The sequence below is a fragment of the Hordeum vulgare genome, unplaced genomic scaffold (genome assembly GCF_904849725.1).
Source record: "Hordeum vulgare subsp. vulgare unplaced genomic scaffold, MorexV3_pseudomolecules_assembly, whole genome shotgun sequence".
Taxonomy (NCBI): domain Eukaryota; kingdom Viridiplantae; phylum Streptophyta; class Magnoliopsida; order Poales; family Poaceae; genus Hordeum; species Hordeum vulgare.
The window spans coordinates 3,878-73,957 of NW_025422607.1; the positions used below are offsets into that span (position 1 = coordinate 3,878).

General features: G+C 46.1%; 4 protein-coding genes and 7 long non-coding RNA genes across 15 annotated transcripts in view; 1 reads left to right on the forward strand and 10 right to left on the reverse strand.

Moving 5' to 3' along the window:
• Window positions 1-2,404, reverse strand: part of LOC123421179 — a 4,521-nt gene extending 2,117 nt beyond the window's left edge. Inside the window, exon 1 of the long non-coding RNA XR_006619535.1 lies at window positions 2,315-2,404. This is a non-coding gene — a long non-coding RNA (uncharacterized LOC123421179). The remainder of the gene's footprint in view (window positions 1-2,314) is intronic.
• LOC123421176 overlaps window positions 1-4,684 on the forward strand; it is a 6,657-nt gene extending 1,973 nt beyond the window's left edge. For 2 of the 5 annotated variants that reach the window (XR_006619530.1, XR_006619532.1), the window contains 5 exons: window positions 1-9; window positions 640-711; window positions 1,639-1,706; window positions 1,906-2,051; window positions 2,399-3,316. The exon at window positions 1-9 is cut by the window's left edge. This is a non-coding gene — a long non-coding RNA (uncharacterized LOC123421176). Of the gene's footprint in view, window positions 712-1,638; window positions 1,707-1,905; window positions 2,052-2,398; window positions 3,317-3,763 lie in introns of those variants that run through there. The other 3 variants (XR_006619529.1, XR_006619531.1, XR_006619533.1) reach the window with 2 other exon arrangements.
• Window positions 4,685-8,375: 3,691 nt separating this feature from the next.
• On the reverse strand, window positions 8,376-8,796 carry LOC123421170. The gene is made up of 2 exons (XR_006619526.1): window positions 8,698-8,796; window positions 8,376-8,607 (listed from the first exon to the last, which is right to left on the reverse strand). It is a non-coding gene; the product is annotated as an uncharacterized LOC123421170 (long non-coding RNA).
• A 5,137-nt stretch (window positions 8,797-13,933) lies between these two features.
• LOC123421175 (putative receptor-like protein kinase At3g47110) lies at window positions 13,934-17,625 on the reverse strand. Its single transcript, XM_045107500.1, has 2 exons — window positions 14,737-17,625; window positions 13,934-14,658 (listed from the first exon to the last, which is right to left on the reverse strand). The coding sequence occupies exons 1-2, from the start codon at window positions 17,477-17,479 to the stop codon at window positions 14,243-14,245; spliced, it is 3,159 nt and encodes a 1,052-aa protein (XP_044963435.1). The 5' UTR covers window positions 17,480-17,625; the 3' UTR covers window positions 13,934-14,242.
• A 5,802-nt stretch (window positions 17,626-23,427) lies between these two features.
• LOC123421169 lies at window positions 23,428-23,848 on the reverse strand. Its single transcript, XR_006619525.1, has 2 exons — window positions 23,750-23,848; window positions 23,428-23,659 (listed from the first exon to the last, which is right to left on the reverse strand). It is a non-coding gene; the product is annotated as an uncharacterized LOC123421169 (long non-coding RNA).
• Window positions 23,849-28,985: 5,137 nt separating this feature from the next.
• LOC123421174 (putative receptor-like protein kinase At3g47110) lies at window positions 28,986-32,677 on the reverse strand. Its single transcript, XM_045107499.1, has 2 exons — window positions 29,789-32,677; window positions 28,986-29,710 (listed from the first exon to the last, which is right to left on the reverse strand). The coding sequence occupies exons 1-2, from the start codon at window positions 32,529-32,531 to the stop codon at window positions 29,295-29,297; spliced, it is 3,159 nt and encodes a 1,052-aa protein (XP_044963434.1). The 5' UTR covers window positions 32,532-32,677; the 3' UTR covers window positions 28,986-29,294.
• Window positions 32,678-38,477: 5,800 nt separating this feature from the next.
• LOC123421171 lies at window positions 38,478-38,898 on the reverse strand. The gene is made up of 2 exons (XR_006619527.1): window positions 38,800-38,898; window positions 38,478-38,709 (listed from the first exon to the last, which is right to left on the reverse strand). It is a non-coding gene; the product is annotated as an uncharacterized LOC123421171 (long non-coding RNA).
• Window positions 38,899-44,035: 5,137 nt separating this feature from the next.
• Window positions 44,036-47,727, reverse strand: LOC123421173 (putative receptor-like protein kinase At3g47110). The gene is made up of 2 exons (XM_045107498.1): window positions 44,839-47,727; window positions 44,036-44,760 (listed from the first exon to the last, which is right to left on the reverse strand). The coding sequence occupies exons 1-2, from the start codon at window positions 47,579-47,581 to the stop codon at window positions 44,345-44,347; spliced, it is 3,159 nt and encodes a 1,052-aa protein (XP_044963433.1). The 5' UTR covers window positions 47,582-47,727; the 3' UTR covers window positions 44,036-44,344.
• A 5,801-nt stretch (window positions 47,728-53,528) lies between these two features.
• LOC123421172 lies at window positions 53,529-53,949 on the reverse strand. Its single transcript, XR_006619528.1, has 2 exons — window positions 53,851-53,949; window positions 53,529-53,760 (listed from the first exon to the last, which is right to left on the reverse strand). It is a non-coding gene; the product is annotated as an uncharacterized LOC123421172 (long non-coding RNA).
• Window positions 53,950-59,086: 5,137 nt separating this feature from the next.
• LOC123421180 (putative receptor-like protein kinase At3g47110) lies at window positions 59,087-62,778 on the reverse strand. Its single transcript, XM_045107501.1, has 2 exons — window positions 59,890-62,778; window positions 59,087-59,811 (listed from the first exon to the last, which is right to left on the reverse strand). Exons 1-2 carry the CDS (start codon window positions 62,630-62,632, stop codon window positions 59,396-59,398), a joined length of 3,159 nt encoding a protein of 1,052 aa, XP_044963436.1. The 5' UTR covers window positions 62,633-62,778; the 3' UTR covers window positions 59,087-59,395.
• Window positions 62,779-68,579: 5,801 nt separating this feature from the next.
• Window positions 68,580-69,000, reverse strand: LOC123421182. Its single transcript, XR_006619536.1, has 2 exons — window positions 68,902-69,000; window positions 68,580-68,811 (listed from the first exon to the last, which is right to left on the reverse strand). It is a non-coding gene; the product is annotated as an uncharacterized LOC123421182 (long non-coding RNA).
• Window positions 69,001-70,080: the final 1,080 nt, after the last annotated feature.

Sequence of the window (70,080 nt, forward strand, 5' to 3'; positions counted from 1 at the left end):
ACCGAGAATGTGAGTGAGCCCCGTTCTGCTGCCGTTGTTATATTACCTCCGGGGAAGACCGACTGGGTGTACTAAATGCTCAATTGGTACCTGCATACCATTAGGAGATACATTTTGGTGTAGCTTATCTCAGTGTCATATAAAGAAACAGTAAAAGCTTTGCATTTCTTCTATTATGCCAACACATCCCGCTTGGTTTGTTTCTACTGTGGTAGAAACACAAGCTCTGCTGGAAAGGTATAGCGCAAATTCACAAGTATCACAACTTCGTCATCAAATGGGTTTATTATCCGATGAGGCTATAGTGTAGCCGAACATACGACTCTTTTATTGCTTAAAAGAGGCAGGGGCTAATTATATCTAAGTTTTAAAATAGTATTTTCTGTTGACCTGAGCAACAACAGTGGTACAACTCTTTTATTAGCTCTGCTATGTGTTTATTGGATGTTAGGTTGCTGATGGAAATAGGCGCTAGGATAATTGGAGCTGTATTTTATTGTAATGTGTTAAGAAATCAAGTTACTTGCTTTAAAGTTCTTTGATTTATATGATGTTTTACATTGTACACAAAGGTGGCTTGCCAGGTAAATTTGCGAACATATGTTTTGGGGTTTGAATTAGTGTCACTTTGCCTTGCAGGTACTGGATACAACAATGTGAATGGGGTGGCTTTATCAAACAAGTATCATTGTCCATGGTGGAACTATCTAGGTACTCCGTGTTTTTAAACTATTTAAAAGCACTAAACCACAGATGCATAAATGTTCTTGAGTTTGTACATGTTTGATTAGTTTGTATATTACCATGAGGTCATGGGTTCGAGTCCTGGAAAAAGCCTCTTGCAGAAGTGTAGGGAAAGGCTGCATACAGAAGACTCAGAGCAGTCGGACCCTTCCCGGACCCTGCGCAAGCGGAGCTATATGCACCGGGCTGCCCTTTACTAAGAGCCATGATGAAATCAACTTTTTCATATGGTTTGGCTTATAAGAAAAATACATATAGGCATATAGCCAAATGGTACTTAATTTGAAGGTAGAGCTTCGGGCAAGACTCATTTCAGTTTTATTATTCAGAGATTCAGGTACATGCACTTTTTATAGATCTGAAGGTAGGGAGTTTAATTGTTTTCGGGCATTTTGTGTTGTTCGTGCTCTTGGTATAGGAAGACTTACCTCTATGGGTTTTTGTGCAAGATATGCTGTTCTTTGTGTTCGTGGTTTACCAAAACTTACATCAACGATTTTACAAAACCTCTTCACCTATATTTATTGTTCCTTTGCTCAACAGAGCATCATTCAGATCTTTCTTGCTTCGTTTTTTCACATTTTAGAAATGAGAACTAAAAGACTATGGAGTTTATTTAGTAGGCCACTTATATAGCTCAATTGTTGCAAGTTTTCCATGTTTTTTCCTCATATTTATAGCTATATGCTAATGCAGACTTGACCATTATCATCTTGTCATTGTGTATGTGAATCATTATGATCTTGGGTGGGCATTGCAACCCTTTTGTGCAGATTCTTATTATCTGCTACTAGTCAAGCCTGAAACCATTTTTTTACTGTTGTTTGCAAGACTCTAAAGATTCCCTATTATTCATTCATTATAGAAATTCTAACTCTTATATTTTCATTGTAGTGTGTGTGCTCTGCAGAAAGGGTGGCACAGTAGAAGATGCATGAATGCCATATTGAGGATTCTATATGGTATAATATAAGTTTTCAACTTTCTATACTTTAACAATGCCCATCTTCGTTGTTTTTGTGTCGTATTTAGTGTTTTATTATTTTACGCATTGATATTGATACTTTGCCTTCTGTTACCAAAAAATACGGTTAAAAAATAACCTCTGATTCAGTATATAGTGGTTATTGTGTCATCATCCCTTTGTCCACTGTTTCACAGGGTGCAGTGAAGGGCACTTGTTTCTCTAGTTTGATTGGAAAGCCATGATTAGAACAAAAGAGTTGGTCCAGAACGAGTGGGCGGAGTAGGGATGTTGATTTGAGATAGTTGGACTGCAGATGGAGAAGACCCCCTGCTGAAAGCTGGTACCTCATCCCGCTCCAACTCTTAGTTATCGAAATAGAACTCATTGGAAACCCATCTTTATACCACAAAAGAGTTGAAGAACGAGCAAACGGAGGAGACATAAAAAGCCGGCACCGCATCCCACTCAAACTCTTAATTCTCGAAATAGAACTCATTTTCCTCTCCATAATACAAATAGATGTGAAAAGAAGTCAAATCCTGGAAAATAACCGCTGCTTCCTCTCAGAAGATGAGAAATAGATAACTAAAGTTCAAAAATTACCGCGGTATCGCCTGAAGCATGTCTCTCCCGCGAGCGGCCATGAAAGCTGGTGGCAAGCACTCATCATCCTTCGTATCTTTGCAGACCTGGATATCAAGGGAACATCAATACCAGTGTGAAATAAGCATCCTGATTACAGAACGGGCACCAGTATCTCAACTCTGTTACGGCTTGGGGCTGTGGTGCCCTCGAGGGAGAAGTATCAAGGTTAGCTGGGGATTAAGCAGCTAAGGAGGTCTTACATATTGAACGTCGCCGTTGGACCGCCCAAGGACATGCCGGTCCGGGTGGTCGTTGGTATGGCATGTCGCCATGAGTTGAGCACGAGGACAGGCTCCTCAATCTTCCTTGCTGTCGACCAATTTCTGCTCATGGCCCCAGCATCTGCCAGATCAATCATGTATGCATACATGATTGAAGAATAAGAAGGTTCAGAAATGCTCACTCTACGGGGGCACTCTCCTCCATCATCGCTTCAAAGGAAACCAGACACCTTCCACGGAGTTGAGCAGCTCTCACCCTTGCCGTGGCACTCTCCTCCATCATCGCTTCAAAGGAAACCAGATACCTTCGACGGAGTTGAGCAGCCCTCACCCTTGCTGTCTAAACTACATGAGCCTGTGTGGAAGATGATGAATTAATGTCCCCATCCTGAGATGCTGCATCTGAATTTTGAATCATAATCCCTCCATTGGAAACAACAACTCTCTGCTGCAACTGTCCACTAGAATTGCAGAAGCAAGAGGCTGCTTTTACAATTCTAGTTAATTGCAGAGGCAAGCAACTGTCCTCAGTAGGAAAGACTATCCCATAGTTTGCAGAAGATCGGTGATCAAACCCACTTCCTGAGGTAGAGGTGTGATCCTCCCAGAGAGAAGGGTAATAGAGAGAGAGGGAGTGTGTGTGTGTATGTCTGTCTGTGTGTTGTGAGAGAGGAAACCAGCCTAGTTGCGAGTAAAATTGGCAGGAGCAGAGTCACTTGTGCGTGACTTTTGACATGGATGTTAGTTCCTGTACCCTTTGACCTGCATATTTCTTCCTGTTTTCACTTTGTTTGCAGTAAAAGCTGGGCACGGGCACGGGCACGTGCAGTTAATTCTCCAAACCGTTTAGAGCAAGTACAATAGTATATCCAGCTGCTGGCTATAAGATTGTCATGTCATCTATAGCCCATCTTATAGCTAACATGTACAATAATTCATTGCAAAAATGTACTACTTTTTATTATATGGTCCATCTTTCATACTCGCAAAAGACATTGGAGCACGTGTTAGAGCTGGCTCTTAGCTAAGAGTCCGCTTAGCTTCTCTCTCATCTTCTCTTTCCTTTAACTAAACAAAAATATATTAGTTTATTTCTTATAGCCAGCTGACTCAGCTCTATTGTACTTGCTGAGCATGTGCCTTTTCATCCTCTTGAAAACTAAGATGTCCACTTGCTGCGGTAAAGGCCAATGGCCCTTGTGCAAGCTGTCCAGCCTGCAGCAGCAGAACAAAATTATTCCTGTGATGCCGAGGAGATTGATGCTTTCGTTGGTTCCAAAACGGAGAAAATAATATATCTGCTTTGTTGGTTTGCTTTCTTGCCGGCCACCGGTGAACACTCGCCGCCGGTGGTGGGGTGTGACCATGCCAGCACTGAGGGTTAGGTATGCATGTCTTCTGCCATAGTTTGTGGGCATGTGCTCCCTGTTATTAGATAATGAAGCACAATCAAGTTACAATCTCTTTTTTTCAGGGTACAATGTCTTTCTTCTTGCTTTCCTGTGCAGATGGTGAACAAGGAGCAGAAAACAGAGAATTAATCATCTTCCGAAGGGCCGATCGAATTTCCTGAGGAAGAAATTGGACTAGGCCCAATTGGTTCTTTCAGCTACAGCATATGTTGAATGATAGAAACTAGATGAACTTGCAACCCAAGAAACCATAAAGCCAAATTGTGAACTTAACCTGAACCCGAAGCCGTACATCAGACAATCTATATCACTATATGTGTTCGGTTTTCAGATTAGGGTCATGATGTGTGGGGATAGATCTATTGCTATCTCTCGGTGGTCATCATTCTCATGAAAAAGAAAATCATAATAACTTTATTGTACGCTTGATTTACTAGACATGAAATTAAAAGACGGAATGCTACCTTGGCTTTAAAATAATAGTTTTTCTTCTAGTTTGAAATAATAAATAACCAAATTGTTATTATTAGTATGGAATACAGGCTCATAATGTATTGGTTTGATGTGTTATAAATATTTGTGTAATGTTTTGTACGATGCTTCTTTATTTGTTTGATGTGTTATAAATATTTGTGTAATTTTTGTACGATGCTTCTTTATTTGCTTGATGTGTTATAAATATATATAAGGCCTAATATGAATTTTGAGGTTTACTTTGATCACTTATTAAACCAATTATATATGATGTGTATGTCACAAAAGGTATACAAGTGAATTCACATTCTAAAGTAGTTTTCAGTTGTATAAATTTTGAATTGTTGACCTTATCGATGGTCAAAATAAATCTTGAGAAACATATTGTGCCTTATATATGGATTGAGGGAGTAGTAGTTCGTTTTTTTTTATGTCACATAAAGTACATACTCTCTCCGTCCGGAAATACTAGTTGGAGAAATGAATAAGAATAAATGAATCTAGAACTAAAATATGTTTGGATACATCCATTTCTCCGGCAAATATTTTCGTATTGAGGGAGTATTTGCTTAAAATGAGATTTAATATGAAGAGAGTAAAGAAAAAGTATTTCTAAACAAAAGTTATTGCTCGTTTCTCTTCTCCATGGCTCCACCTATTATGGTTCTGCGGGCTGGATTGCTTAGAGCATCTATAGCCGGACCCCTCAAACGCCCGTGCAGGCCGTCCAGTCACTGTCCAGTCATAAAAAAATAACCTAAATGAGTCGATCTTAAACTGGTCTCAAACGCACAGGTTGACCGGCACTCTCATTTCCAGCCCAAATTAGGGTGAATACAGGGGAGCTCGGGTGTGCCCTGAGTACGCCCGCCATGTTGGCCTGACAACAAGGCCTCACGTGGACTCGCCGAAAAACTCGACGGTCCGACGGACGCCTCGACCGTCGGGTATGGTGTGAACGCTGTGTGGCGCCGCTTTGGGGTCGGGGTCGGCTATATAAGTTGGCGAGCCCCCCCCCCCCCCATACTAGCACCGCCTCCTTCCTCTCTCCACCGCCATCCGAGCACTTCCCTTTTCGAGCCCGTCAGCCACATCATCGACATTACACGATCCAGCATCGTCTCTTCCTCCTTCAGCAGGTCCGAATCCGAAGGGAATCGGGGCTACCTCTAGAACCGAAGGTGGATTTCGAGGAGGGGGGAGATGGGGCAGGAGCCTGAGGAGGAGCCACAGGCGTCGGAGGAGGAGGCGATGCCGTAGGAGCCGGAGGAGGAGCCACAGGCGTCGGAGGAGGAGGCGATGCCGTAGGAGCCGGAGGAGGAGGCCACCGACGATGGTCGATCTGTGGCCGGAGGAGTTGGCCATCTTCAACTCCATCTGCTCTGAGTCAGCTGTGGTGGCCAAGCGTCAGATAGAAGAACCGTGGGCGTCGGAGGAGGCGGCGCACGCGGCTCAGGCTCCGATCCAGGCCATCTTCGACGAGGAAGGAAGATTACAGTAGTAGTTTGTAGGATATATTCTGCATGCTTTTGTATGGATAAGAGGAATGAAATATGAGTTGGATGTGAAGAGGAAAATTTAAGGCGTGTCCGGTTAGTGTCCGCGGACGGGTCTGCGGGCGTTAGAGGGGTCGGATTTGACGGGTCCGGCTGTAGATGCTCTTATCCAACACATTAAGCATCACTACAATGGTGGCTAACCAAGTATGCCACATAGCGCATGCTGGTTGCCCACTCTGAGAAAGCTTTTGATTTTTTAGGGTTCTTTTCAAAAGCCAACCAGCTACGGCACATGGCACATGCTGGTTGGCCGCAGTGAGAAAGTTTATTGATTTTTTTAAATTTTTTTAAATAAAAGTGAGACTTTGTTTTTTTTAAGAAAAGTTTTATAGTTCTTTTTAGATGGATACGATGTTTATATGATATATATTTTTTTTTTCAATTTTAAGATGAAGATACAACTTTCTTTCAAAGAGCCTGCAACGATGTCCCGCTTTTACATCAATTATTGGAGTGACGACCACAAAAGATAAGAATGGATGGATGATGCCGCATTCAGTCCTAGGTGGCAGCTTCCACCCAAATATATGTCACAGTAGTATAAACAAAGATGAGTTCAAAAAAAAAGTAGTATAAACAAAGATGGAGAAGTGGGTGCACGGTCGTTCACCCGCTTATAAACTAACCCGCTGGACCCAAGGCCGATCGCAACGTTTTGTTTGTATCGTACCACTAGGAGACGTTTCATATATATCCGCGCGCCCCCCGCGTGCGTCGTTTTCTCTGACTATATGCACGATTAAAATCTGTCCAGGATTGTCTGTCTCCGTGGTCCGTGCCCACGCATGACTGCATCGATCTACTACTACCTTACTGCTCCACAGCCATGTCTGCGGGACAAGCCATGCTGCTGGCTATGCGTCCAGCCCGACGCTACCCGTCAGTTGCTGCATGCTCTAGTCGGCGATATGCAAAGGAAGCGCGCGCGTGGGGACGTAGGTGCCCGAACTGGAGAGCAAATTAATATACTCCCTTTTTTTCAATTTATACGGCTCAAATCTGAAATCTCATCAATCAAGATGAATTGTGAGTGGATGACACTAGTTTTAACTAGCCAATGAAACATTTCTCACATATTCAATTTTTAAGGCAATAAATGCAGCATCCTCCTTTTTATTGGACTTGCATGATGGATGTAAAAAACAATGCAAGCATAGCCACTCATCTCTTTTTTCTAAACTTTATGAATTAAATATGGCGTGAGACTCAAAGCACTTTAATTTAATTAGACTAAAAATGAGCCTAATGGAAATCTAAAATTTTTAAGATGAGTTCTATAAACCAGAAAGAAGGGAGTAGGTAGGAAGGAAAGAAGATGCGGGATGGGGTCAAGAAGCTGCAAAGATGGAGGAGGCCAATGCAAGAAGAAGATGAGCGCCATGGGAGGCCTGCCATGTGGCATGCGGCTGACCGCACGGTCGAGCAGAGCTCAAGCTCCCTTGGTCGATGGACAAGTTTGATCCGTCGCGATAAATAAAGTCAGGACATATCCCCGCGTGCGTGCCAAGACGAATTTCTCCCTAGTCGTCTGCTCACTTCTTGACCAGACAACTTCAGCACAAGCGCAACTCGTCCTCCTCCAAGGTCTGACGGCGATGGGAGATAAACTAGAGGATTGGATGGAGGACCAAAACACCTAGCATGCAAAAATACCAAGCAAGACCGAGACAGCATTCACGTATGGCTCCTCAGGCCGCCCGATGGCAGTCGTATTCCTCTGTGCACTCCAAACCAAAGCAACAATTAATACAGCCCAAAAACTAGCGACCGACACCACCCTGCTACCCGAGAAGATTAGAAAAGAGGGAAATAACATCGCGCTGAGTCATACAACTTTTATCTAACGTCCAGTTTAACGATGCACAAACTTGTAAAATACATGTTTTTTCTCATCAAACTTGCACGGGCGTGCAAATACAATCATATTCTACCATATCCACCATACCAAATGCACGTGTGGCTTGCCGACGTGGCGGGCACCCACTACACTAGTAAAAAAAGGCTTTTAGCCCGGTCCGGTTGAGCCATTAGTCCCGGTTCTCGAACCGGGACTAATGCTAGCCCTGGTTCGGCCCTGAACCGGGGCTAATGGCCTTTCACGTGGCGGGGCTGGGAGCGAGGGGGGAGGGGTATTAGTCCCGATTCGTATTACGAACCGAGGCTATTTCTTTGTTGTTTTTTCTGAGCAATTTTTGGATTTAAGGTTTTGCACTAAATTGGATGGGCTATTTTGCTGCCCTCTATTTTTCCATTTATTTGTTTTAGGCATTTTTTAATTCTTGTTTTGCACTAAATTGGATGGTACATACACAACAATAAAGGAACAACTATATTGCACATCGACACAAATATATTACACCATCTCATCCGTCGTGCTTTGTCGAACATATTTATAAAATGTAGACACAAGTTACATGCACATGTATGCATCTTTTTTACACTATATCATTTCATATCATTTCCGTCGAATGACAATACTATTCTCCCTTAACATCTAGGACCTCTGCATCTAAGAATCCGGCAATTTCCTCTTGAATTGCTCATACACGTTTCTGTGGTAGAAGACCGTCCCGCAACTGTTCGATCTAATTTAAAGAAGGGGTCAATATATATATCAATGAAAACAAACACAATTCACGGTAATAAAATAAAGTTGTGAGTATTGTTTATCGTACTTCGGTTTTTTTATGTCTCGGGTTTTGCCCTTCTGATGGGTTGTCTGTCGAATGAACTCGCAAACATAGATCCACATAAATTGTTCCCGTGTTCCTGCCTCAAGCACTTTACGAGAACAGAGTTCAATCAAAAACATAATCAAGAATTATAATGGTATTGAAACTAGAATAAAGAGATGTGCGGATCTAGCTAGTAGTTACTTACATCTATTTGTTTAAATGTAAGCTCTGACTTCCAATCACCTCGAGCCTTGGCGGTGAACCGTTTCCAAGCCCTGCCAAGAAAAGGAAATGAATAAAGGAGTTCTATATTAATTCCTTGCTATCAGAAAATGAACGAGAAGTTGCCGATATAGTGTCATAATTATTAAAATTACCTCTGGAGACATTCCTACATGTTCGCCCATTCAATGAGGGGTGTGGGTTTCGGGTCCATGACTATTACTTGTCCCTCGTCAGGTACAATGATTAATAAAATAAAGTGGAATCTGCGCACGCATAACGAGTCAATTATATGTACACTTATAATAACATCGAGTAAACGAAAATAGAATGTGTGTATAGTAACACTCACTTGAAGTTGTAAGGAAATAATATTTCCCTTTTGGTACTGCAAAACCTTAACCCTTGTACCAAGTTATTCTCTGTCTTGCGGGGATTCGTTGCGAGACTTTGATGATGATTGTAATATGGGTTAATGAACCCAATGTCATACATTTGTCCTCTTTTGCATTCGAGAATCTTCATTCTGCAAAATTAATATAGTGATGAGTAAGATTATACATGCAAGAACGAGCTGAGTAAAACTTAATGATATAAATTAATAATACTTACAAAAAAAAGACACTGATGATAGATTTGTCGAGGGCGCCTTGTTTGTATAACTGAAATAATTCGTCGAATTCAATCATTAGCACGTCTCGTCCACTCCAGAAATGCTCGTCTTCATATGCAACGTAGATCCAGTGTTGATGTTTAGTACATGCTTGCATGTACTAGGCATGCAATCTTCGCATTTTGGTTGGTAGCTTGTTGACTAACTCAGATTTGACGAAAGGAGACTCGTACCGGTACACGTATGTTACGTCAGCGAATTCCTGCAGATGGTCTAAGTACTCTGAAATAGACATGCCTTGAGCCTTGGCCACTTCTACGTATATTGCAACAAACTCCGGATCGATAGCAGCTGTTTCATCATTCCTCTGTTTGACCGCAGCTCCACTCGAGCACACCTTTGTATCGGAATACACTTTGAGCGGGGGCGCGATTGTTTTTTCTGTTGTCCGAGCTGGGCAACTGATTTCCCGCTGGACGTACTATTGTTCAACCGCTCTTTTTTGCCTGAGTCGACTTGGGAATAGAGCGTTCATAGTCTGCTGGCAACGATGGCGGGGGATCTGCAAGGTTTTTCAGCATTTTCACGCACGCGCCGTGATCTTCTGGGGTGTTCGGGTACTATGGTTCTTCCGGCTTCTTCTTGTTAGCCACTTCAGCCTTCCACTGTTGATGCTGGGCGTCTGCCCTCTTAATATTGTCCTCTCCAGTATAGTCTCAAGGTCTCTTCTCCATATCCATATGAGGTACTTTTGGGAGGGGTGACAACTTACGTTTCGGTGATCGGAACTTTCTGCCGCCACTATTAGTGGTGGTACGTTTCCGCTTTTTTGCTCTGATCCTCAGTGGACGGAGACGGCTGACGGGGCGGTGGAGACGGTTGCGCTGGAGACTGGTGAGGCGGCGAAGACGACGGTTACGGTGGAGACTGGTGAGGTGGAGGCGAAGAAGGATTGCTGCTATGAGGAGTCGGTGGCCTTGGCGTCCAATTTGGAAGCAAGATGTCCTCCTTTGGCCATACAACGGTTTGTTTCTTGACTTCTCCAAGTTGAGTCAAATCCCTATCTTCACCTGTAGGGTGGTCGAGCTTCAGCTCCTCATAATCTTTCATCACTTCATCCACCGCGACGACAGCGTAATCTTCTGGAACTGGAGAGCAATGCCAAGTTGGATTATGTCCAATTGGTATGGCCATGCCGACCGCCACCGTCAACCTTAAGTTAGCAAGTTTCACCTTTAGCTCACAAGGTGTGCTCTCTGTGATATCATCCACTGGGTAGCGACGAGGAGGATCCGTCGTTAGTGCATCATCACCATCATCTTGGAGCTGCATGGAAGCGACACTGCTTTTCCGATTCGATGCAGCTTCTATCATGAGCCGCTGAGATTGGCCGCTACCTTGTTCTCTGTCGATTTGATCCTGCTGCAGCCGCTTTACTGCTTCTTCTAGATTATGCAGCCGGTGTGCCTCAGCCGCTTTAATTATCACGTGTCTCCTTTTCCTTTCTCCTGTGATGGCTTCTATCGATAAATCTCTTCCTTTCCTCGGAGAACGCAAGAATCCACGGCGGGGAGCCTGGTAAGCCTCGTGCTCACCCTTTGTGTTCCTTATTCCCAAGGGCGCGTGTGAGCTCGTCGTTCTCTCTATCGGGTAAGAACTGTCCCTCTTCAACATCCTGTACTGCATGTCTAATCTCCTCGATGGATAGGGGATTATATTTGTGTCTTTGGTTATATATTGTCTTCCCTTCTGCGTCCAACAAGCCCCCCTGCCCGTAAAACCAGTTTCTTACCCGTTCGAGCCATCTTAAGGGCTGTGGAGTGATATTATTGTCCAGAAATGATGCCTCAAGTTCTTCCCACTTAGCCATCTTACCGCCGTAGCCACCAGGCCCCATAATATGGTGGTACTTCTTCTTACCTGCATTCATCCTATTTGTTGCAGACTTTTTCAAGGCGTCCTTCAATTTCTTGTACGCCACAAATTCGGCCAGTAGTCTTTAATCTTCTCATAGCCGTGATCGAAATCTGGAGTCTTATCTTTCAAGATAAAATCCTGGTGCAATCTTTTTTTTCAGCCCCTGAATAGATCGGCCATCTTCTTAAGAGCCCACTCCTTGACTTTTTTCTCTAGGGCCTCTTTTCACCTCTTCATTTCCTCCTCATTTGGCTCCTCCTCATCTGGATCCACCTCTGGCGCCGACAGGGTGAAATGAAGCATGAGCTTTCTCCAAAGGTTTTCTTTGGCTGCTGTGCCGACATATGAGACTCCTTCCTCCCTTGGCTTAATCCATTCTCGAGTGGTGATAGGGATGTGGTCCCTTACAACAACTCTGCATGCCTTCACAAACTTCTGCTTTACATCTGTGGGAGCAATTGCTTGCCCGACATTTGAGACTGTTTCAATCATGTATCTCTCACCGTCATCCAGCTTCTTGGTTGGGCCTCGTTTCGTCCGTACTGAAGATTTGCTCGATCCGGAGGGCTTGGGGAGCCGTCGCCAAATACGCTCGCCGGGGGGCGTCGCTGTAGAGTGCGGTCGCTCATCCCGACCGTTGGACGCCTGTGCTGCCAGGGTGCCGCATCGGAAGAGGCGGTGTCTCAGATGAAGGCCGCCGCGCCTGGGGAAGAAGCGACAGAGTCGAGGGCCATCGCGCGCTCCGTGATGGAAGCAGTCAGTTGGAGATGCCTCTGCGCCGAGGCCGAGGGCCATGGCTAAGCCGTGGGCGTTGTCTGGTTGGTGCGTCGGTGGGAGAGGTCGAGGCCGCGCCTTGATGCTCGTGGGCGGGATGGCCATGTTACGCACCGACCGGTGGCCGTCTCCGTCGAGGCAAGGGATGGCCTCCTTTCTTCTCGTTCCTGGTGCCTAATCGCTCTAGGTTAGGGCAAAGTGCTGACAACGTGTTAAAGTAAAACGAGATTGAATGAAAGTGAATGGACGATTAGTCGTGTTTCTATTGATTCTCAAGTATATATACATCTGAAAGAGGTGCGAAGAAGAGATATCTGTTCAGAGGCATCCCTCCAGAACAGGTGCGTGTTAGCAATAGAGAGAGAGAAGAGACACGCATGTTCAGGGTTGGACACATCCCTTTGCTAATAAACTAATCTACTAATTAGTTTCTAACAATTATGATTAATTTGCAGATTAATCAAAGGTTAGGAGTATCAGATATATTTCACATATTGTATGACATACCATATATTTAATGAAGATAGTTAGGTATTAAGACCAAGCAGGTTTATATTTCACATATTGTATGACATCCTTTAGAGTACTTTAGTTACAAGAATTTTTCAGATTTCAAGGCATCATTTTCATTTCGCACCCCCCTCAATTCCTAAAGACGGCCGTGGGTCAGGATGGACACGGTCCGAGCCGGTCCAGTCGCGGTCCGAGCTGACGTTTCGACTGGCCGCCGACGGTCCGGTCCGGACCGGACCGAGCAGCCCGGTGGTCCTGATTTCAGGGACCGGACCGGCAGATGTAAAGCTCGGTGCGGACCGCCGATCCTCACGGTCCAACGACGTCCGGTGACTGTCATGTGGACCCAGGGTGTCGGAGCGGTGGTCGGGACAACAACACGATGGCCGGAGACGGAGAAGACACACCTGAGAAGCGGCGGCGCGGTGGCCGGGGCGCGAGGGCACAAGGGAAAGGCACGGGAGAGAGAGGGAGATGCACGACCGCACGGATGAGAGGGCGAGCAGCCCGCGGAGGAGCGGCGACGCGAGGCAGTGGCGCCGGGGAAAGGAGGGGAGAGCAGGGAAGAGGAAGATGAAGTCACGCGGCGGCGTCCTGGGCATGGACGAGGGAGAGAGAGCAGCAGTTAGGTCACACAGCGCACGCACGCGTAGTCTTTATGGGTTGAATCTCTCTTCATTAGTTTTGTTGGGCTGGTCCTTCGGTCCTCCGGGCCGGAACGAGTTTGCACCGGACCGGACAGACCAAATTTTAGTCTTTTTTTCACGGACCGGACCGGCCATATTATTTCACGAGCCGGGCCCGTGCGATCCGGTCCATAACGGGCTACGAGCCGGGCCGAAAGCCCGCTCGTCACGTCCAGGCTGAGCCCTGGGTGTGGGAAAAGAAAACATAATGGATGTTCCAGAAAAGTGTTTTTGAAAGCACTTTAGAACATCATTTTTGTTTTTTCGCCCACAACTTCACAAATATCATTTCATCATGAAAAATTGCATGCATGTAGAAAAACATCAAAGTTTCCTGTAAAAAAAAATCAGATTTTTTAAAAACTTTTTTAGTATTTTTTCGGATTTTATTGTTCATCCGGGATCACTGAAGCTCGGGATCACATAAGTACTTTCGAATATAAGAGCATTTAGATCACTATTTTAATGATCTAAATGCTTACGGAGGGGGTAATAAAGAACCACAGTTCTCTTGAGAACGCATCTATTAAGATAATAAGATTAATACTAAATGTATAAGAAAAGTAAAAAAAGAACTTCTTAAACTCTCTAGAACCTCATGTCTGATGGTTTTACCTGATTGTTGGCTGCGTGTGTAAAGTTTTTGGGAATGGACTTGATTTCTAGAACCCTCTACGACTTACTGTAGAGCTATTATTGCATAATGCAATTGTTCAACATTTATTTGGTACAACTGTAAAGCAACGTAGCTCTGAGAGCCACTAGTAACTGAAGTGATACGTAAAACCTTTAGTACCATATATATCTAGTAATAGCTTGTCTATGCAACACTGTTCTGAATTTCTTCAGTTGAGGCTTCTGTTTCTGCTCCATGCTCCCCTATGAATTTGAGGTATGCATCTCGGATTGCATGCATCTCTGCCGCTGCATCTCCCGTAGTTGTTCGGTCTCGCGGGTGTTGCCTTGAGCAGGATATGCCAAGCCTGAAAACTGAAACCAATAACTCCATGATTCTAATACTTGTAGTGTTATCCCATTGTCCGCTGTGCAGCCACATTGTTGGGTCAGCTATCTCCAGGGTCCTATCTTGAAGTGCATCCTCAACAAACTTATGAAGATCCAATGAATCTCTAAACATGCCTTCTGTTGGGCTCCTTCCAGTAAACATCTCAAGCAGCAATATGCCAAGGCTATAAATATCACCAGCTGTAGAGACCGCAGATCCTTCTCCATACTCTGCAATTATGCAAAGTCTTGTGGTTAGCATGGAATACTTGAGTGAAAAGTAATAATAAAATTAGAAGTTTTAGTCACCTGGAGCAACATAGCCTATGGAACCTTTAATTCCAGTTGAGCCATATGAACTTTGCATCCCCTCACTTGTATTTTCTTGAAGAATTCTTGATATGCCAAAGTCTCCAACTCGGGCGCTCATGTCTTCAGCAAGAAGAATATTGCTTGGCTTAATATCACAATGGATCACCAATGGTTGGCAGTAGCGGTGCAGATATTCTACTGCATCCACAATATCGACAGCAATATCGAACCTCTGGGCAAGGCTGAGCGTGTTGTTTGCAGTGGGATCTTGAGATGGTTGATGAAGCCAGCTATCCAAGTTACCATTGGGCATGAATTCAAAAACCAATGCCTTGAACTCTTGACCTTGGTGGTTGATGCTCGAACAAGAAGTAATGATCTTTATGAGACAACGGTGTCTTATCCTTCTCATAGCCTCACATTCAGCCTCAAAACTCTTCGAATACCTAGATCGACCAAGGTTAAACACCTTGACAGCCAATTCTGTTTCTTCATTGTCCAAAACACACTTATAAACCGCACCATAACTTCCTTTCCCAAGCAAGTTGGCTTCTGAAAATTCGTTAGTTCCTTTCAGTAATGCAGGATAGGGGATTCTTCTGTAATGGCCATCAACAATTGAATCTTTTGCTACTGCGTTCTGGCTTGATTTGAGCTTCTTACAAAGTCTCCAAACAAGAACAATCACTGCAAGTAAGAACATGATTGCTCCAACTGCTGCTAGAGAAATTACCAGAGATTTTGGCATTTTTTTTCTCTTCTTGCTTAAGACCCCTGTGGGGCACGGAGCCAAATGAAGTTGAGGTGTACCACCACACAAATTGACATTCCCAACAACCGCTAAATGAGTGATGTTTCTGAAAACACCTACATTTGGCACCTCTCCTTGCAAATTATTGTAGGATATATCCAATTCAGACAATGACGACAATTTTTCTAGAACTAGTGGGATTGATCCTGACAAGTTGTTGTGTGCTACGTACAACTCTCGCAGGTTTCCAATATTGCCAATGGCATCCGGAATATTACCAGAGAACTTGTTCATGGTCAGGTTCAATATACTGAGCCCCCTTATATTTGTCAGTGACTGAGGTATGTTTCCCTCAAAGGAATTGTTGTCTAAGAATAGTTGTTCCAATACCATGCAATTCTGTATGCTGTCGGGTATCTTGCCAGACAGCTGGTTTCCTGATAGAACTAGTAGGTTAAGGTTTGCCAAGCTACCAACTTCATTGGGAAGGGGTCCGGAAAGGGAATTGTATGACAAGTCCAAATACCAAGAAAGGCTAGGTAACCTGAAAATTTCTTTGGGTATTGAACCGTTGAGATGGTAATTCATTTTTAAATCAAGTACAATGAGGTTTTTCAACTTCCCCAGGCTTGCCGGAATTGGTCCCTCCAAGTTGCTATTACGTGCATAAAGCTTATTCAATTGTGAAAGGTTTCCTAGCGATGGCGGTATGAGCCCAGACAAGCTATTGTTGTACAATGCTAAATCGATCAAGTTCTGTAGCTTACCGATGCTCTTTGGGATCATTCCGGACATGGAAGTATTTACTATCGCAAGTGTTTGTAGACCAATCAAATTGCCTATATCTGCAGGAATACTCCCAGAGATCCTATTGTCACCTAAGTGCAAGTACTGGAGAGTCGTTGACAGGTTCACAATTGAACCTGGTAGTTGTCCTTGAAAAGAATTGCTGCTGAGTACCAATAGCTGCAGTTGGCTGCAGTTTGCCAAAGACGTGATGAATTCCCAACCCTTGTTGTCATTCGCTTCAAGCTTATTGTTATTCAAGTTCAAATATTGAAGTGCTGCCAGCTTCCCAAACGCGGGAGAAAAGTACCCACTAAATCTGTTGCTATCAAAGCCAACTGATAAGAGGGAAGATATGTTGGATATTGATGATGGGATTGTTCCAGTGAAGTTATTACCAGACAGGCCAAGATATTTTAACTTGGGGAACTTGTTTCCGATACTATCCAAACTCCCGTACATCATATTTGTCCCTACATCAAATAGTTGTAGCGATGACCAATTGTAGAGAGAAGTCGGAATCATACCGTTGATGAGGTTTCTGGCGATGCTGAACTGTTGCATGCCCTGGATGCTTCCGAGCCGTGGTGGGATTGAGCCCACGAGCTGGTTGCGAGAGAGATCAAGGATTTCCAAATGGGACAGATTGGCCAGCGATGGAGGGATGAGCCCTGTGAAGCTGTTGTTACTCAGTGATATCCTTACCAGGGACGTGAGCTTCTCTCCGAGCTCAGCCGGGATGCGCCCGCCAAGCTTGTTGTTTAGCAGTCCCATTATGGCCATGCTGACACATGAGCTCAGGTTCACTGGTAACGTGCCTGAGAAGGAGTTGTCACCCAAGTCGAGCCTATGCAGGCGGCGGAGGCGGCCGAGGCTCGCTGGTATCTCCCCGTGCAACCAGTTGAAGCTCAGGTTAAGCGTCCGCAGGAACGTGAGGTTCCCGATGGCCGGTGAGAGTTCTCCGGCGAGCGCCTTGTTGTTCAATCTCAGCGCCACCACCCGCGCTGGCCTTCGGTGGCTGCATGTCACACCTTCCCAGCTGCAAAAGCTGGCGCTGCTATTCCAGGAGGCTAGCGAGCCGCCATCGCTGACCTGCGCTCTGAAAGCAAGCAACGCAGCCTCGTCGTGGTCGCTACCACTCACGGTCGCAGTAGTCAGGACGGCCAGGAATGAGCATAGCAAACTCATGATCCCCATTGCCATTGCTTGGTTTGGTTAGCAAGTACTGTAGTTGTAGTAGTAGCATCTGTGTGTGTGTATATATATTTATATATAACAGTATGTGTTGCGTGATTGCGTTGAGCATGTTGCTAATATTCCAAGGATGTACAAATAAACGCTCTTGTCAACGGTCGGAGCTGGACAAGTTTTTCATGTGTTCACATGACATGTTGTTCTCAAACTATTAGGCCTCGTTTGGTTAAGGGGGATTGGAGAGGATTTAAGAGGGAGGGAATTCAGGGGATTGGATGAATCCCTTTGTTTCACCCAATCCTCTCAAATCCCCGGGTTTTTGCTTCCACTAGTCCTCCGAGGAGGGTTTTGAAACACATGGATAGGAAGGGATTGAAGGGGAATGGAGGGGATTGGGCTAAGCAAACCCCTCCTACCAAATGGACGCGCGAGGATCTGTGGGGTTTCTGACCCCCCGGGGATTTTCCTCTCAAATCCTCTCCAATCCCGCTTAACCAAACGAGGCCTTAGTGGGCAGATAAGGCATCCACCTGCCTGCTTGCATTTTATTGTTCTAAAAATCTTCTTTCTTCGAAGCAAATTTAGAATGAAATAGATTGCAGGTATATTGCACATACTCCTACATAACTCCATCTTCACATTTCAGTTTCATGTTTATATGTTCACAGGAAATTCACAGTTTTGACATCTTTGGGTGAAAGATTAGCACAGCTCTGTGTTTCTCATCTGTTTACTGCAATTTGCTGAATGTTTCTAATGTACGTACATGCCATCTTAGATGCTGCGGGTTTTGATGCGATATTGGCCTGCTCATCTTACCAGCTGGTATACAATTAAGACCCATTGTAAGAGCATTGTGTGACTTGCGACGCCGAAAATAGTGATGTGTGTGAATGCGTGACTTGTCCAAGCATGGTTGTCACCGATAAGAGATGTGTGTGCACGCATGTCCAGCCAAGTAAACGAGCCACGGAATTCTCCACCGTCACCGTCATCGATCATTCACGTTCTCATACTAGTTTGAACTTCGTTCTCTGAAGCAACACATGTAATTAAGTCATATGCATATGCACAACTTGTCACGAGTGCCTTTCTTTCTATTGACTAGTTTTATAGCTGCCGTATTATCGATGCAAAATAGAGGCCATGATTGAGCAAGCATGTCCTTTCTAAAAAATTTAATTGTTTGCGATGCCTCGGCACATAATTGAGTAGATCATACCACCAAGTTGCAATTGGCCCTACGTACGTAATCCTGTAGATAGGTCCATGTGAACACGCACCTTGATCCCATCCACCTCTCTTCACCAGAAATACCCCGCTGCATAAATAATTTATAAAACAAAATATGGCGTTTTGATTTTGCATGTTCTCTCAAAACAGGCTTTCGTCCTGCTTTATAAATAAAGCAATACAATGAACAGTACACAACCAAACGATACAAGATGAAGAAAAGACTCTTTTACAAAGCCGAACACAAGATACAACAAGAAGCTTAGCGCTAGTCTAACAACTCGCCTATGACCAATATATGACACCAAAACTCCACGGCAACGCCCCCAAGAGGATGACGACACGATGTGTCGCCGCTGGGGAGTATGAAAACAGATAAGGTTTTTCATCCGGAGCCCTGATACAAGAACGAGACCCACGACTACGCCTTTCAAAAAGGGAACGACACCCATAGGTGCTGTCGGCGCCGACGCTAAGAGCTAAGAATCACCAAGAGGCGCCACTGCCACAACCGCACGAGAGTCAGGCCAGCACCGCCAAATCCGGGCACGAACAGAGCATGCCAGAGTCTTCCACCCTACACCCCTCGGCACACACGGTCGAGAGGCGTAGGCACCACCGTCACCACGGAGCTTACCGGAAAGCTCATTGTGGATCCTGCCATCCAGGACCGTTGTTCCGGCTTCCTCCGAGAACTCAACACCGATGTCAAAACACGCGGCCGCCTCACCAACCAAGCCATGAGCCTCCACCTCGACCGCTACAAAGAAGGACGATACATGCCCGCGATCGGGGACCAAGTCAAACCCTTGCACCGGCGGCCAGCCCACGCTATCGGCCAACTGCCAGCTAGCACTACCGGGAGGGAGGGGGTCGCCCCATCAGATTTGGCACCTCCAGATCCAAACATGGGGACCCCATAGCATCCGGCACCTCCGGCTACCTAGTGGTAGCCGATACCTTCGATCACCAATCTCCCAACTCCATTGGCTCCCCGCGACATGCTCCACCCCTCAACACCACTCCCACCTACAACACCCAGCCATCACGCGACCGCGGTCGAAGATCGTTAACACCCCCCCCCCCCTGACGTCATCAGGGTAGCGCCACCACCACCACGCCACAGCCACCTCTGTCCAAGAGCAAGGAGTAGGCCGCCGCCCGCGACCCAAGACAAACCGCAGCCCGCGCCACCCGACAGTTGCCCCAGCTGTAACCAGTCGTCCAGGGCAGCCCCGGTCCACACCGCCGCCACCACCACCACGCCGCAGCTTCCTCCGTCTAGCGGCAAGGAGGGAACCACCAACCGTGGCCCAAGCCACCTGCAGGCTGCAGCCCGTGGCCACCGGGAGCCGTAGGCAGGGCCTCGTCGTACCTCCACCCCTTAGGCTGCACCACCACACCTCCCCACCCCAACCAACAGCAGGGCGGGGACGACCGTGTGCCTCGCTGCCCGTAGCCTTGGCCAGCTGATAGGACGCAGCCAACCCCGCGCACCACCTGGGGAGAGACCACCCGCAGCCGCCGCGCGTCGTCGGAGCCGCAGGGCGCCCTTACACCACTGTGAAGCAGAGGACCGGCCGCCCTGCACGCCTGCCACCGCACTGCTGGGCCCCGCGACAGCATGACACCCCAGCGCGCCGCGCAGACCCGCGCCTAGCATTGCACGCGCTGAGGGGGAGAGGCGCCCCCGCCGCCAATCACGCCGGCCGAGCTTTGCCCGACGGCACCTCTAGGCGGCGGTGGGGGAGGAGGACTGGGAGGGCGGAACGAGGGGCGGCGGCGCTAGGGTTCCCCCGGTCACCCGCAGGAGAGACGCGGGGGATGCAGGGGTGTTGGTCCGACCCAATAGGCATGTACAGTCCCCACTGAGACTTTTTGGCCATCAAATTTATATGGCTAACTAACCATTAACTTTATAGCATGAATCCATTCTAATGGTAAAAATCCAATAGTGTTATATTAGCTAGTATTTCGTACGATTTTGAGTGTTTTACTATTAGTTATTGGCCAAAGATGATTTTTTTTTAATGATTATACGCGATCTAGGCTGAATGCAGCTATGCAGCCTAGGAATACAGCGTCCTGGAAGATGCTATCAGTGAAGACACATATATAATCTTGGTTTTTTTTTGTGTTTAACAAGTACTTCTTTCGTCTTAAAATTCTTGTCTTAACTTTGTCTATAAATGGATGTATCAAAATAATAGATGTTACTAGATATATTCATCTCTAGACAAATTTTTTGATACGAAGGGAGTAGTAGCGTGCATAGAACTATCTGAAGGTGCAACTGAGAGTGACATTGTCAAACGAACAAACCGGTAGTGTATATCCAGTTCCTGTTGACGTTGTGGAGGTATTGACGTGCAAGCAATGATAGTAGCCGCCTCCCCGATATCACAAATCACAATTTGGCTGGCTGCTCAATTCCAAATCATCGCAGTGGTAAGCTGGTAAGTGTATTCAGCGCAAGTGGTGCCAAGACCGACGATCAAAGTCTTGCCTTTTCGCACCAACTTTTTCTTGTTAGTATAGGGCCCTCTTTCCAATTTCAAAAGTGATGCATGCATGCACATTCATATAATCTCCATTATATGACCTAACTGTCTACGTTTGTGTGATGTGTCCGCATATGAAGAGTACTAGTCGTCAAGTCCTGCATTCGCACAGGTTTGAATTTTACCTAATAATCATTTTAACTTTGTTATGTGATCAAAGTTATGCACTGATATATTTAATTTCATTTTGCAACCTCTACTGGGATTGCTGGATTATTGTACTCACCAACATCGTCATGCAATATCTTATGTGGTAGTAAGAAGATGTTGTACTCCCCGTAAAAAAAATGCATTACATAATTATCATCTTTTCTTTAAAAAATAATACACCAAATTAATCTGATGCTAATATTTATGCACAGATATAAACTGATGGTAACATTAAATTCTTGCGAAATTTAGCACTAAAAAAATGCAAGATAGCATGCTTGTGTACAATAATGTTTTACAAATTTGCAATCTTCTGATTAAATTATACTGTAACCAAAGTAATCTTTGATGATGATAGTAGCCCCCCGCGTGCGTCGTTTTCTCTGACTATATGCACGATTAAAATCTGTCCAGGATTGTCTGTCTCCGTGGTCCGTGCCCACGCATGACTGCATCGATCTACTACTACCTTACTGCTCCACAGCCATGTCTGCGGGACAAGCCATGCTGCTGGCTATGCGTCCAACCCGACGCTACCCGTCAGTTGCTGCATGCTCTAGTCGGCGATATGCAAAGGAAGCGCGCGCGTGGGGACGTAGGTGCCCGAACTGGAGAGCAAATTAATATACTCCCTTTTTTTCAATTTATACGGCTCAAATCTGAAATCTCATCAATCAAGATGAATTGTGAGTGGATGACACTAGTTTTAACTAGCCAATGAAACATTTCTCACATATTCAATTTTTAAGGCAATAAATGCAGCATCCTCCTTTTTATTGGACTTGCATGATGGATGTAAAAAACAATGCAAGCATAGCCACTCATCTCTTTTTTCTAAACTTTATGAATTAAATATGGCGTGAGACTCAAAGCACTTTAATTTAATTAGACTAAAAATGAGCCTAATGGAAATCTAAAATTTTTAAGATGAGTTCTATAAACCAGAAAGAAGGGAGTAGGTAGGAAGGAAAGAAGATGCGGGATGGGGTCAAGAAGCTGCAAAGATGGAGGAGGCCAATGCAAGAAGAAGATGAGCGCCATGGGAGGCCTGCCATGTGGCATGCGGCTGACCGCACGGTCGAGCAGAGCTCAAGCTCCCTTGGTCGATGGACAAGTTTGATCCGTCGCGATAAATAAAGTCAGGACATATCCCCGCGTGCGTGCCAAGACGAATTTCTCCCTAGTCGTCTGCTCACTTCTTGACCAGACAACTTCAGCACAAGCGCAACTCGTCCTCCTCCAAGGTCTGACGGCGATGGGAGATAAACTAGAGGATTGGATGGAGGACCAAAACACCTAGCATGCAAAAATACCAAGCAAGACCGAGACAGCATTCACGTATGGCTCCTCAGGCCGCCCGATGGCAGTCGTATTCCTCTGTGCACTCCAAACCAAAGCAACAATTAATACAGCCCAAAAACTAGCGACCGACACCACCCTGCTACCCGAGAAGATTAGAAAAGAGGGAAATAACATCGCGCTGAGTCATACAACTTTTATCTAACGTCCAGTTTAACGATGCACAAACTTGTAAAATACATGTTTTTTCTCATCAAACTTGCACGGGCGTGCAAATACAATCATATTCTACCATATCCACCATACCAAATGCACGTGTGGCTTGCCGACGTGGCGGGCACCCACTACACTAGTAAAAAAAGGCTTTTAGCCCGGTCCGGTTGAGCCATTAGTCCCGGTTCTCGAACCGGGACTAATGCTAGCCCTGGTTCGGCCCTGAACCGGGGCTAATGGCCTTTCACGTGGCGGGGCTGGGAGCGAGGGGGGAGGGGTATTAGTCCCGATTCGTATTACGAACCGAGGCTATTTCTTTGTTGTTTTTTCTGAGCAATTTTTGGATTTAAGGTTTTGCACTAAATTGGATGGGCTATTTTGCTGCCCTCTATTTTTCCATTTATTTGTTTTAGGCATTTTTTAATTCTTGTTTTGCACTAAATTGGATGGTACATACACAACAATAAAGGAACAACTATATTGCACATCGACACAAATATATTACACCATCTCATCCGTCGTGCTTTGTCGAACATATTTATAAAATGTAGACACAAGTTACATGCACATGTATGCATCTTTTTTACACTATATCATTTCATATCATTTCCGTCGAATGACAATACTATTCTCCCTTAACATCTAGGACCTCTGCATCTAAGAATCCGGCAATTTCCTCTTGAATTGCTCATACACGTTTCTGTGGTAGAAGACCGTCCCGCAACTGTTCGATCTAATTTAAAGAAGGGGTCAATATATATATCAATGAAAACAAACACAATTCACGGTAATAAAATAAAGTTGTGAGTATTGTTTATCGTACTTCGGTTTTTTTATGTCTCGGGTTTTGCCCTTCTGATGGGTTGTCTGTCGAATGAACTCGCAAACATAGATCCACATAAATTGTTCCCGTGTTCCTGCCTCAAGCACTTTACGAGAACAGAGTTCAATCAAAAACATAATCAAGAATTATAATGGGATTGAAACTAGAATAAAGAGATGTGCGGATCTAGCTAGTAGTTACTTACATCTATTTGTTTAAATGTAAGCTCTGACTTCCAATCACCTCGAGCCTTGGCGGTGAACCGTTTCCAAGCCCTGCCAAGAAAAGGAAATGAATAAAGGAGTTCTATATTAATTCCTTGCTATCAGAAAATGAACGAGAAGTTGCCGATATAGTGTCATAATTATTAAAATTACCTCTGGAGACATTCCTACATGTTCGCCCATTCAATGAGGGGTGTGGGTTTCGGGTCCATGACTATTACTTGTCCCTCGTCAGGTACAATGATTAATAAAATAAAGTGGAATCTGCGCACGCATAACGAGTCAATTATATGTACACTTATAATAACATCGAGTAAACGAAAATAGAATGTGTGTATAGTAACACTCACTTGAAGTTGTAAGGAAATAATATTTCCCTTTTGGTACTGCAAAACCTTAACCCTTGTACCAAGTTATTCTCTGTCTTGCGGGGATTCGTTGCGAGACTTTGATGATGATTGTAATATGGGTTAATGAACCCAATGTCATACATTTGTCCTCTTTTGCATTCGAGAATCTTCATTCTGCAAAATTAATATAGTGATGAGTAAGATTATACATGCAAGAACGAGCTGAGTAAAACTTAATGATATAAATTAATAATACTTACAAAAAAAAGACACTGATGATAGATTTGTCGAGGGCGCCTTGTTTGTATAACTGAAATAATTCGTCGAATTCAATCATTAGCACGTCTCGTCCACTCCAGAAATGCTCGTCTTCATATGCAACGTAGATCCAGTGTTGATGTTTAGTACATGCTTGCATGTACTAGGCATGCAATCTTCGCATTTTGGTTGGTAGCTTGTTGACTAACTCAGATTTGACGAAAGGAGACTCGTACCGGTACACGTATGTTACGTCAGCGAATTCCTGCAGATGGTCTAAGTACTCTGAAATAGACATGCCTTGAGCCTTGGCCACTTCTACGTATATTGCAACAAACTCCGGATCGATAGCAGCTGTTTCATCATTCCTCTGTTTGACCGCAGCTCCACTCGAGCACACCTTTGTATCGGAATACACTTTGAGCGAGGGCGCGATTGTTTTTTCTGTTGTCCGAGCTGGGCAACTGATTTCCCGCTGGACGTACTATTGTTCAACCGCTCTTTTTTGCCTGAGTCGACTTGGGAATAGAGCGTTCATAGTCTGCTGGCAACGATGGCGGGGGATCTGCAAGGTTTTTCAGCATTTTCACGCACGCGCCGTGATCTTCTGGGGTGTTCGGGTACTATGGTTCTTCCGGCTTCTTCTTGTTAGCCACTTCAGCCTTCCACTGTTGATGCTGGGCGTCTGCCCTCTTAATATTGTCCTCTCCAGTATAGTCTCAAGGTCTCTTCTCCATATCCATATGAGGTACTTTTGGGAGGGGTGACAACTTACGTTTCGGTGATCGGAACTTTCTGCCGCCACTATTAGTGGTGGTACGTTTCCGCTTTTTTGCTCTGATCCTCAGTGGACGGAGACGGCTGACGGGGCGGTGGAGACGGTTGCGCTGGAGACTGGTGAGGCGGCGAAGATGACGGTTACGGTGGAGACTGGTGAGGTGGAGGCGAAGAAGGATTGCTGCTATGAGGAGTCGGTGGCCTTGGCGTCCAATTTGGAAGCAAGATGTCCTCCTTTGGCCATACAACGGTTTGTTTCTTGACTTCTCCAAGTTGAGTCAAATCCCTATCTTCACCTGTAGGGTGGTCGAGCTTCAGCTCCTCATAATCTTTCATCACTTCATCCACCGCGACGACAGCGTAATCTTCTGGAACTGGAGAGCAATGCCAAGTTGGATTATGTCCAATTGGTATGGCCATGCCGACCGCCACCGTCAACCTTAAGTTAGCAAGTTTCACCTTTAGCTCACAAGGTGTGCTCTCTGTGATATCATCCACTGGGTAGCGACGAGGAGGATCCGTCGTTAGTGCATCATCACCATCATCTTGGAGCTGCATGGAAGCGACACTGCTTTTCCGATTCGATGCAGCTTCTATCATGAGCCGCTGAGATTGGCCGCTACCTTGTTCTCTGTCGATTTGATCCTGCTGCAGCCGCTTTACTGCTTCTTCTAGATTATGCAGCCGGTGTGCCTCAGCCGCTTTAATTATCACGTGTCTCCTTTTCCTTTCTCCTGTGATGGCTTCTATCGATAAATCTCTTCCTTTCCTCGGAGAACGCAAGAATCCACGGCGGGGAGCCTGGTAAGCCTCGTGCTCACCCTTTGTGTTCCTTATTCCCAAGGGCGCGTGTGAGCTCGTCGTTCTCTCTATCGGGTAAGAACTGTCCCTCTTCAACATCCTGTACTGCATGTCTAATCTCCTCGATGGATAGGGGATTATATTTGTGTCTTTGGTTATATATTGTCTTCCCTTCTGCGTCCAACAAGCCCCCCTGCCCGTAAAACCAGTTTCTTACCCGTTCGAGCCATCTTAAGGGCTGTGGAGTGATATTATTGTCCAGAAATGATGCCTCAAGTTCTTCCCACTTAGCCATCTTACCGCCGTAGCCACCAGGCCCCATAATATGGTGGTACTTCTTCTTACCTGCATTCATCCTATTTGTTGCAGACTTTTTCAAGGCGTCCTTCAATTTCTTGTACGCCACAAATTCGGCCAGTAGTCTTTAATCTTCTCATAGCCGTGATCGAAATCTGGAGTCTTATCTTTCAAGATAAAATCCTGGTGCAATCTTTTTTTTCAGCCCCTGAATAGATCGGCCATCTTCTTAAGAGCCCACTCCTTGACTTTTTTCTCTAGGGCCTCTTTTCACCTCTTCATTTCCTCCTCATTTGGCTCCTCCTCATCTGGATCCACCTCTGGCGCCGACAGGGTGAAATGAAGCATGAGCTTTCTCCAAAGGTTTTCTTTGGCTGCTGTGCCGACATATGAGACTCCTTCCTCCCTTGGCTTAATCCATTCTCGAGTGGTGATAGGGATGTGGTCCCTTACAACAACTCTGCATGCCTTCACAAACTTCTGCTTTACATCTGTGGGAGCAATTGCTTGCCCGACATTTGAGACTGTTTCAATCATGTATCTCTCACCGTCATCCAGCTTCTTGGTTGGGCCTCGTTTCGTCCGTACTGAAGATTTGCTCGATCCGGAGGGCTTGGGGAGCCGTCGCCAAATACGCTCGCCGGGGGGCGTCGCTGTAGAGTGCGGTCGCTCATCCCGACCGTTGGACGCCTGTGCTGCCAGGGTGCCGCATCGGAAGAGGCGGTGTCTCAGATGAAGGCCGCCGCGCCTGGGGAAGAAGCGACAGAGTCGAGGGCCATCGCGCGCTCCGTGATGGAAGCAGTCAGTTGGAGATGCCTCTGCGCCGAGGCCGAGGGCCATGGCTAAGCCGTGGGCGTTGTCTGGTTGGTGCGTCGGTGGGAGAGGTCGAGGCCGCGCCTTGATGCTCGTGGGCGGGATGGCCATGTTACGCACCGACCGGTGGCCGTCTCCGTCGAGGCAAGGGATGGCCTCCTTTCTTCTCGTTCCTGGTGCCTAATCGCTCTAGGTTAGGGCAAAGTGCTGACAACGTGTTAAAGTAAAACGAGATTGAATGAAAGTGAATGGACGATTAGTCGTGTTTCTATTGATTCTCAAGTATATATACATCTGAAAGAGGTGCGAAGAAGAGATATCTGTTCAGAGGCATCCCTCCAGAACAGGTGCGTGTTAGCAATAGAGAGAGAGAAGAGACACGCATGTTCAGGGTTGGACACATCCCTTTGCTAATAAACTAATCTACTAATTAGTTTCTAACAATTATGATTAATTTGCAGATTAATCAAAGGTTAGGAGTATCAGATATATTTCACATATTGTATGACATACCATATATTTAATGAAGATAGTTAGGTATTAAGACCAAGCAGGTTTATATTTCACATATTGTATGACATCCTTTAGAGTACTTTAGTTACAAGAATTTTTCAGATTTCAAGGCATCATTTTCATTTCGCACCCCCCTCAATTCCTAAAGACGGCCGTGGGTCAGGATGGACACGGTCCGAGCCGGTCCAGTCGCGGTCCGAGCTGACGTTTCGACTGGCCGCCGACGGTCCGGTCCGGACCGGACCGAGCAGCCCGGTGGTCCTGATTTCAGGGACCGGACCGGCAGATGTAAAGCTCGGTGCGGACCGCCGATCCTCACGGTCCAACGACGTCCGGTGACTGTCATGTGGACCCAGGGTGTCGGAGCGGTGGTCGGGACAACAACACGATGGCCGGAGACGGAGAAGACACACCTGAGAAGCGGCGGCGCGGTGGCCGGGGCGCGAGGGCACAAGGGAAAGGCACGGGAGAGAGAGGGAGATGCACGACCGCACGGATGAGAGGGCGAGCAGCCCGCGGAGGAGCGGCGACGCGAGGCAGTGGCGCCGGGGAAAGGAGGGGAGAGCAGGGAAGAGGAAGATGAAGTCACGCGGCGGCGTCCTGGGCATGGACGAGGGAGAGAGAGCAGCAGTTAGGTCACACAGCGCACGCACGCGTAGTCTTTATGGGTTGAATCTCTCTTCATTAGTTTTGTTGGGCTGGTCCTTCGGTCCTCCGGGCCGGAACGAGTTTGCACCGGACCGGACAGACCAAATTTTAGTCTTTTTTTCACGGACCGGACCGGCCATATTATTTCACGAGCCGGGCCCGTGCGATCCGGTCCATAACGGGCTACGAGCCGGGCCGAAAGCCCGCTCGTCACGTCCAGGCTGAGCCCTGGGTGTGGGAAAAGAAAACATAATGGATGTTCCAGAAAAGTGTTTTTGAAAGCACTTTAGAACATCATTTTTGTTTTTTCGCCCACAACTTCACAAATATCATTTCATCATGAAAAATTGCATGCATGTAGAAAAACATCAAAGTTTCCTGTAAAAAAAAATCAGATTTTTTAAAAACTTTTTTAGTATTTTTTCGGATTTTATTGTTCATCCGGGATCACTGAAGCTCGGGATCACATAAGTACTTTCGAATATAAGAGCATTTAGATCACTATTTTAATGATCTAAATGCTTACGGAGGGGGTAATAAAGAACCACAGTTCTCTTGAGAACGCATCTATTAAGATAATAAGATTAATACTAAATGTATAAGAAAAGTAAAAAAAGAACTTCTTAAACTCTCTAGAACCTCATGTCTGATGGTTTTACCTGATTGTTGGCTGCGTGTGTAAAGTTTTTGGGAATGGACTTGATTTCTAGAACCCTCTACGACTTACTGTAGAGCTATTATTGCATAATGCAATTGTTCAACATTTATTTGGTACAACTGTAAAGCAACGTAGCTCTGAGAGCCACTAGTAACTGAAGTGATACGTAAAACCTTTAGTACCATATATATCTAGTAATAGCTTGTCTATGCAACACTGTTCTGAATTTCTTCAGTTGAGGCTTCTGTTTCTGCTCCATGCTCCCCTATGAATTTGAGGTATGCATCTCGGATTGCATGCATCTCTGCCGCTGCATCTCCCGTAGTTGTTCGGTCTCGCGGGTGTTGCCTTGAGCAGGATATGCCAAGCCTGAAAACTGAAACCAATAACTCCATGATTCTAATACTTGTAGTGTTATCCCATTGTCCGCTGTGCAGCCACATTGTTGGGTCAGCTATCTCCAGGGTCCTATCTTGAAGTGCATCCTCAACAAACTTATGAAGATCCAATGAATCTCTAAACATGCCTTCTGTTGGGCTCCTTCCAGTAAACATCTCAAGCAGCAATATGCCAAGGCTATAAATATCACCAGCTGTAGAGACCGCAGATCCTTCTCCATACTCTGCAATTATGCAAAGTCTTGTGGTTAGCATGGAATACTTGAGTGAAAAGTAATAATAAAATTAGAAGTTTTAGTCACCTGGAGCAACATAGCCTATGGAACCTTTAATTCCAGTTGAGCCATATGAACTTTGCATCCCCTCACTTGTATTTTCTTGAAGAATTCTTGATATGCCAAAGTCTCCAACTCGGGCGCTCATGTCTTCAGCAAGAAGAATATTGCTTGGCTTAATATCACAATGGATCACCAATGGTTGGCAGTAGCGGTGCAGATATTCTACTGCATCCACAATATCGACAGCAATATCGAACCTCTGGGCAAGGCTGAGCGTGTTGTTTGCAGTGGGATCTTGAGATGGTTGATGAAGCCAGCTATCCAAGTTACCATTGGGCATGAATTCAAAAACCAATGCCTTGAACTCTTGACCTTGGTGGTTGATGCTCGAACAAGAAGTAATGATCTTTATGAGACAACGGTGTCTTATCCTTCTCATAGCCTCACATTCAGCCTCAAAACTCTTCGAATACCTAGATCGACCAAGGTTAAACACCTTGACAGCCAATTCTGTTTCTTCATTGTCCAAAACACACTTATAAACCGCACCATAACTTCCTTTCCCAAGCAAGTTGGCTTCTGAAAATTCGTTAGTTCCTTTCAGTAATGCAGGATAGGGGATTCTTCTGTAATGGCCATCAACAATTGAATCTTTTGCTACTGCGTTCTGGCTTGATTTGAGCTTCTTACAAAGTCTCCAAACAAGAACAATCACTGCAAGTAAGAACATGATTGCTCCAACTGCTGCTAGAGAAATTACCAGAGATTTTGGCATTTTTTTTCTCTTCTTGCTTAAGACCCCTGTGGGGCACGGAGCCAAATGAAGTTGAGGTGTACCACCACACAAATTGACATTCCCAACAACCGCTAAATGAGTGATGTTTCTGAAAACACCTACATTTGGCACCTCTCCTTGCAAATTATTGTAGGATATATCCAATTCAGACAATGACGACAATTTTTCTAGAACTAGTGGGATTGATCCTGACAAGTTGTTGTGTGCTACGTACAACTCTCGCAGGTTTCCAATATTGCCAATGGCATCCGGAATATTACCAGAGAACTTGTTCATGGTCAGGTTCAATATACTGAGCCCCCTTATATTTGTCAGTGACTGAGGTATGTTTCCCTCAAAGGAATTGTTGTCTAAGAATAGTTGTTCCAATACCATGCAATTCTGTATGCTGTCGGGTATCTTGCCAGACAGCTGGTTTCCTGATAGAACTAGTAGGTTAAGGTTTGCCAAGCTACCAACTTCATTGGGAAGGGGTCCGGAAAGGGAATTGTATGACAAGTCCAAATACCAAGAAAGGCTAGGTAACCTGAAAATTTCTTTGGGTATTGAACCGTTGAGATGGTAATTCATTTTTAAATCAAGTACAATGAGGTTTTTCAACTTCCCCAGGCTTGCCGGAATTGGTCCCTCCAAGTTGCTATTACGTGCATAAAGCTTATTCAATTGTGAAAGGTTTCCTAGCGATGGCGGTATGAGCCCAGACAAGCTATTGTTGTACAATGCTAAATCGATCAAGTTCTGTAGCTTACCGATGCTCTTTGGGATCATTCCGGACATGGAAGTATTTACTATCGCAAGTGTTTGTAGACCAATCAAATTGCCTATATCTGCAGGAATACTCCCAGAGATCCTATTGTCACCTAAGTGCAAGTACTGGAGAGTCGTTGACAGGTTCACAATTGAACCTGGTAGTTGTCCTTGAAAAGAATTGCTGCTGAGTACCAATAGCTGCAGTTGGCTGCAGTTTGCCAAAGACGTGATGAATTCCCAACCCTTGTTGTCATTCGCTTCAAGCTTATTGTTATTCAAGTTCAAATATTGAAGTGCTGCCAGCTTCCCAAACGCGGGAGAAAAGTACCCACTAAATCTGTTGCTATCAAAGCCAACTGATAAGAGGGAAGATATGTTGGATATTGATGATGGGATTGTTCCAGTGAAGTTATTACCAGACAGGCCAAGATATTTTAACTTGGGGAACTTGTTTCCGATACTATCCAAACTCCCGTACATCATATTTGTCCCTACATCAAATAGTTGTAGCGATGACCAATTGTAGAGAGAAGTCGGAATCATACCGTTGATGAGGTTTCTGGCGATGCTGAACTGTTGCATGCCCTGGATGCTTCCGAGCCGTGGTGGGATTGAGCCCACGAGCTGGTTGCGAGAGAGATCAAGGATTTCCAAATGGGACAGATTGGCCAGCGATGGAGGGATGAGCCCTGTGAAGCTGTTGTTACTCAGTGATATCCTTACCAGGGACGTGAGCTTCTCTCCGAGCTCAGCCGGGATGCGCCCGCCAAGCTTGTTGTTTAGCAGTCCCATTATGGCCATGCTGACACATGAGCTCAGGTTCACTGGTAACGTGCCTGAGAAGGAGTTGTCACCCAAGTCGAGCCTATGCAGGCGGCGGAGGCGGCCGAGGCTCGCTGGTATCTCCCCGTGCAACCAGTTGAAGCTCAGGTTAAGCGTCCGCAGGAACGTGAGGTTCCCGATGGCCGGTGAGAGTTCTCCGGCGAGCGCCTTGTTGTTCAATCTCAGCGCCACCACCCGCGCTGGCCTTCGGTGGCTGCATGTCACACCTTCCCAGCTGCAAAAGCTGGCGCTGCTATTCCAGGAGGCTAGCGAGCCGCCATCGCTGACCTGCGCTCTGAAAGCAAGCAACGCAGCCTCGTCGTGGTCGCTACCACTCACGGTCGCAGTAGTCAGGACGGCCAGGAATGAGCATAGCAAACTCATGATCCCCATTGCCATTGCTTGGTTTGGTTAGCAAGTACTGTAGTTGTAGTAGTAGCATCTGTGTGTGTGTATATATATTTATATATAACAGTATGTGTTGCGTGATTGCGTTGAGCATGTTGCTAATATTCCAAGGATGTACAAATAAACGCTCTTGTCAACGGTCGGAGCTGGACAAGTTTTTCATGTGTTCACATGACATGTTGTTCTCAAACTATTAGGCCTCGTTTGGTTAAGGGGGATTGGAGAGGATTTAAGAGGGAGGGAATTCAGGGGATTGGATGAATCCCTTTGTTTCACCCAATCCTCTCAAATCCCCGGGTTTTTGCTTCCACTAGTCCTCCGAGGAGGGTTTTGAAACACATGGATAGGAAGGGATTGAAGGGGAATGGAGGGGATTGGGCTAAGCAAACCCCTCCTACCAAATGGACGCGCGAGGATCTGTGGGGTTTCTGACCCCCCGGGGATTTTCCTCTCAAATCCTCTCCAATCCCGCTTAACCAAACGAGGCCTTAGTGGGCAGATAAGGCATCCACCTGCCTGCTTGCATTTTATTGTTCTAAAAATCTTCTTTCTTCGAAGCAAATTTAGAATGAAATAGATTGCAGGTATATTGCACATACTCCTACATAACTCCATCTTCACATTTCAGTTTCATGTTTATATGTTCACAGGAAATTCACAGTTTTGACATCTTTGGGTGAAAGATTAGCACAGCTCTGTGTTTCTCATCTGTTTACTGCAATTTGCTGAATGTTTCTAATGTACGTACATGCCATCTTAGATGCTGCGGGTTTTGATGCGATATTGGCCTGCTCATCTTACCAGCTGGTATACAATTAAGACCCATTGTAAGAGCATTGTGTGACTTGCGACGCCGAAAATAGTGATGTGTGTGAATGCGTGACTTGTCCAAGCATGGTTGTCACCGATAAGAGATGTGTGTGCACGCATGTCCAGCCAAGTAAACGAGCCACGGAATTCTCCACCGTCACCGTCATCGATCATTCACGTTCTCATACTAGTTTGAACTTCGTTCTCTGAAGCAACACATGTAATTAAGTCATATGCATATGCACAACTTGTCACGAGTGCCTTTCTTTCTATTGACTAGTTTTATAGCTGCCGTATTATCGATGCAAAATAGAGGCCATGATTGAGCAAGCATGTCCTTTCTAAAAAATTTAATTGTTTGCGATGCCTCGGCACATAATTGAGTAGATCATACCACCAAGTTGCAATTGGCCCTACGTACGTAATCCTGTAGATAGGTCCATGTGAACACGCACCTTGATCCCATCCACCTCTCTTCACCAGAAATACCCCGCTGCATAAATAATTTATAAAACAAAATATGGCGTTTTGATTTTGCATGTTCTCTCAAAACAGGCTTTCGTCCTGCTTTATAAATAAAGCAATACAATGAACAGTACACAACCAAACGATACAAGATGAAGAAAAGACTCTTTTACAAAGCCGAACACAAGATACAACAAGAAGCTTAGCGCTAGTCTAACAACTCGCCTATGACCAATATATGACACCAAAACTCCACGGCAACGCCCCCAAGAGGATGACGACACGATGTGTCGCCGCTGGGGAGTATGAAAACAGATAAGGTTTTTCATCCGGAGCCCTGATACAAGAACGAGACCCACGACTACGCCTTTCAAAAAGGGAACGACACCCATAGGTGCTGTCGGCGCCGACGCTAAGAGCTAAGAATCACCAAGAGGCGCCACTGCCACAACCGCACGAGAGTCAGGCCAGCACCGCCAAATCCGGGCACGAACAGAGCATGCCAGAGTCTTCCACCCTACACCCCTCGGCACACACGGTCGAGAGGCGTAGGCACCACCGTCACCACGGAGCTTACCGGAAAGCTCATTGTGGATCCTGCCATCCAGGACCGTTGTTCCGGCTTCCTCCGAGAACTCAACACCGATGTCAAAACACGCGGCCGCCTCACCAACCAAGCCATGAGCCTCCACCTCGACCGCTACAAAGAAGGACGATACATGCCCGCGATCGGGGACCAAGTCAAACCCTTGCACCGGCGGCCAGCCCACGCTATCGGCCAACTGCCAGCTAGCACTACCGGGAGGGAGGGGGTCGCCCCATCAGATTTGGCACCTCCAGATCCAAACATGGGGACCCCATAGCATCCGGCACCTCCGGCTACCTAGTGGTAGCCGATACCTTCGATCACCAATCTCCCAACTCCATTGGCTCCCCGCGACATGCTCCACCCCTCAACACCACTCCCACCTACAACACCCAGCCATCACGCGACCGCGGTCGAAGATCGTTAACACCCCCCCCCCCCGACGTCATCAGGGTAGCGCCACCACCACCACGCCACAGCCACCTCTGTCCAAGAGCAAGGAGTAGGCCGCCGCCCGCGACCCAAGACAAACCGCAGCCCGCGCCACCCGACAGTTGCCCCAGCTGTAACCAGTCGTCCAGGGCAGCCCCGGTCCACACCGCCGCCACCACCACCACGCCGCAGCTTCCTCCGTCTAGCGGCAAGGAGGGAACCACCAACCGTGGCCCAAGCCACCTGCAGGCTGCAGCCCGTGGCCACCGGGAGCCGTAGGCAGGGCCTCGTCGTACCTCCACCCCTTAGGCTGCACCACCACACCTCCCCACCCCAACCAACAGCAGGGCGGGGACGACCGTGTGCCTCGCTGCCCGTAGCCTTGGCCAGCTGATAGGACGCAGCCAACCCCGCGCACCACCTGGGGAGAGACCACCCGCAGCCGCCGCGCGTCGTCGGAGCCGCAGGGCGCCCTTACACCACTGTGAAGCAGAGGACCGGCCACCCTGCACGCCTGCCACCGCACTGCTGGGCCCCGCGACAGCATGACACCCCAGCGCGCCGCGCAGACCCGCGCCTAGCATTGCACGCGCTGAGGGGGAGAGGCGCCCCCGCCGCCAATCACGCCGGCCGAGCTTTGCCCGACGGCACCTCTAGGCGGCGGTGGGGGAGGAGGACTGGGAGGGCGGAACGAGGGGCGGCGGCGCTAGGGTTCCCCCGGTCACCCGCAGGAGAGACGCGGGGGATGCAGGGGTGTTGGTCCGACCCAATAGGCATGTACAGTCCCCACTGAGACTTTTTGGCCATCAAATTTATATGGCTAACTAACCATTAACTTTATAGCATGAATCCATTCTAATGGTAAAAATCCAATAGTGTTATATTAGCTAGTATTTCGTACGATTTTGAGTGTTTTACTATTAGTTATTGGCCAAAGATGATTTTTTTTAATGATTATACGCGATCTAGGCTGAATGCAGCTATGCAGCCTAGGAATACAGCGTCCTGGAAGATGCTATCAGTGAAGACACATATATAATCTTGGTTTTTTTTTGTGTTTAACAAGTACTTCTTTCGTCTTAAAATTCTTGTCTTAACTTTGTCTATAAATGGATGTATCAAAATAATAGATGTTACTAGATATATTCATCTCTAGACAAATTTTTTGATACGAAGGGAGTAGTAGCGTGCATAGAACTATCTGAAGGTGCAACTGAGAGTGACATTGTCAAACGAACAAACCGGTAGTGTATATCCAGTTCCTGTTGACGTTGTGGAGGTATTGACGTGCAAGCAATGATAGTAGCCGCCTCCCCGATATCACAAATCACAATTTGGCTGGCTGCTCAATTCCAAATCATCGCAGTGGTAAGCTGGTAAGTGTATTCAGCGCAAGTGGTGCCAAGACCGACGATCAAAGTCTTGCCTTTTCGCACCAACTTTTTCTTGTTAGTATAGGGCCCTCTTTCCAATTTCAAAAGTGATGCATGCATGCACATTCATATAATCTCCATTATATGACCTAACTGTCTACGTTTGTGTGATGTGTCCGCATATGAAGAGTACTAGTCGTCAAGTCCTGCATTCGCACAGGTTTGAATTTTACCTAATAATCATTTTAACTTTGTTATGTGATCAAAGTTATGCACTGATATATTTAATTTCATTTTGCAACCTCTACTGGGATTGCTGGATTATTGTACTCACCAACATCGTCATGCAATATCTTATGTGGTAGTAAGAAGATGTTGTACTCCCCGTAAAAAAAATGCATTACATAATTATCATCTTTTCTTTAAAAAATAATACACCAAATTAATCTGATGCTAATATTTATGCACAGATATAAACTGATGGTAACATTAAATTCTTGCGAAATTTAGCACTAAAAAAATGCAAGATAGCATGCTTGTGTACAATAATGTTTTACAAATTTGCAATCTTCTGATTAAATTATACTGTAACCAAAGTAATCTTTGATGATGATAGTAGCCCCCCGCGTGCGTCGTTTTCTCTGACTATATGCACGATTAAAATCTGTCCAGGATTGTCTGTCTCCGTGGTCCGTGCCCACGCATGACTGCATCGATCTACTACTACCTTACTGCTCCACAGCCATGTCTGCGGGACAAGCCATGCTGCTGGCTATGCGTCCAGCCCGACGCTACCCGTCAGTTGCTGCATGCTCTAGTCGGCGATATGCAAAGGAAGCGCGCGCGTGGGGACGTAGGTGCCCGAACTGGAGAGCAAATTAATATACTCCCTTTTTTTCAATTTATACGGCTCAAATCTGAAATCTCATCAATCAAGATGAATTGTGAGTGGATGACACTAGTTTTAACTAGCCAATGAAACATTTCTCACATATTCAATTTTTAAGGCAATAAATGCAGCATCCTCCTTTTTATTGGACTTGCATGATGGATGTAAAAAACAATGCAAGCATAGCCACTCATCTCTTTTTTCTAAACTTTATGAATTAAATATGGCGTGAGACTCAAAGCACTTTAATTTAATTAGACTAAAAATGAGCCTAATGGAAATCTAAAATTTTTAAGATGAGTTCTATAAACCAGAAAGAAGGGAGTAGGTAGGAAGGAAAGAAGATGCGGGATGGGGTCAAGAAGCTGCAAAGATGGAGGAGGCCAATGCAAGAAGAAGATGAGCGCCATGGGAGGCCTGCCATGTGGCATGCGGCTGACCGCACGGTCGAGCAGAGCTCAAGCTCCCTTGGTCGATGGACAAGTTTGATCCGTCGCGATAAATAAAGTCAGGACATATCCCCGCGTGCGTGCCAAGACGAATTTCTCCCTAGTCGTCTGCTCACTTCTTGACCAGACAACTTCAGCACAAGCGCAACTCGTCCTCCTCCAAGGTCTGACGGCGATGGGAGATAAACTAGAGGATTGGATGGAGGACCAAAACACCTAGCATGCAAAAATACCAAGCAAGACCGAGACAGCATTCACGTATGGCTCCTCAGGCCGCCCGATGGCAGTCGTATTCCTCTGTGCACTCCAAACCAAAGCAACAATTAATACAGCCCAAAAACTAGCGACCGACACCACCCTGCTACCCGAGAAGATTAGAAAAGAGGGAAATAACATCGCGCTGAGTCATACAACTTTTATCTAACGTCCAGTTTAACGATGCACAAACTTGTAAAATACATGTTTTTTCTCATCAAACTTGCACGGGCGTGCAAATACAATCATATTCTACCATATCCACCATACCAAATGCACGTGTGGCTTGCCGACGTGGCGGGCACCCACTACACTAGTAAAAAAAGGCTTTTAGCCCGGTCCGGTTGAGCCATTAGTCCCGGTTCTCGAACCGGGACTAATGCTAGCCCTGGTTCGGCCCTGAACCGGGGCTAATGGCCTTTCACGTGGCGGGGCTGGGAGCGAGGGGGGAGGGGTATTAGTCCCGATTCGTATTACGAACCGAGGCTATTTCTTTGTTGTTTTTTCTGAGCAATTTTTGGATTTAAGGTTTTGCACTAAATTGGATGGGCTATTTTGCTGCCCTCTATTTTTCCATTTATTTGTTTTAGGCATTTTTTAATTCTTGTTTTGCACTAAATTGGATGGTACATACACAACAATAAAGGAACAACTATATTGCACATCGACACAAATATATTACACCATCTCATCCGTCGTGCTTTGTCGAACATATTTATAAAATGTAGACACAAGTTACATGCACATGTATGCATCTTTTTTACACTATATCATTTCATATCATTTCCGTCGAATGACAATACTATTCTCCCTTAACATCTAGGACCTCTGCATCTAAGAATCCGGCAATTTCCTCTTGAATTGCTCATACACGTTTCTGTGGTAGAAGACCGTCCCGCAACTGTTCGATCTAATTTAAAGAAGGGGTCAATATATATATCAATGAAAACAAACACAATTCACGGTAATAAAATAAAGTTGTGAGTATTGTTTATCGTACTTCGGTTTTTTTATGTCTCGGGTTTTGCCCTTCTGATGGGTTGTCTGTCGAATGAACTCGCAAACATAGATCCACATAAATTGTTCCCGTGTTCCTGCCTCAAGCACTTTACGAGAACAGAGTTCAATCAAAAACATAATCAAGAATTATAATGGTATTGAAACTAGAATAAAGAGATGTGCGGATCTAGCTAGTAGTTACTTACATCTATTTGTTTAAATGTAAGCTCTGACTTCCAATCACCTCGAGCCTTGGCGGTGAACCGTTTCCAAGCCCTGCCAAGAAAAGGAAATGAATAAAGGAGTTCTATATTAATTCCTTGCTATCAGAAAATGAACGAGAAGTTGCCGATATAGTGTCATAATTATTAAAATTACCTCTGGAGACATTCCTACATGTTCGCCCATTCAATGAGGGGTGTGGGTTTCGGGTCCATGACTATTACTTGTCCCTCGTCAGGTACAATGATTAATAAAATAAAGTGGAATCTGCGCACGCATAACGAGTCAATTATATGTACACTTATAATAACATCGAGTAAACGAAAATAGAATGTGTGTATAGTAACACTCACTTGAAGTTGTAAGGAAATAATATTTCCCTTTTGGTACTGCAAAACCTTAACCCTTGTACCAAGTTATTCTCTGTCTTGCGGGGATTCGTTGCGAGACTTTGATGATGATTGTAATATGGGTTAATGAACCCAATGTCATACATTTGTCCTCTTTTGCATTCGAGAATCTTCATTCTGCAAAATTAATATAGTGATGAGTAAGATTATACATGCAAGAACGAGCTGAGTAAAACTTAATGATATAAATTAATAATACTTACAAAAAAAAGACACTGATGATAGATTTGTCGAGGGCGCCTTGTTTGTATAACTGAAATAATTCGTCGAATTCAATCATTAGCACGTCTCGTCCACTCCAGAAATGCTCGTCTTCATATGCAACGTAGATCCAGTGTTGATGTTTAGTACATGCTTGCATGTACTAGGCATGCAATCTTCGCATTTTGGTTGGTAGCTTGTTGACTAACTCAGATTTGACGAAAGGAGACTCGTACCGGTACACGTATGTTACGTCAGCGAATTCCTGCAGATGGTCTAAGTACTCTGAAATAGACATGCCTTGAGCCTTGGCCACTTCTACGTATATTGCAACAAACTCCGGATCGATAGCAGCTGTTTCATCATTCCTCTGTTTGACCGCAGCTCCACTCGAGCACACCTTTGTATCGGAATACACTTTGAGCGGGGGCGCGATTGTTTTTTCTGTTGTCCGAGCTGGGCAACTGATTTCCCGCTGGACGTACTATTGTTCAACCGCTCTTTTTTGCCTGAGTCGACTTGGGAATAGAGCGTTCATAGTCTGCTGGCAACGATGGCGGGGGATCTGCAAGGTTTTTCAGCATTTTCACGCACGCGCCGTGATCTTCTGGGGTGTTCGGGTACTATGGTTCTTCCGGCTTCTTCTTGTTAGCCACTTCAGCCTTCCACTGTTGATGCTGGGCGTCTGCCCTCTTAATATTGTCCTCTCCAGTATAGTCTCAAGGTCTCTTCTCCATATCCATATGAGGTACTTTTGGGAGGGGTGACAACTTACGTTTCGGTGATCGGAACTTTCTGCCGCCACTATTAGTGGTGGTACGTTTCCGCTTTTTTGCTCTGATCCTCAGTGGACGGAGACGGCTGACGGGGCGGTGGAGACGGTTGCGCTGGAGACTGGTGAGGCGGCGAAGACGACGGTTACGGTGGAGACTGGTGAGGTGGAGGCGAAGAAGGATTGCTGCTATGAGGAGTCGGTGGCCTTGGCGTCCAATTTGGAAGCAAGATGTCCTCCTTTGGCCATACAACGGTTTGTTTCTTGACTTCTCCAAGTTGAGTCAAATCCCTATCTTCACCTGTAGGGTGGTCGAGCTTCAGCTCCTCATAATCTTTCATCACTTCATCCACCGCGACGACAGCGTAATCTTCTGGAACTGGAGAGCAATGCCAAGTTGGATTATGTCCAATTGGTATGGCCATGCCGACCGCCACCGTCAACCTTAAGTTAGCAAGTTTCACCTTTAGCTCACAAGGTGTGCTCTCTGTGATATCATCCACTGGGTAGCGACGAGGAGGATCCGTCGTTAGTGCATCATCACCATCATCTTGGAGCTGCATGGAAGCGACACTGCTTTTCCGATTCGATGCAGCTTCTATCATGAGCCGCTGAGATTGGCCGCTACCTTGTTCTCTGTCGATTTGATCCTGCTGCAGCCGCTTTACTGCTTCTTCTAGATTATGCAGCCGGTGTGCCTCAGCCGCTTTAATTATCACGTGTCTCCTTTTCCTTTCTCCTGTGATGGCTTCTATCGATAAATCTCTTCCTTTCCTCGGAGAACGCAAGAATCCACGGCGGGGAGCCTGGTAAGCCTCGTGCTCACCCTTTGTGTTCCTTATTCCCAAGGGCGCGTGTGAGCTCGTCGTTCTCTCTATCGGGTAAGAACTGTCCCTCTTCAACATCCTGTACTGCATGTCTAATCTCCTCGATGGATAGGGGATTATATTTGTGTCTTTGGTTATATATTGTCTTCCCTTCTGCGTCCAACAAGCCCCCCTGCCCGTAAAACCAGTTTCTTACCCGTTCGAGCCATCTTAAGGGCTGTGGAGTGATATTATTGTCCAGAAATGATGCCTCAAGTTCTTCCCACTTAGCCATCTTACCGCCGTAGCCACCAGGCCCCATAATATGGTGGTACTTCTTCTTACCTGCATTCATCCTATTTGTTGCAGACTTTTTCAAGGCGTCCTTCAATTTCTTGTACGCCACAAATTCGGCCAGTAGTCTTTAATCTTCTCATAGCCGTGATCGAAATCTGGAGTCTTATCTTTCAAGATAAAATCCTGGTGCAATCTTTTTTTTCAGCCCCTGAATAGATCGGCCATCTTCTTAAGAGCCCACTCCTTGACTTTTTTCTCTAGGGCCTCTTTTCACCTCTTCATTTCCTCCTCATTTGGCTCCTCCTCATCTGGATCCACCTCTGGCGCCGACAGGGTGAAATGAAGCATGAGCTTTCTCCAAAGGTTTTCTTTGGCTGCTGTGCCGACATATGAGACTCCTTCCTCCCTTGGCTTAATCCATTCTCGAGTGGTGATAGGGATGTGGTCCCTTACAACAACTCTGCATGCCTTCACAAACTTCTGCTTTACATCTGTGGGAGCAATTGCTTGCCCGACATTTGAGACTGTTTCAATCATGTATCTCTCACCGTCATCCAGCTTCTTGGTTGGGCCTCGTTTCGTCCGTACTGAAGATTTGCTCGATCCGGAGGGCTTGGGGAGCCGTCGCCAAATACGCTCGCCGGGGGGCGTCGCTGTAGAGTGCGGTCGCTCATCCCGACCGTTGGACGCCTGTGCTGCCAGGGTGCCGCATCGGAAGAGGCGGTGTCTCAGATGAAGGCCGCCGCGCCTGGGGAAGAAGCGACAGAGTCGAGGGCCATCGCGCGCTCCGTGATGGAAGCAGTCAGTTGGAGATGCCTCTGCGCCGAGGCCGAGGGCCATGGCTAAGCCGTGGGCGTTGTCTGGTTGGTGCGTCGGTGGGAGAGGTCGAGGCCGCGCCTTGATGCTCGTGGGCGGGATGGCCATGTTACGCACCGACCGGTGGCCGTCTCCGTCGAGGCAAGGGATGGCCTCCTTTCTTCTCGTTCCTGGTGCCTAATCGCTCTAGGTTAGGGCAAAGTGCTGACAACGTGTTAAAGTAAAACGAGATTGAATGAAAGTGAATGGACGATTAGTCGTGTTTCTATTGATTCTCAAGTATATATACATCTGAAAGAGGTGCGAAGAAGAGATATCTGTTCAGAGGCATCCCTCCAGAACAGGTGCGTGTTAGCAATAGAGAGAGAGAAGAGACACGCATGTTCAGGGTTGGACACATCCCTTTGCTAATAAACTAATCTACTAATTAGTTTCTAACAATTATGATTAATTTGCAGATTAATCAAAGGTTAGGAGTATCAGATATATTTCACATATTGTATGACATACCATATATTTAATGAAGATAGTTAGGTATTAAGACCAAGCAGGTTTATATTTCACATATTGTATGACATCCTTTAGAGTACTTTAGTTACAAGAATTTTTCAGATTTCAAGGCATCATTTTCATTTCGCACCCCCCTCAATTCCTAAAGACGGCCGTGGGTCAGGATGGACACGGTCCGAGCCGGTCCAGTCGCGGTCCGAGCTGACGTTTCGACTGGCCGCCGACGGTCCGGTCCGGACCGGACCGAGCAGCCCGGTGGTCCTGATTTCAGGGACCGGACCGGCAGATGTAAAGCTCGGTGCGGACCGCCGATCCTCACGGTCCAACGACGTCCGGTGACTGTCATGTGGACCCAGGGTGTCGGAGCGGTGGTCGGGACAACAACACGATGGCCGGAGACGGAGAAGACACACCTGAGAAGCGGCGGCGCGGTGGCCGGGGCGCGAGGGCACAAGGGAAAGGCACGGGAGAGAGAGGGAGATGCACGACCGCACGGATGAGAGGGCGAGCAGCCCGCGGAGGAGCGGCGACGCGAGGCAGTGGCGCCGGGGAAAGGAGGGGAGAGCAGGGAAGAGGAAGATGAAGTCACGCGGCGGCGTCCTGGGCATGGACGAGGGAGAGAGAGCAGCAGTTAGGTCACACAGCGCACGCACGCGTAGTCTTTATGGGTTGAATCTCTCTTCATTAGTTTTGTTGGGCTGGTCCTTCGGTCCTCCGGGCCGGAACGAGTTTGCACCGGACCGGACAGACCAAATTTTAGTCTTTTTTTCACGGACCGGACCGGCCATATTATTTCACGAGCCGGGCCCGTGCGATCCGGTCCATAACGGGCTACGAGCCGGGCCGAAAGCCCGCTCGTCACGTCCAGGCTGAGCCCTGGGTGTGGGAAAAGAAAACATAATGGATGTTCCAGAAAAGTGTTTTTGAAAGCACTTTAGAACATCATTTTTGTTTTTTCGCCCACAACTTCACAAATATCATTTCATCATGAAAAATTGCATGCATGTAGAAAAACATCAAAGTTTCCTGTAAAAAAAAATCAGATTTTTTAAAAACTTTTTTAGTATTTTTTCGGATTTTATTGTTCATCCGGGATCACTGAAGCTCGGGATCACATAAGTACTTTCGAATATAAGAGCATTTAGATCACTATTTTAATGATCTAAATGCTTACGGAGGGGGTAATAAAGAACCACAGTTCTCTTGAGAACGCATCTATTAAGATAATAAGATTAATACTAAATGTATAAGAAAAGTAAAAAAAGAACTTCTTAAACTCTCTAGAACCTCATGTCTGATGGTTTTACCTGATTGTTGGCTGCGTGTGTAAAGTTTTTGGGAATGGACTTGATTTCTAGAACCCTCTACGACTTACTGTAGAGCTATTATTGCATAATGCAATTGTTCAACATTTATTTGGTACAACTGTAAAGCAACGTAGCTCTGAGAGCCACTAGTAACTGAAGTGATACGTAAAACCTTTAGTACCATATATATCTAGTAATAGCTTGTCTATGCAACACTGTTCTGAATTTCTTCAGTTGAGGCTTCTGTTTCTGCTCCATGCTCCCCTATGAATTTGAGGTATGCATCTCGGATTGCATGCATCTCTGCCGCTGCATCTCCCGTAGTTGTTCGGTCTCGCGGGTGTTGCCTTGAGCAGGATATGCCAAGCCTGAAAACTGAAACCAATAACTCCATGATTCTAATACTTGTAGTGTTATCCCATTGTCCGCTGTGCAGCCACATTGTTGGGTCAGCTATCTCCAGGGTCCTATCTTGAAGTGCATCCTCAACAAACTTATGAAGATCCAATGAATCTCTAAACATGCCTTCTGTTGGGCTCCTTCCAGTAAACATCTCAAGCAGCAATATGCCAAGGCTATAAATATCACCAGCTGTAGAGACCGCAGATCCTTCTCCATACTCTGCAATTATGCAAAGTCTTGTGGTTAGCATGGAATACTTGAGTGAAAAGTAATAATAAAATTAGAAGTTTTAGTCACCTGGAGCAACATAGCCTATGGAACCTTTAATTCCAGTTGAGCCATATGAACTTTGCATCCCCTCACTTGTATTTTCTTGAAGAATTCTTGATATGCCAAAGTCTCCAACTCGGGCGCTCATGTCTTCAGCAAGAAGAATATTGCTTGGCTTAATATCACAATGGATCACCAATGGTTGGCAGTAGCGGTGCAGATATTCTACTGCATCCACAATATCGACAGCAATATCGAACCTCTGGGCAAGGCTGAGCGTGTTGTTTGCAGTGGGATCTTGAGATGGTTGATGAAGCCAGCTATCCAAGTTACCATTGGGCATGAATTCAAAAACCAATGCCTTGAACTCTTGACCTTGGTGGTTGATGCTCGAACAAGAAGTAATGATCTTTATGAGACAACGGTGTCTTATCCTTCTCATAGCCTCACATTCAGCCTCAAAACTCTTCGAATACCTAGATCGACCAAGGTTAAACACCTTGACAGCCAATTCTGTTTCTTCATTGTCCAAAACACACTTATAAACCGCACCATAACTTCCTTTCCCAAGCAAGTTGGCTTCTGAAAATTCGTTAGTTCCTTTCAGTAATGCAGGATAGGGGATTCTTCTGTAATGGCCATCAACAATTGAATCTTTTGCTACTGCGTTCTGGCTTGATTTGAGCTTCTTACAAAGTCTCCAAACAAGAACAATCACTGCAAGTAAGAACATGATTGCTCCAACTGCTGCTAGAGAAATTACCAGAGATTTTGGCATTTTTTTTCTCTTCTTGCTTAAGACCCCTGTGGGGCACGGAGCCAAATGAAGTTGAGGTGTACCACCACACAAATTGACATTCCCAACAACCGCTAAATGAGTGATGTTTCTGAAAACACCTACATTTGGCACCTCTCCTTGCAAATTATTGTAGGATATATCCAATTCAGACAATGACGACAATTTTTCTAGAACTAGTGGGATTGATCCTGACAAGTTGTTGTGTGCTACGTACAACTCTCGCAGGTTTCCAATATTGCCAATGGCATCCGGAATATTACCAGAGAACTTGTTCATGGTCAGGTTCAATATACTGAGCCCCCTTATATTTGTCAGTGACTGAGGTATGTTTCCCTCAAAGGAATTGTTGTCTAAGAATAGTTGTTCCAATACCATGCAATTCTGTATGCTGTCGGGTATCTTGCCAGACAGCTGGTTTCCTGATAGAACTAGTAGGTTAAGGTTTGCCAAGCTACCAACTTCATTGGGAAGGGGTCCGGAAAGGGAATTGTATGACAAGTCCAAATACCAAGAAAGGCTAGGTAACCTGAAAATTTCTTTGGGTATTGAACCGTTGAGATGGTAATTCATTTTTAAATCAAGTACAATGAGGTTTTTCAACTTCCCCAGGCTTGCCGGAATTGGTCCCTCCAAGTTGCTATTACGTGCATAAAGCTTATTCAATTGTGAAAGGTTTCCTAGCGATGGCGGTATGAGCCCAGACAAGCTATTGTTGTACAATGCTAAATCGATCAAGTTCTGTAGCTTACCGATGCTCTTTGGGATCATTCCGGACATGGAAGTATTTACTATCGCAAGTGTTTGTAGACCAATCAAATTGCCTATATCTGCAGGAATACTCCCAGAGATCCTATTGTCACCTAAGTGCAAGTACTGGAGAGTCGTTGACAGGTTCACAATTGAACCTGGTAGTTGTCCTTGAAAAGAATTGCTGCTGAGTACCAATAGCTGCAGTTGGCTGCAGTTTGCCAAAGACGTGATGAATTCCCAACCCTTGTTGTCATTCGCTTCAAGCTTATTGTTATTCAAGTTCAAATATTGAAGTGCTGCCAGCTTCCCAAACGCGGGAGAAAAGTACCCACTAAATCTGTTGCTATCAAAGCCAACTGATAAGAGGGAAGATATGTTGGATATTGATGATGGGATTGTTCCAGTGAAGTTATTACCAGACAGGCCAAGATATTTTAACTTGGGGAACTTGTTTCCGATACTATCCAAACTCCCGTACATCATATTTGTCCCTACATCAAATAGTTGTAGCGATGACCAATTGTAGAGAGAAGTCGGAATCATACCGTTGATGAGGTTTCTGGCGATGCTGAACTGTTGCATGCCCTGGATGCTTCCGAGCCGTGGTGGGATTGAGCCCACGAGCTGGTTGCGAGAGAGATCAAGGATTTCCAAATGGGACAGATTGGCCAGCGATGGAGGGATGAGCCCTGTGAAGCTGTTGTTACTCAGTGATATCCTTACCAGGGACGTGAGCTTCTCTCCGAGCTCAGCCGGGATGCGCCCGCCAAGCTTGTTGTTTAGCAGTCCCATTATGGCCATGCTGACACATGAGCTCAGGTTCACTGGTAACGTGCCTGAGAAGGAGTTGTCACCCAAGTCGAGCCTATGCAGGCGGCGGAGGCGGCCGAGGCTCGCTGGTATCTCCCCGTGCAACCAGTTGAAGCTCAGGTTAAGCGTCCGCAGGAACGTGAGGTTCCCGATGGCCGGTGAGAGTTCTCCGGCGAGCGCCTTGTTGTTCAATCTCAGCGCCACCACCCGCGCTGGCCTTCGGTGGCTGCATGTCACACCTTCCCAGCTGCAAAAGCTGGCGCTGCTATTCCAGGAGGCTAGCGAGCCGCCATCGCTGACCTGCGCTCTGAAAGCAAGCAACGCAGCCTCGTCGTGGTCGCTACCACTCACGGTCGCAGTAGTCAGGACGGCCAGGAATGAGCATAGCAAACTCATGATCCCCATTGCCATTGCTTGGTTTGGTTAGCAAGTACTGTAGTTGTAGTAGTAGCATCTGTGTGTGTGTATATATATTTATATATAACAGTATGTGTTGCGTGATTGCGTTGAGCATGTTGCTAATATTCCAAGGATGTACAAATAAACGCTCTTGTCAACGGTCGGAGCTGGACAAGTTTTTCATGTGTTCACATGACATGTTGTTCTCAAACTATTAGGCCTCGTTTGGTTAAGGGGGATTGGAGAGGATTTAAGAGGGAGGGAATTCAGGGGATTGGATGAATCCCTTTGTTTCACCCAATCCTCTCAAATCCCCGGGTTTTTGCTTCCACTAGTCCTCCGAGGAGGGTTTTGAAACACATGGATAGGAAGGGATTGAAGGGGAATGGAGGGGATTGGGCTAAGCAAACCCCTCCTACCAAATGGACGCGCGAGGATCTGTGGGGTTTCTGACCCCCCGGGGATTTTCCTCTCAAATCCTCTCCAATCCCGCTTAACCAAACGAGGCCTTAGTGGGCAGATAAGGCATCCACCTGCCTGCTTGCATTTTATTGTTCTAAAAATCTTCTTTCTTCGAAGCAAATTTAGAATGAAATAGATTGCAGGTATATTGCACATACTCCTACATAACTCCATCTTCACATTTCAGTTTCATGTTTATATGTTCACAGGAAATTCACAGTTTTGACATCTTTGGGTGAAAGATTAGCACAGCTCTGTGTTTCTCATCTGTTTACTGCAATTTGCTGAATGTTTCTAATGTACGTACATGCCATCTTAGATGCTGCGGGTTTTGATGCGATATTGGCCTGCTCATCTTACCAGCTGGTATACAATTAAGACCCATTGTAAGAGCATTGTGTGACTTGCGACGCCGAAAATAGTGATGTGTGTGAATGCGTGACTTGTCCAAGCATGGTTGTCACCGATAAGAGATGTGTGTGCACGCATGTCCAGCCAAGTAAACGAGCCACGGAATTCTCCACCGTCACCGTCATCGATCATTCACGTTCTCATACTAGTTTGAACTTCGTTCTCTGAAGCAACACATGTAATTAAGTCATATGCATATGCACAACTTGTCACGAGTGCCTTTCTTTCTATTGACTAGTTTTATAGCTGCCGTATTATCGATGCAAAATAGAGGCCATGATTGAGCAAGCATGTCCTTTCTAAAAAATTTAATTGTTTGCGATGCCTCGGCACATAATTGAGTAGATCATACCACCAAGTTGCAATTGGCCCTACGTACGTAATCCTGTAGATAGGTCCATGTGAACACGCACCTTGATCCCATCCACCTCTCTTCACCAGAAATACCCCGCTGCATAAATAATTTATAAAACAAAATATGGCGTTTTGATTTTGCATGTTCTCTCAAAACAGGCTTTCGTCCTGCTTTATAAATAAAGCAATACAATGAACAGTACACAACCAAACGATACAAGATGAAGAAAAGACTCTTTTACAAAGCCGAACACAAGATACAACAAGAAGCTTAGCGCTAGTCTAACAACTCGCCTATGACCAATATATGACACCAAAACTCCACGGCAACGCCCCCAAGAGGATGACGACACGATGTGTCGCCGCTGGGGAGTATGAAAACAGATAAGGTTTTTCATCCGGAGCCCTGATACAAGAACGAGACCCACGACTACGCCTTTCAAAAAGGGAACGACACCCATAGGTGCTGTCGGCGCCGACGCTAAGAGCTAAGAATCACCAAGAGGCGCCACTGCCACAACCGCACGAGAGTCAGGCCAGCACCGCCAAATCCGGGCACGAACAGAGCATGCCAGAGTCTTCCACCCTACACCCCTCGGCACACACGGTCGAGAGGCGTAGGCACCACCGTCACCACGGAGCTTACCGGAAAGCTCATTGTGGATCCTGCCATCCAGGACCGTTGTTCCGGCTTCCTCCGAGAACTCAACACCGATGTCAAAACACGCGGCCGCCTCACCAACCAAGCCATGAGCCTCCACCTCGACCGCTACAAAGAAGGACGATACATGCCCGCGATCGGGGACCAAGTCAAACCCTTGCACCGGCGGCCAGCCCACGCTATCGGCCAACTGCCAGCTAGCACTACCGGGAGGGAGGGGGTCGCCCCATCAGATTTGGCACCTCCAGATCCAAACATGGGGACCCCATAGCATCCGGCACCTCCGGCTACCTAGTGGTAGCCGATACCTTCGATCACCAATCTCCCAACTCCATTGGCTCCCCGCGACATGCTCCACCCCTCAACACCACTCCCACCTACAACACCCAGCCATCACGCGACCGCGGTCGAAGATCGTTAACACCCCCCCCCCCCGACGTCATCAGGGTAGCGCCACCACCACCACGCCACAGCCACCTCTGTCCAAGAGCAAGGAGTAGGCCGCCGCCCGCGACCCAAGACAAACCGCAGCCCGCGCCACCCGACAGTTGCCCCAGCTGTAACCAGTCGTCCAGGGCAGCCCCGGTCCACACCGCCGCCACCACCACCACGCCGCAGCTTCCTCCGTCTAGCGGCAAGGAGGGAACCACCAACCGTGGCCCAAGCCACCTGCAGGCTGCAGCCCGTGGCCACCGGGAGCCGTAGGCAGGGCCTCGTCGTACCTCCACCCCTTAGGCTGCACCACCACACCTCCCCACCCCAACCAACAGCAGGGCGGGGACGACCGTGTGCCTCGCTGCCCGTAGCCTTGGCCAGCTGATAGGACGCAGCCAACCCCGCGCACCACCTGGGGAGAGACCACCCGCAGCCGCCGCGCGTCGTCGGAGCCGCAGGGCGCCCTTACACCACTGTGAAGCAGAGGACCGGCCGCCCTGCACGCCTGCCACCGCACTGCTGGGCCCCGCGACAGCATGACACCCCAGCGCGCCGCGCAGACCCGCGCCTAGCATTGCACGCGCTGAGGGGGAGAGGCGCCCCCGCCGCCAATCACGCCGGCCGAGCTTTGCCCGACGGCACCTCTAGGCGGCGGTGGGGGAGGAGGACTGGGAGGGCGGAACGAGGGGCGGCGGCGCTAGGGTTCCCCCGGTCACCCGCAGGAGAGACGCGGGGGATGCAGGGGTGTTGGTCCGACCCAATAGGCATGTACAGTCCCCACTGAGACTTTTTGGCCATCAAATTTATATGGCTAACTAACCATTAACTTTATAGCATGAATCCATTCTAATGGTAAAAATCCAATAGTGTTATATTAGCTAGTATTTCGTACGATTTTGAGTGTTTTACTATTAGTTATTGGCCAAAGATGATTTTTTTTTAATGATTATACGCGATCTAGGCTGAATGCAGCTATGCAGCCTAGGAATACAGCGTCCTGGAAGATGCTATCAGTGAAGACACATATATAATCTTGGTTTTTTTTTGTGTTTAACAAGTACTTCTTTCGTCTTAAAATTCTTGTCTTAACTTTGTCTATAAATGGATGTATCAAAATAATAGATGTTACTAGATATATTCATCTCTAGACAAATTTTTTGATACGAAGGGAGTAGTAGCGTGCATAGAACTATCTGAAGGTGCAACTGAGAGTGACATTGTCAAACGAACAAACCGGTAGTGTATATCCAGTTCCTGTTGACGTTGTGGAGGTATTGACGTGCAAGCAATGATAGTAGCCGCCTCCCCGATATCACAAATCACAATTTGGCTGGCTGCTCAATTCCAAATCATCGCAGTGGTAAGCTGGTAAGTGTATTCAGCGCAAGTGGTGCCAAGACCGACGATCAAAGTCTTGCCTTTTCGCACCAACTTTTTCTTGTTAGTATAGGGCCCTCTTTCCAATTTCAAAAGTGATGCATGCATGCACATTCATATAATCTCCATTATATGACCTAACTGTCTACGTTTGTGTGATGTGTCCGCATATGAAGAGTACTAGTCGTCAAGTCCTGCATTCGCACAGGTTTGAATTTTACCTAATAATCATTTTAACTTTGTTATGTGATCAAAGTTATGCACTGATATATTTAATTTCATTTTGCAACCTCTACTGGGATTGCTGGATTATTGTACTCACCAACATCGTCATGCAATATCTTATGTGGTAGTAAGAAGATGTTGTACTCCCCGTAAAAAAAATGCATTACATAATTATCATCTTTTCTTTAAAAAATAATACACCAAATTAATCTGATGCTAATATTTATGCACAGATATAAACTGATGGTAACATTAAATTCTTGCGAAATTTAGCACTAAAAAAATGCAAGATAGCATGCTTGTGTACAATAATGTTTTACAAATTTGCAATCTTCTGATTAAATTATACTGTAACCAAAGTAATCTTTGATGATGATAGTAGCCCCCCGCGTGCGTCGTTTTCTCTGACTATATGCACGATTAAAATCTGTCCAGGATTGTCTGTCTCCGTGGTCCGTGCCCACGCATGACTGCATCGATCTACTACTACCTTACTGCTCCACAGCCATGTCTGCGGGACAAGCCATGCTGCTGGCTATGCGTCCAGCCCGACGCTACCCGTCAGTTGCTGCATGCTCTAGTCGGCGATATGCAAAGGAAGCGCGCGCGTGGGGACGTAGGTGCCCGAACTGGAGAGCAAATTAATATACTCCCTTTTTTTCAATTTATACGGCTCAAATCTGAAATCTCATCAATCAAGATGAATTGTGAGTGGATGACACTAGTTTTAACTAGCCAATGAAACATTTCTCACATATTCAATTTTTAAGGCAATAAATGCAGCATCCTCCTTTTTATTGGACTTGCATGATGGATGTAAAAAACAATGCAAGCATAGCCACTCATCTCTTTTTTCTAAACTTTATGAATTAAATATGGCGTGAGACTCAAAGCACTTTAATTTAATTAGACTAAAAATGAGCCTAATGGAAATCTAAAATTTTTAAGATGAGTTCTATAAACCAGAAAGAAGGGAGTAGGTAGGAAGGAAAGAAGATGCGGGATGGGGTCAAGAAGCTGCAAAGATGGAGGAGGCCAATGCAAGAAGAAGATGAGCGCCATGGGAGGCCTGCCATGTGGCATGCGGCTGACCGCACGGTCGAGCAGAGCTCAAGCTCCCTTGGTCGATGGACAAGTTTGATCCGTCGCGATAAATAAAGTCAGGACATATCCCCGCGTGCGTGCCAAGACGAATTTCTCCCTAGTCGTCTGCTCACTTCTTGACCAGACAACTTCAGCACAAGCGCAACTCGTCCTCCTCCAAGGTCTGACGGCGATGGGAGATAAACTAGAGGATTGGATGGAGGACCAAAACACCTAGCATGCAAAAATACCAAGCAAGACCGAGACAGCATTCACGTATGGCTCCTCAGGCCGCCCGATGGCAGTCGTATTCCTCTGTGCACTCCAAACCAAAGCAACAATTAATACAGCCCAAAAACTAGCGACCGACACCACCCTGCTACCCGAGAAGATTAGAAAAGAGGGAAATAACATCGCGCTGAGTCATACAACTTTTATCTAACGTCCAGTTTAACGATGCACAAACTTGTAAAATACATGTTTTTTCTCATCAAACTTGCACGGGCGTGCAAATACAATCATATTCTACCATATCCACCATACCAAATGCACGTGTGGCTTGCCGACGTGGCGGGCACCCACTACACTAGTAAAAAAAGGCTTTTAGCCCGGTCCGGTTGAGCCATTAGTCCCGGTTCTCGAACCGGGACTAATGCTAGCCCTGGTTCGGCCCTGAACCGGGGCTAATGGCCTTTCACGTGGCGGGGCTGGGAGCGAGGGGGGAGGGGTATTAGTCCCGATTCGTATTACGAACCGAGGCTATTTCTTTGTTGTTTTTTCTGAGCAATTTTTGGATTTAAGGTTTTGCACTAAATTGGATGGGCTATTTTGCTGCCCTCTATTTTTCCATTTATTTGTTTTAGGCATTTTTTAATTCTTGTTTTGCACTAAATTGGATGGTACATACACAACAATAAAGGAACAACTATATTGCACATCGACACAAATATATTACACCATCTCATCCGTCGTGCTTTGTCGAACATATTTATAAAATGTAGACACAAGTTACATGCACATGTATGCATCTTTTTTACACTATATCATTTCATATCATTTCCGTCGAATGACAATACTATTCTCCCTTAACATCTAGGACCTCTGCATCTAAGAATCCGGCAATTTCCTCTTGAATTGCTCATACACGTTTCTGTGGTAGAAGACCGTCCCGCAACTGTTCGATCTAATTTAAAGAAGGGGTCAATATATATATCAATGAAAACAAACACAATTCACGGTAATAAAATAAAGTTGTGAGTATTGTTTATCGTACTTCGGTTTTTTTATGTCTCGGGTTTTGCCCTTCTGATGGGTTGTCTGTCGAATGAACTCGCAAACATAGATCCACATAAATTGTTCCCGTGTTCCTGCCTCAAGCACTTTACGAGAACAGAGTTCAATCAAAAACATAATCAAGAATTATAATGGGATTGAAACTAGAATAAAGAGATGTGCGGATCTAGCTAGTAGTTACTTACATCTATTTGTTTAAATGTAAGCTCTGACTTCCAATCACCTCGAGCCTTGGCGGTGAACCGTTTCCAAGCCCTGCCAAGAAAAGGAAATGAATAAAGGAGTTCTATATTAATTCCTTGCTATCAGAAAATGAACGAGAAGTTGCCGATATAGTGTCATAATTATTAAAATTACCTCTGGAGACATTCCTACATGTTCGCCCATTCAATGAGGGGTGTGGGTTTCGGGTCCATGACTATTACTTGTCCCTCGTCAGGTACAATGATTAATAAAATAAAGTGGAATCTGCGCACGCATAACGAGTCAATTATATGTACACTTATAATAACATCGAGTAAACGAAAATAGAATGTGTGTATAGTAACACTCACTTGAAGTTGTAAGGAAATAATATTTCCCTTTTGGTACTGCAAAACCTTAACCCTTGTACCAAGTTATTCTCTGTCTTGCGGGGATTCGTTGCGAGACTTTGATGATGATTGTAATATGGGTTAATGAACCCAATGTCATACATTTGTCCTCTTTTGCATTCGAGAATCTTCATTCTGCAAAATTAATATAGTGATGAGTAAGATTATACATGCAAGAACGAGCTGAGTAAAACTTAATGATATAAATTAATAATACTTACAAAAAAAAGACACTGATGATAGATTTGTCGAGGGCGCCTTGTTTGTATAACTGAAATAATTCGTCGAATTCAATCATTAGCACGTCTCGTCCACTCCAGAAATGCTCGTCTTCATATGCAACGTAGATCCAGTGTTGATGTTTAGTACATGCTTGCATGTACTAGGCATGCAATCTTCGCATTTTGGTTGGTAGCTTGTTGACTAACTCAGATTTGACGAAAGGAGACTCGTACCGGTACACGTATGTTACGTCAGCGAATTCCTGCAGATGGTCTAAGTACTCTGAAATAGACATGCCTTGAGCCTTGGCCACTTCTACGTATATTGCAACAAACTCCGGATCGATAGCAGCTGTTTCATCATTCCTCTGTTTGACCGCAGCTCCACTCGAGCACACCTTTGTATCGGAATACACTTTGAGCGGGGGCGCGATTGTTTTTTCTGTTGTCCGAGCTGGGCAACTGATTTCCCGCTGGACGTACTATTGTTCAACCGCTCTTTTTTGCCTGAGTCGACTTGGGAATAGAGCGTTCATAGTCTGCTGGCAACGATGGCGGGGGATCTGCAAGGTTTTTCAGCATTTTCACGCACGCGCCGTGATCTTCTGGGGTGTTCGGGTACTATGGTTCTTCCGGCTTCTTCTTGTTAGCCACTTCAGCCTTCCACTGTTGATGCTGGGCGTCTGCCCTCTTAATATTGTCCTCTCCAGTATAGTCTCAAGGTCTCTTCTCCATATCCATATGAGGTACTTTTGGGAGGGGTGACAACTTACGTTTCGGTGATCGGAACTTTCTGCCGCCACTATTAGTGGTGGTACGTTTCCGCTTTTTTGCTCTGATCCTCAGTGGACGGAGACGGCTGACGGGGCGGTGGAGACGGTTGCGCTGGAGACTGGTGAGGCGGCGAAGACGACGGTTACGGTGGAGACTGGTGAGGTGGAGGCGAAGAAGGATTGCTGCTATGAGGAGTCGGTGGCCTTGGCGTCCAATTTGGAAGCAAGATGTCCTCCTTTGGCCATACAACGGTTTGTTTCTTGACTTCTCCAAGTTGAGTCAAATCCCTATCTTCACCTGTAGGGTGGTCGAGCTTCAGCTCCTCATAATCTTTCATCACTTCATCCACCGCGACGACAGCGTAATCTTCTGGAACTGGAGAGCAATGCCAAGTTGGATTATGTCCAATTGGTATGGCCATGCCGACCGCCACCGTCAACCTTAAGTTAGCAAGTTTCACCTTTAGCTCACAAGGTGTGCTCTCTGTGATATCATCCACTGGGTAGCGACGAGGAGGATCCGTCGTTAGTGCATCATCACCATCATCTTGGAGCTGCATGGAAGCGACACTGCTTTTCCGATTCGATGCAGCTTCTATCATGAGCCGCTGAGATTGGCCGCTACCTTGTTCTCTGTCGATTTGATCCTGCTGCAGCCGCTTTACTGCTTCTTCTAGATTATGCAGCCGGTGTGCCTCAGCCGCTTTAATTATCACGTGTCTCCTTTTCCTTTCTCCTGTGATGGCTTCTATCGATAAATCTCTTCCTTTCCTCGGAGAACGCAAGAATCCACGGCGGGGAGCCTGGTAAGCCTCGTGCTCACCCTTTGTGTTCCTTATTCCCAAGGGCGCGTGTGAGCTCGTCGTTCTCTCTATCGGGTAAGAACTGTCCCTCTTCAACATCCTGTACTGCATGTCTAATCTCCTCGATGGATAGGGGATTATATTTGTGTCTTTGGTTATATATTGTCTTCCCTTCTGCGTCCAACAAGCCCCCCTGCCCGTAAAACCAGTTTCTTACCCGTTCGAGCCATCTTAAGGGCTGTGGAGTGATATTATTGTCCAGAAATGATGCCTCAAGTTCTTCCCACTTAGCCATCTTACCGCCGTAGCCACCAGGCCCCATAATATGGTGGTACTTCTTCTTACCTGCATTCATCCTATTTGTTGCAGACTTTTTCAAGGCGTCCTTCAATTTCTTGTACGCCACAAATTCGGCCAGTAGTCTTTAATCTTCTCATAGCCGTGATCGAAATCTGGAGTCTTATCTTTCAAGATAAAATCCTGGTGCAATCTTTTTTTTCAGCCCCTGAATAGATCGGCCATCTTCTTAAGAGCCCACTCCTTGACTTTTTTCTCTAGGGCCTCTTTTCACCTCTTCATTTCCTCCTCATTTGGCTCCTCCTCATCTGGATCCACCTCTGGCGCCGACAGGGTGAAATGAAGCATGAGCTTTCTCCAAAGGTTTTCTTTGGCTGCTGTGCCGACATATGAGACTCCTTCCTCCCTTGGCTTAATCCATTCTCGAGTGGTGATAGGGATGTGGTCCCTTACAACAACTCTGCATGCCTTCACAAACTTCTGCTTTACATCTGTGGGAGCAATTGCTTGCCCGACATTTGAGACTGTTTCAATCATGTATCTCTCACCGTCATCCAGCTTCTTGGTTGGGCCTCGTTTCGTCCGTACTGAAGATTTGCTCGATCCGGAGGGCTTGGGGAGCCGTCGCCAAATACGCTCGCCGGGGGGCGTCGCTGTAGAGTGCGGTCGCTCATCCCGACCGTTGGACGCCTGTGCTGCCAGGGTGCCGCATCGGAAGAGGCGGTGTCTCAGATGAAGGCCGCCGCACCTGGGGAAGAAGCGACAGAGTCGAGGGCCATCGCGCGCTCCGTGATGGAAGCAGTCAGTTGGAGATGCCTCTGCGCCGAGGCCGAGGGCCATGGCTAAGCCGTGGGCGTTGTCTGGTTGGTGCGTCGGTGGGAGAGGTCGAGGCCGCGCCTTGATGCTCGTGGGCGGGATGGCCATGTTACGCACCGACCGGTGGCCGTCTCCGTCGAGGCAAGGGATGGCCTCCTTTCTTCTCGTTCCTGGTGCCTAATCGCTCTAGGTTAGGGCAAAGTGCTGACAACGTGTTAAAGTAAAACGAGATTGAATGAAAGTGAATGGACGATTAGTCGTGTTTCTATTGATTCTCAAGTATATATACATCTGAAAGAGGTGCGAAGAAGAGATATCTGTTCAGAGGCATCCCTCCAGAACAGGTGCGTGTTAGCAATAGAGAGAGAGAAGAGACACGCATGTTCAGGGTTGGACACATCCCTTTGCTAATAAACTAATCTACTAATTAGTTTCTAACAATTATGATTAATTTGCAGATTAATCAAAGGTTAGGAGTATCAGATATATTTCACATATTGTATGACATACCATATATTTAATGAAGATAGTTAGGTATTAAGACCAAGCAGGTTTATATTTCACATATTGTATGACATCCTTTAGAGTACTTTAGTTACAAGAATTTTTCAGATTTCAAGGCATCATTTTCATTTCGCACCCCCCTCAATTCCTAAAGACGGCCGTGGGTCAGGATGGACACGGTCCGAGCCGGTCCAGTCGCGGTCCGAGCTGACGTTTCGACTGGCCGCCGACGGTCCGGTCCGGACCGGACCGAGCAGCCCGGTGGTCCTGATTTCAGGGACCGGACCGGCAGATGTAAAGCTCGGTGCGGACCGCCGATCCTCACGGTCCAACGACGTCCGGTGACTGTCATGTGGACCCAGGGTGTCGGAGCGGTGGTCGGGACAACAACACGATGGCCGGAGACGGAGAAGACACACCTGAGAAGCGGCGGCGCGGTGGCCGGGGCGCGAGGGCACAAGGGAAAGGCACGGGAGAGAGAGGGAGATGCACGACCGCACGGATGAGAGGGCGAGCAGCCCGCGGAGGAGCGGCGACGCGAGGCAGTGGCGCCGGGGAAAGGAGGGGAGAGCAGGGAAGAGGAAGATGAAGTCACGCGGCGGCGTCCTGGGCATGGACGAGGGAGAGAGAGCAGCAGTTAGGTCACACAGCGCACGCACGCGTAGTCTTTATGGGTTGAATCTCTCTTCATTAGTTTTGTTGGGCTGGTCCTTCGGTCCTCCGGGCCGGAACGAGTTTGCACCGGACCGGACAGACCAAATTTTAGTCTTTTTTTCACGGACCGGACCGGCCATATTATTTCACGAGCCGGGCCCGTGCGATCCGGTCCATAACGGGCTACGAGCCGGGCCGAAAGCCCGCTCGTCACGTCCAGGCTGAGCCCTGGGTGTGGGAAAAGAAAACATAATGGATGTTCCAGAAAAGTGTTTTTGAAAGCACTTTAGAACATCATTTTTGTTTTTTCGCCCACAACTTCACAAATATCATTTCATCATGAAAAATTGCATGCATGTAGAAAAACATCAAAGTTTCCTGTAAAAAAAAATCAGATTTTTTAAAAACTTTTTTAGTATTTTTTCGGATTTTATTGTTCATCCGGGATCACTGAAGCTCGGGATCACATAAGTACTTTCGAATATAAGAGCATTTAGATCACTATTTTAATGATCTAAATGCTTACGGAGGGGGTAATAAAGAACCACAGTTCTCTTGAGAACGCATCTATTAAGATAATAAGATTAATACTAAATGTATAAGAAAAGTAAAAAAAGAACTTCTTAAACTCTCTAGAACCTCATGTCTGATGGTTTTACCTGATTGTTGGCTGCGTGTGTAAAGTTTTTGGGAATGGACTTGATTTCTAGAACCCTCTACGACTTACTGTAGAGCTATTATTGCATAATGCAATTGTTCAACATTTATTTGGTACAACTGTAAAGCAACGTAGCTCTGAGAGCCACTAGTAACTGAAGTGATACGTAAAACCTTTAGTACCATATATATCTAGTAATAGCTTGTCTATGCAACACTGTTCTGAATTTCTTCAGTTGAGGCTTCTGTTTCTGCTCCATGCTCCCCTATGAATTTGAGGTATGCATCTCGGATTGCATGCATCTCTGCCGCTGCATCTCCCGTAGTTGTTCGGTCTCGCGGGTGTTGCCTTGAGCAGGATATGCCAAGCCTGAAAACTGAAACCAATAACTCCATGATTCTAATACTTGTAGTGTTATCCCATTGTCCGCTGTGCAGCCACATTGTTGGGTCAGCTATCTCCAGGGTCCTATCTTGAAGTGCATCCTCAACAAACTTATGAAGATCCAATGAATCTCTAAACATGCCTTCTGTTGGGCTCCTTCCAGTAAACATCTCAAGCAGCAATATGCCAAGGCTATAAATATCACCAGCTGTAGAGACCGCAGATCCTTCTCCATACTCTGCAATTATGCAAAGTCTTGTGGTTAGCATGGAATACTTGAGTGAAAAGTAATAATAAAATTAGAAGTTTTAGTCACCTGGAGCAACATAGCCTATGGAACCTTTAATTCCAGTTGAGCCATATGAACTTTGCATCCCCTCACTTGTATTTTCTTGAAGAATTCTTGATATGCCAAAGTCTCCAACTCGGGCGCTCATGTCTTCAGCAAGAAGAATATTGCTTGGCTTAATATCACAATGGATCACCAATGGTTGGCAGTAGCGGTGCAGATATTCTACTGCATCCACAATATCGACAGCAATATCGAACCTCTGGGCAAGGCTGAGCGTGTTGTTTGCAGTGGGATCTTGAGATGGTTGATGAAGCCAGCTATCCAAGTTACCATTGGGCATGAATTCAAAAACCAATGCCTTGAACTCTTGACCTTGGTGGTTGATGCTCGAACAAGAAGTAATGATCTTTATGAGACAACGGTGTCTTATCCTTCTCATAGCCTCACATTCAGCCTCAAAACTCTTCGAATACCTAGATCGACCAAGGTTAAACACCTTGACAGCCAATTCTGTTTCTTCATTGTCCAAAACACACTTATAAACCGCACCATAACTTCCTTTCCCAAGCAAGTTGGCTTCTGAAAATTCGTTAGTTCCTTTCAGTAATGCAGGATAGGGGATTCTTCTGTAATGGCCATCAACAATTGAATCTTTTGCTACTGCGTTCTGGCTTGATTTGAGCTTCTTACAAAGTCTCCAAACAAGAACAATCACTGCAAGTAAGAACATGATTGCTCCAACTGCTGCTAGAGAAATTACCAGAGATTTTGGCATTTTTTTTCTCTTCTTGCTTAAGACCCCTGTGGGGCACGGAGCCAAATGAAGTTGAGGTGTACCACCACACAAATTGACATTCCCAACAACCGCTAAATGAGTGATGTTTCTGAAAACACCTACATTTGGCACCTCTCCTTGCAAATTATTGTAGGATATATCCAATTCAGACAATGACGACAATTTTTCTAGAACTAGTGGGATTGATCCTGACAAGTTGTTGTGTGCTACGTACAACTCTCGCAGGTTTCCAATATTGCCAATGGCATCCGGAATATTACCAGAGAACTTGTTCATGGTCAGGTTCAATATACTGAGCCCCCTTATATTTGTCAGTGACTGAGGTATGTTTCCCTCAAAGGAATTGTTGTCTAAGAATAGTTGTTCCAATACCATGCAATTCTGTATGCTGTCGGGTATCTTGCCAGACAGCTGGTTTCCTGATAGAACTAGTAGGTTAAGGTTTGCCAAGCTACCAACTTCATTGGGAAGGGGTCCGGAAAGGGAATTGTATGACAAGTCCAAATACCAAGAAAGGCTAGGTAACCTGAAAATTTCTTTGGGTATTGAACCGTTGAGATGGTAATTCATTTTTAAATCAAGTACAATGAGGTTTTTCAACTTCCCCAGGCTTGCCGGAATTGGTCCCTCCAAGTTGCTATTACGTGCATAAAGCTTATTCAATTGTGAAAGGTTTCCTAGCGATGGCGGTATGAGCCCAGACAAGCTATTGTTGTACAATGCTAAATCGATCAAGTTCTGTAGCTTACCGATGCTCTTTGGGATCATTCCGGACATGGAAGTATTTACTATCGCAAGTGTTTGTAGACCAATCAAATTGCCTATATCTGCAGGAATACTCCCAGAGATCCTATTGTCACCTAAGTGCAAGTACTGGAGAGTCGTTGACAGGTTCACAATTGAACCTGGTAGTTGTCCTTGAAAAGAATTGCTGCTGAGTACCAATAGCTGCAGTTGGCTGCAGTTTGCCAAAGACGTGATGAATTCCCAACCCTTGTTGTCATTCGCTTCAAGCTTATTGTTATTCAAGTTCAAATATTGAAGTGCTGCCAGCTTCCCAAACGCGGGAGAAAAGTACCCACTAAATCTGTTGCTATCAAAGCCAACTGATAAGAGGGAAGATATGTTGGATATTGATGATGGGATTGTTCCAGTGAAGTTATTACCAGACAGGCCAAGATATTTTAACTTGGGGAACTTGTTTCCGATACTATCCAAACTCCCGTACATCATATTTGTCCCTACATCAAATAGTTGTAGCGATGACCAATTGTAGAGAGAAGTCGGAATCATACCGTTGATGAGGTTTCTGGCGATGCTGAACTGTTGCATGCCCTGGATGCTTCCGAGCCGTGGTGGGATTGAGCCCACGAGCTGGTTGCGAGAGAGATCAAGGATTTCCAAATGGGACAGATTGGCCAGCGATGGAGGGATGAGCCCTGTGAAGCTGTTGTTACTCAGTGATATCCTTACCAGGGACGTGAGCTTCTCTCCGAGCTCAGCCGGGATGCGCCCGCCAAGCTTGTTGTTTAGCAGTCCCATTATGGCCATGCTGACACATGAGCTCAGGTTCACTGGTAACGTGCCTGAGAAGGAGTTGTCACCCAAGTCGAGCCTATGCAGGCGGCGGAGGCGGCCGAGGCTCGCTGGTATCTCCCCGTGCAACCAGTTGAAGCTCAGGTTAAGCGTCCGCAGGAACGTGAGGTTCCCGATGGCCGGTGAGAGTTCTCCGGCGAGCGCCTTGTTGTTCAATCTCAGCGCCACCACCCGCGCTGGCCTTCGGTGGCTGCATGTCACACCTTCCCAGCTGCAAAAGCTGGCGCTGCTATTCCAGGAGGCTAGCGAGCCGCCATCGCTGACCTGCGCTCTGAAAGCAAGCAACGCAGCCTCGTCGTGGTCGCTACCACTCACGGTCGCAGTAGTCAGGACGGCCAGGAATGAGCATAGCAAACTCATGATCCCCATTGCCATTGCTTGGTTTGGTTAGCAAGTACTGTAGTTGTAGTAGTAGCATCTGTGTGTGTGTATATATATTTATATATAACAGTATGTGTTGCGTGATTGCGTTGAGCATGTTGCTAATATTCCAAGGATGTACAAATAAACGCTCTTGTCAACGGTCGGAGCTGGACAAGTTTTTCATGTGTTCACATGACATGTTGTTCTCAAACTATTAGGCCTCGTTTGGTTAAGGGGGATTGGAGAGGATTTAAGAGGGAGGGAATTCAGGGGATTGGATGAATCCCTTTGTTTCACCCAATCCTCTCAAATCCCCGGGTTTTTGCTTCCACTAGTCCTCCGAGGAGGGTTTTGAAACACATGGATAGGAAGGGATTGAAGGGGAATGGAGGGGATTGGGCTAAGCAAACCCCTCCTACCAAATGGACGCGCGAGGATCTGTGGGGTTTCTGACCCCCCGGGGATTTTCCTCTCAAATCCTCTCCAATCCCGCTTAACCAAACGAGGCCTTAGTGGGCAGATAAGGCATCCACCTGCCTGCTTGCATTTTATTGTTCTAAAAATCTTCTTTCTTCGAAGCAAATTTAGAATGAAATAGATTGCAGGTATATTGCACATACTCCTACATAACTCCATCTTCACATTTCAGTTTCATGTTTATATGTTCACAGGAAATTCACAGTTTTGACATCTTTGGGTGAAAGATTAGCACAGCTCTGTGTTTCTCATCTGTTTACTGCAATTTGCTGAATGTTTCTAATGTACGTACATGCCATCTTAGATGCTGCGGGTTTTGATGCGATATTGGCCTGCTCATCTTACCAGCTGGTATACAATTAAGACCCATTGTAAGAGCATTGTGTGACTTGCGACGCCGAAAATAGTGATGTGTGTGAATGCGTGACTTGTCCAAGCATGGTTGTCACCGATAAGAGATGTGTGTGCACGCATGTCCAGCCAAGTAAACGAGCCACGGAATTCTCCACCGTCACCGTCATCGATCATTCACGTTCTCATACTAGTTTGAACTTCGTTCTCTGAAGCAACACATGTAATTAAGTCATATGCATATGCACAACTTGTCACGAGTGCCTTTCTTTCTATTGACTAGTTTTATAGCTGCCGTATTATCGATGCAAAATAGAGGCCATGATTGAGCAAGCATGTCCTTTCTAAAAAATTTAATTGTTTGCGATGCCTCGGCACATAATTGAGTAGATCATACCACCAAGTTGCAATTGGCCCTACGTACGTAATCCTGTAGATAGGTCCATGTGAACACGCACCTTGATCCCATCCACCTCTCTTCACCAGAAATACCCCGCTGCATAAATAATTTATAAAACAAAATATGGCGTTTTGATTTTGCATGTTCTCTCAAAACAGGCTTTCGTCCTGCTTTATAAATAAAGCAATACAATGAACAGTACACAACCAAACGATACAAGATGAAGAAAAGACTCTTTTACAAAGCCGAACACAAGATACAACAAGAAGCTTAGCGCTAGTCTAACAACTCGCCTATGACCAATATATGACACCAAAACTCCACGGCAACGCCCCCAAGAGGATGACGACACGATGTGTCGCCGCTGGGGAGTATGAAAACAGATAAGGTTTTTCATCCGGAGCCCTGATACAAGAACGAGACCCACGACTACGCCTTTCAAAAAGGGAACGACACCCATAGGTGCTGTCGGCGCCGACGCTAAGAGCTAAGAATCACCAAGAGGCGCCACTGCCACAACCGCACGAGAGTCAGGCCAGCACCGCCAAATCCGGGCACGAACAGAGCATGCCAGAGTCTTCCACCCTACACCCCTCGGCACACACGGTCGAGAGGCGTAGGCACCACCGTCACCACGGAGCTTACCGGAAAGCTCATTGTGGATCCTGCCATCCAGGACCGTTGTTCCGGCTTCCTCCGAGAACTCAACACCGATGTCAAAACACGCGGCCGCCTCACCAACCAAGCCATGAGCCTCCACCTCGACCGCTACAAAGAAGGACGATACATGCCCGCGATCGGGGACCAAGTCAAACCCTTGCACCGGCGGCCAGCCCACGCTATCGGCCAACTGCCAGCTAGCACTACCGGGAGGGAGGGGGTCGCCCCATCAGATTTGGCACCTCCAGATCCAAACATGGGGACCCCATAGCATCCGGCACCTCCGGCTACCTAGTGGTAGCCGATACCTTCGATCACCAATCTCCCAACTCCATTGGCTCCCCGCGACATGCTCCACCCCTCAACACCACTCCCACCTACAACACCCAGCCATCACGCGACCGCGGTCGAAGATCGTTAACACCCCCCCCCCCGACGTCATCAGGGTAGCGCCACCACCACCACGCCACAGCCACCTCTGTCCAAGAGCAAGGAGTAGGCCGCCGCCCGCGACCCAAGACAAACCGCAGCCCGCGCCACCCGACAGTTGCCCCAGCTGTAACCAGTCGTCCAGGGCAGCCCCGGTCCACACCGCCGCCACCACCACCACGCCGCAGCTTCCTCCGTCTAGCGGCAAGGAGGGAACCACCAACCGTGGCCCAAGCCACCTGCAGGCTGCAGCCCGTGGCCACCGGGAGCCGTAGGCAGGGCCTCGTCGTACCTCCACCCCTTAGGCTGCACCACCACACCTCCCCACCCCAACCAACAGCAGGGCGGGGACGGCCGTGTGCCTCGCTGCCCGTAGCCTTGGCCAGCTGATAGGACGCAGCCAACCCCGCGCACCACCTGGGGAGAGACCACCCGCAGCCGCCGCGCGTCGTCGGAGCCGCAGGGCGCCCTTACACCACTGTGAAGCAGAGGACCGGCCGCCCTGCACGCCTGCCACCGCACTGCTGGGCCCCGCGACAGCATGACACCCCAGCGCGCCGCGCAGACCCGCGCCTAGCATTGCACGCGCTGAGGGGGAGAGGCGCCCCCGCCGCCAATCACGCCGGCCGAGCTTTGCCCGACGGCACCTCTAGGCGGCGGTGGGGGAGGAGGACTGGGAGGGCGGAACGAGGGGCGGCGGCGCTAGGGTTCCCCCGGTCACCCGCAGGAGAGACGCGGGGGATGCAGGGGTGTTGGTCCGACCCAATAGGCATGTACAGTCCCCACTGAGACTTTTTGGCCATCAAATTTATATGGCTAACTAACCATTAACTTTATAGCATGAATCCATTCTAATGGTAAAAATCCAATAGTGTTATATTAGCTAGTATTTCGTACGATTTTGAGTGTTTTACTATTAGTTATTGGCCAAAGATGATTTTTTTTTAATGATTATACGCGATCTAGGCTGAATGCAGCTATGCAGCCTAGGAATACAGCGTCCTGGAAGATGCTATCAGTGAAGACACATATATAATCTTGGTTTTTTTTTGTGTTTAACAAGTACTTCTTTCGTCTTAAAATTCTTGTCTTAACTTTGTCTATAAATGGATGTATCAAAATAATAGATGTTACTAGATATATTCATCTCTAGACAAATTTTTTGATACGAAGGGAGTAGTAGCGTGCATAGAACTATCTGAAGGTGCAACTGAGAGTGACATTGTCAAACGAACAAACCGGTAGTGTATATCCAGTTCCTGTTGACGTTGTGGAGGTATTGACGTGCAAGCAATGATAGTAGCCGCCTCCCCGATATCACAAATCACAATTTGGCTGGCTGCTCAATTCCAAATCATCGCAGTGGTAAGCTGGTAAGTGTATTCAGCGCAAGTGGTGCCAAGACCGACGATCAAAGTCTTGCCTTTTCGCACCAACTTTTTCTTGTTAGTATAGGGCCCTCTTTCCAATTTCAAAAGTGATGCATGCATGCACATTCATATAATCTCCATTATATGACCTAACTGTCTACGTTTGTGTGATGTGTCCGCATATGAAGAGTACTAGTCGTCAAGTCCTGCATTCGCACAGGTTTGAATTTTACCTAATAATCATTTTAACTTTGTTATGTGATCAAAGTTATGCACTGATATATTTAATTTCATTTTGCAACCTCTACTGGGATTGCTGGATTATTGTACTCACCAACATCGTCATGCAATATCTTATGTGGTAGTAAGAAGATGTTGTACTCCCCGTAAAAAAAATGCATTACATAATTATCATCTTTTCTTTAAAAAATAATACACCAAATTAATCTGATGCTAATATTTATGCACAGATATAAACTGATGGTAACATTAAATTCTTGCGAAATTTAGCACTAAAAAAATTGCAAGATAGCATGCTTGTGTACAATAATGTTTTACAAATTTGCAATCTTCTGATTAAATTATACTGTAACCAAAGTAATCTTTGATGATGATAGTAGCCCCCCGCGTGCGTCGTTTTCTCTGACTATATGCACGATTAAAATCTGTCCAGGATTGTCTGTCTCCGTGGTCCGTGCCCACGCATGACTGCATCGATCTACTACTACCTTACTGCTCCACAGCCATGTCTGCGGGACAAGCCATGCTGCTGGCTATGCGTCCAGCCCGACGCTACCCGTCAGTTGCTGCATGCTCTAGTCGGCGATATGCAAAGGAAGCGCGCGCGTGGGGACGTAGGTGCCCGAACTGGAGAGCAAATTAATATACTCCCTTTTTTTCAATTTATACGGCTCAAATCTGAAATCTCATCAATCAAGATGAATTGTGAGTGGATGACACTAGTTTTAACTAGCCAATGAAACATTTCTCACATATTCAATTTTTAAGGCAATAAATGCAGCATCCTCCTTTTTATTGGACTTGCATGATGGATGTAAAAAACAATGCAAGCATAGCCACTCATCTCTTTTTTCTAAACTTTATGAATTAAATATGGCGTGAGACTCAAAGCACTTTAATTTAATTAGACTAAAAATGAGCCTAATGGAAATCTAAAATTTTTAAGATGAGTTCTATAAACCAGAAAGAAGGGAGTAGGTAGGAAGGAAAGAAGATGCGGGATGGGGTCAAGAAGCTGCAAAGATGGAGGAGGCCAATGCAAGAAGAAGATGAGCGCCATGGGAGGCCTGCCATGTGGCATGCGGCTGACCGCACGGTCGAGCAGAGCTCAAGCTCCCTTGGTCGATGGACAAGTTTGATCCGTCGCGATAAATAAAGTCAGGACATATCCCCGCGTGCGTGCCAAGACGAATTTCTCCCTAGTCGTCTGCTCACTTCTTGACCAGACAACTTCAGCACAAGCGCAACTCGTCCTCCTCCAAGGTCTGACGGCGATGGGAGATAAACTAGAGGATTGGATGGAGGACCAAAACACCTAGCATGCAAAAATACCAAGCAAGACCGAGACAGCATTCACGTATGGCTCCTCAGGCCGCCCGATGGCAGTCGTATTCCTCTGTGCACTCCAAACCAAAGCAACAATTAATACAGCCCAAAAACTAGCGACCGACACCACCCTGCTACCCGAGAAGATTAGAAAAGAGGGAAATAACATCGCGCTGAGTCATACAACTTTTATCTAACGTCCAGTTTAACGATGCACAAACTTGTAAAATACATGTTTTTTCTCATCAAACTTGCACGGGCGTGCAAATACAATCATATTCTACCATATCCACCATACCAAATGCACGTGTGGCTTGCCGACGTGGCGGGCACCCACTACACTAGTAAAAAAAGGCTTTTAGCCCGGTCCGGTTGAGCCATTAGTCCCGGTTCTCGAACCGGGACTAATGCTAGCCCTGGTTCGGCCCTGAACCGGGGCTAATGGCCTTTCACGTGGCGGGGCTGGGAGCGAGGGGGGAGGGGTATTAGTCCCGATTCGTATTACGAACCGAGGCTATTTCTTTGTTGTTTTTTCTGAGCAATTTTTGGATTTAAGGTTTTGCACTAAATTGGATGGGCTATTTTGCTGCCCTCTATTTTTCCATTTATTTGTTTTAGGCATTTTTTAATTCTTGTTTTGCACTAAATTGGATGGTACATACACAACAATAAAGGAACAACTATATTGCACATCGACACAAATATATTACACCATCTCATCCGTCGTGCTTTGTCGAACATATTTATAAAATGTAGACACAAGTTACATGCACATGTATGCATCTTTTTTACACTATATCATTTCATATCATTTCCGTCGAATGACAATACTATTCTCCCTTAACATCTAGGACCTCTGCATCTAAGAATCCGGCAATTTCCTCTTGAATTGCTCATACACGTTTCTGTGGTAGAAGACCGTCCCGCAACTGTTCGATCTAATTTAAAGAAGGGGTCAATATATATATCAATGAAAACAAACACAATTCACGGTAATAAAATAAAGTTGTGAGTATTGTTTATCGTACTTCGGTTTTTTTATGTCTCGGGTTTTGCCCTTCTGATGGGTTGTCTGTCGAATGAACTCGCAAACATAGATCCACATAAATTGTTCCCGTGTTCCTGCCTCAAGCACTTTACGAGAACAGAGTTCAATCAAAAACATAATCAAGAATTATAATGGGATTGAAACTAGAATAAAGAGATGTGCGGATCTAGCTAGTAGTTACTTACATCTATTTGTTTAAATGTAAGCTCTGACTTCCAATCACCTCGAGCCTTGGCGGTGAACCGTTTCCAAGCCCTGCCAAGAAAAGGAAATGAATAAAGGAGTTCTATATTAATTCCTTGCTATCAGAAAATGAACGAGAAGTTGCCGATATAGTGTCATAATTATTAAAATTACCTCTGGAGACATTCCTACATGTTCGCCCATTCAATGAGGGGTGTGGGTTTCGGGTCCATGACTATTACTTGTCCCTCGTCAGGTACAATGATTAATAAAATAAAGTGGAATCTGCGCACGCATAACGAGTCAATTATATGTACACTTATAATAACATCGAGTAAACGAAAATAGAATGTGTGTATAGTAACACTCACTTGAAGTTGTAAGGAAATAATATTTCCCTTTTGGTACTGCAAAACCTTAACCCTTGTACCAAGTTATTCTCTGTCTTGCGGGGATTCGTTGCGAGACTTTGATGATGATTGTAATATGGGTTAATGAACCCAATGTCATACATTTGTCCTCTTTTGCATTCGAGAATCTTCATTCTGCAAAATTAATATAGTGATGAGTAAGATTATACATGCAAGAACGAGCTGAGTAAAACTTAATGATATAAATTAATAATACTTACAAAAAAAAGACACTGATGATAGATTTGTCGAGGGCGCCTTGTTTGTATAACTGAAATAATTCGTCGAATTCAATCATTAGCACGTCTCGTCCACTCCAGAAATGCTCGTCTTCATATGCAACGTAGATCCAGTGTTGATGTTTAGTACATGCTTGCATGTACTAGGCATGCAATCTTCGCATTTTGGTTGGTAGCTTGTTGACTAACTCAGATTTGACGAAAGGAGACTCGTACCGGTACACGTATGTTACGTCAGCGAATTCCTGCAGATGGTCTAAGTACTCTGAAATAGACATGCCTTGAGCCTTGGCCACTTCTACGTATATTGCAACAAACTCCGGATCG

Bases quoted from the DNA above. Each gene is read 5' to 3' on its own strand.
- LOC123421175 (XM_045107500.1), bottom strand. From the start codon at position 17,479: ATGGCAATGGGGATCATGAGTTTGCTATGCTCATTCCTGGCCGTCCTG. The intron at 14,659-14,736 runs GTGACTAAAACT...GCATAATTGCAG, and splicing joins CATAGGCTATGTTGCTCCAG to AGTATGGAGAAGGATCTGCG.
- LOC123421174 (XM_045107499.1), bottom strand. From the start codon at position 32,531: ATGGCAATGGGGATCATGAGTTTGCTATGCTCATTCCTGGCCGTCCTG. The intron at 29,711-29,788 runs GTGACTAAAACT...GCATAATTGCAG, and splicing joins CATAGGCTATGTTGCTCCAG to AGTATGGAGAAGGATCTGCG.
- LOC123421173 (XM_045107498.1), bottom strand. From the start codon at position 47,581: ATGGCAATGGGGATCATGAGTTTGCTATGCTCATTCCTGGCCGTCCTG. The intron at 44,761-44,838 runs GTGACTAAAACT...GCATAATTGCAG, and splicing joins CATAGGCTATGTTGCTCCAG to AGTATGGAGAAGGATCTGCG.
- LOC123421180 (XM_045107501.1), bottom strand. From the start codon at position 62,632: ATGGCAATGGGGATCATGAGTTTGCTATGCTCATTCCTGGCCGTCCTG. The intron at 59,812-59,889 runs GTGACTAAAACT...GCATAATTGCAG, and splicing joins CATAGGCTATGTTGCTCCAG to AGTATGGAGAAGGATCTGCG.